At 41.7% G+C, this 61,017-nt stretch overlaps 1 pseudogene; it reads left to right on the top strand.

Moving 5' to 3' along the window:
- The first annotated feature begins 17,040 nt into the window (after window positions 1-17,040).
- On the top strand, window positions 17,041-18,319 carry LOC116862856 (annotated as a pseudogene).
- The last annotated feature ends 42,698 nt before the right edge of the window (window positions 18,320-61,017 follow it).

Here is a 61,017-nt window from a genome sequence, read left to right on the forward strand (position 1 = left end):
AAAGTGCTCCACATCACTCGGCATCAGGGAAATAAATATCAAAACCATCCATAATTTTCATTGTAAATAATGGAACTTTGGGATTTACTGGAATGTAGGCGGTATGTTTCTTTTTGTAATTTGTCTTTTAGTTGGTGCAGCCACTTTGGAGAACAGTGTGGAGATTCCTCAAGAAATTAAAAATAGAGCTCCCCTATGACCCTGCAATTGCACTACTGGGTGTTTACCCCAAAGATACAGATGTAGTGAAAAGAAGGGCCATCTGTACCGCAATGTTTGTAGCAGCAATGGCCACGGTCGCCAAACTGGAAAGAACCAAGATGCCCTTCAACGGACGAATGGATAAGGAAGATGTGGTCCATATACACTATGGAGTATTATGCCTCCATCAGAAAGGATGAATACCTAACTTTTGTAGCAACATGGACGGGACTGGAAGAGATTATGCTGAGTGAAATAAGTCAAGCAGAGAGAGTCAATTATCATATGGTTTCACTTATTTGTGGAGCATAGCAAATAACATGGAGGACAAGGGGAGTTAGAGAGGAGAAGGGAGTTGAAGGAAATTGGAAGGGGAGGTGAACCATGAGAGACTATGGACTCTGAAAAACAATCTGAGGGGTTTGAAGCGGCGGGGGGTGGGAGGTTGGGGGGACCAGGTGGTGGGTATTAGAGAGGGCAGGGATTGTATGGAGCACTGGGTGTTGTGCAAAAACAAGGAATTCTGTTATGCTGAAAATTAAAAAAAAAATCCATTGTCTCTTATTAGGTTATCCTTTGATCCAATAGCTTATTTTCCCTTGCATCAGAGAAACTGCAGGCTAGACTAATTATACTTAGTTGAAGCATCTTCTCATTTGTACTAAGTTCACCTTTAAGTCTGAATATTATCAACTCCAGCTAATATCACAGTGCTGAAAGACTGAAAGCTTACCCCTTAAGATCAAGAACAGGACAAGAGTATCTACTCTCAAGACTTCTACTCAACGATGGAGGTTTTAGCTAAAGCACGTAGAAAAGAAAAAGAAATAAAATCCAGACTGGGAAAGAAGTAAAACTCCTTATGTGCCAATGACATGCTCTTGTATATAATAGAAAACCTTAAGGAATTTATACACACACACACACACACACACACACCCTCTCAGAATACATTAGTTCAGCAAGGTTGGAAGGCACAAGATCAATATGCATATTATATCTGAGGTACGACATAAAGTATATTATCACTTTCTTTTTCTCGTTTTACCATCCACTGGTATAGCCTTCGCAAATTCATTAATTCTATTATTTTTAAATGATGAAGAATCCCATGATTATGGTTCTGCAGTTCAAGAAGTGCCTATGCCCAGAACAGACATTCTGAACACTGCACTACTAAACTCTTTTCTTTTTTTTAAGATTTTATTTATTTATTTGTCAGAGAGAGAGAGAGAGCAAGCACATGCAGACAGAGTGGCAGGCAGAGACAGAGAGAGAAGCAGGCTTCCTGCTGAGCAAGGAGCCCGATGTGGGACTCAATCCCAGGATGCTGGGATCATGACCTGAGCCGAAGGCAGCCGCTTTAACCAACTGAGCCCCCCAGGCGTCCCTGCACTACTAAATTCTAACAAATACTGCTTATTAATGGATTTTCTCTTTATTTATTTTTTCTCAAAGATTTTATTTATTTATTTGACAGACAGAGATCACAAGTAGGCAGAGAGGCAGGCAGACAGAGGAGGAAGCAGGTTCCCTGCTGAGCAGAGAGCCCAATGCAGGGCTTGATCCCAGGACCCTGGGATTATGACCTGAGCTAAAGGCAGAGGCTTTAACCCACTGAGCCACCCAGGCGCCCCTGGATTTTATCTTTAAAAAATGAAAAAGAAGACTATTACCTGGATGTACAATACACTGGAGTCTTTTAGAATCCAGTACCATACCTAACAAACCAAATAGGCTCAAGTGGAGAAACTTGCAGTCTTTTACAGGTTTCTTCTTAAGAGTATTTTATAAGATACATCACATTGCTAAAAAGAGTAAATAGATAGCCAGTATATTTTTGAAATAACATATCATTTTGGAATGCCACAGAAACAGAGGTTCCTTAACCTCCTAATAAAATCTGGATATGAAATATACAAGTTATTTGATGCTTTGGTACCATCCAAAGAAGCTGCTATCCTTAAAAAGAAATCCAGAGTTTAAGAAAAAAAAGACATTATCAAATTTCTTAGATTAGCAGAACCCCGTGCTAAATACCTTGTTGAGCCCAAAGTCTTTTTTGCAAGGAATTTTATAAAACAAAAAGACAAATTCATGGAGAAGTTCAAACATTCTATCACAAGTATACAAACTTTTTGTTTCCAATTTTGAAACAAACAGAGAATAATTGGGTCGCAAGGCCTTAAGGGTAAGATCTGGTAAAGCCAAAAGAGCCACCCTATTGCACCGGATAAAACTTAACATGGGCACTTACCAAATTTCTTTCATAAAACAACTTAGTACAGTGAGTACAAACTAGCCATGATAATAAACAAAAAAGGGGAGAGGAGTACTTGGATAGCAGAGGATATGGCTATCCAAGAAAATTTTTGGAACAATAAGAGTAGAGGACTACTTAACTCCTCTTCAAATTATTTATAAGGCTATTTTTTAAATTAAAACAATTGTGTAGAATGGACACTGGTAAGTAAGCCAGTGGAACAGAATACAGAGTCCAGAAACCAAATTGCACATGTAAGATTTGGTAATATAAGAGAGGAGCCACTATAAAGTTAATGAAGAATGGGCAGTATTGTTTAATAAAAGATGTTATGAGAACTGGCTATCAATATGGGGTAGGATTTCTACCTTAAAACAATCACAAAATTTGATTTGGGGTGAATTAGGCATATTTTGAAATTTATACCTTTTAAAGGAAAATTTTTTTAGAAATTTTAGAAATTTTTCTCTAGAATTTTTTAGACTTCAGGAAAGTAATAAATTTTTAAAACCTAACAGAAAAAGGGCTCAACCATAAAGGAAAATGATAAATTTGGCTAAATTTAACTGCAAAATTCTATATAATTAAATACAGCCACAAACCACATTAAAGTCAACCCACAAACTAAAAGCAGCCATGTAACAGAGAAAAGTAGGCATTTGGATAATAAATTCACAATGGCCAGTAAGTATATGAAATAAAGCTAATGTTCTTTTTAGCCAAGGATATACGAATTAAAACAAAAAGCTATTATCTCACAGCTCTTTCTAGAAAGACTTAAAAATTGGAGAAGACTAAATATTGGTGATGAGGCAAGAAAACCAGAACTCTCTTACCTTACTCTTGGCAGTGCAAACTTGCATACCACTTTGGAGAGCAACTTGACAAGGTCTAAAATCACAGACTATACATATCAACTACCCAAAAATCCATTTGGGGGCAAATGTCCAAAATATGTAGGACATTTGCATGAGAAAATGTTATCAAGGATGTACACTTGCAGCGCTGCTCAAAATAACAAAAAATAATAATTGAAATGAACTGGCAAGTACCAATATACTAAACAGCAGTTATGTTGAGTGAAAAAGTAAGTCACAAAAGATTACATACAATAGGCTATTACAAATATTTTTTTAAACTGCTATATATTATTTATGGATAGAAATACATGAGGAAATATAAAATCTTATATAGGGAAAAGTTTCACTGACTTCAGAACAGTAGGTTGGCTCTAGGGAGGGAAAGATGAGATGGCATCAGGGAGAAGTACAAAAGAGGAACATTTTATTTCTTTAAAAATCAGAAGCAAATATGGCAAAATAGTTTGTGAGGAGCACAAGGGCATTTATATTATTGTTATTATTACTCTGTATATTTGAAATATTTTATAATTAAAAAGAATCTTAATGGGCACATATGGTATAACAATTAAATAATAACAATCATCCACACCACAAAAACTTATCAAATAATAACATTATTTAAGCCACAGAAACTTATGTACATACATTAGAACATGTGATAAATAAGAGTTAAAAATAAATTCTAAAATTTGTAATTTACATTAGGATTTTAAATTAATAATTTTGCTAATGGGCTTTGAATCTCATGCAATTTTTAATGTTCTTATGCTAAAATTTTAAGGGATGCTCCACAGTTGTTAGAGCTATATAAATAAAACTTTAATCAATGATATTCTGAATTTCAATCTTATTCTGGAAACCTTTTTCTTAAGCATATAAACAGTAACAAGCTTTACACTTACATTTACACTCTGGTTTGCCTTTTTTTTTTTTAATGAGAAGACTGCTGTAATTTTTATCTTTTTCTTTTGTATGGAAAGTGTTCCCCAATAACTTGGATTCCATCAGTATTTTCTCTTTATCTTCGTTTTCCTGCAGTTTAACTCTGTGATGTGTCTATGTGTATTTTGAGTATTCTATTCTCTAAACTTCTGTTTCTATGCTTTGGTGTCTATCATTAATTTGGAAAGTTCTCAGCCATTATTATTCCTGCAAATATTTTTCTGTTCCATTCTTTCTTCTCTGATATTCCCAATTATATGTATATCACAACTTTTGATATTGTTCCACAGTTCTGGGACATTCTCCTTTATTCCATTCCATTTCATCCATCCTATCCTTTTTTCCTTCTTTTTGTCTCTTTGCATTGCAGTATGAGAAGTTTCTATTTACCTATATTCAAACTTAGTGATTCTTTCCTCAGTCATGTCCAGTCTACTGATGGCACCCATCAAAGGCGATCTTCATTTCCAATACTGTTTTTCACATCTAGCATGTCCTTTTCCTCCTTTCTTATAGTTCTTATCTTTCTGCTGACATTCCATCTGGTCTTACACGTTATCTCCTTTTCCCCCGAGAGCTTTGACCATATTAGTCATTGTTACTTAAAATTTCCTGAGATAATTTCAACATCTTTTTTTATATTTCAGTCTGGTTCTGATACTTGTTTTGTTTCTTCAGATGGTGTTTATTCTTGCCTTTTGGAATGCCTTGTGAATTTTGTTGAGACCAGACATATTGTTCAAAGGAATAGAAACTGAGGTAAGTAGGTCATTAGTATGAGGATTTATGTTAATCTGTCTAGGAGTTTGGGTACATTGCGTGTTTATTTTCATGGTAAGCACCAGACGTTTTGCATTACTCTGGTGAGGTTGTTTTTCTTCCCTCTCGGCTTTCAGTTTCCTTTTGTACTGTTTTTAGAGAGTGTGTGTGTCTTGCAGCCCTTTTTCTATAATCCACCTTTATTACTTCTGGAGGTTTGTTAGTATTGGGATAGGTTATGGAGAAAGAAAGGGATGTGCTCTAATCTTCTGATTAAGTGTCCATCTTTTAATATGCCTGTCTTAGGGATTTGGCCTATGAGGTATTTCTGCTTCTCCTCCAGGAGCAGAGCTTTGGTCACTCCTATCTGCTAGTCTCCTCTCCAGCTATAATATTTCTAGTATATTTCCTCATGTACTTTTCTTTGTTGACCCCGCCTTGGGTTACATGGGAAGGTATGACTGGTCTAGGGTGGAGTGTATTTCCTTTCACCAAACTGTGATATGTTTCTGATTCACACTCTAGTGATGTACTCCATCCTGGAGATTAGGCCCTTGTTACAGAGGAGGGGTTTGGGAGAGTTTTGCAACACCTACTACCCTCTTTCCCTGTCAGGACCAGGGAAATGGAATGGAATGGAATGGAATACAACAGAGGAGAAGAACTGTAGAAGAACAAGGACAAGCTCCTTAGGAGCTTTCTCTGATCTCCCAGTGAAAATCTGATGGGGTTCCTGGAGGAAAAGCCTGGGAAGGTGTGAGGGTCCCTTCTAACTGCAGCCTCAAGGACCTTCTCACTGCCTATAGTCTCTCTGCAGTCTGAAAATTCCTAATGCATACTGCATAACTGATCCTTGACTGACAGCTCCTGCCTAGGTAAGCCAGTCGCAGGAGCATTATCTTTCTGGATACACCAGACCCTTGAGTTTTTGGGAATGCAGTTTGTTCTGCAACCTCATTTCTTTGGTGTGTCTGAGAAACACCGATTTTCAGCTTGTCTAGTTTTACTTTCTCGTTGTAAGAGTAAGAATAATGATTTCCAATCATTTTATATGTTGGGCTAAAAACCAAAGTCTTCAGATTCAATGGCATATATTTTATTGGGGGGGTTATAATCTAATATTATTACTATTTATTGTGTTGCTTCGTTTATTTCAGCATTGGTCACTGAGAGCTCTTTTTAAATGTGGCTCCTGTGACCTTGGGACATAGCTCCTTTCTTGCTCCAATAGTGAGATCTCTGATTCTCATTACTAAAATGTATTCATTTGTTCAAGCCTAATACTCACATAAAGCAGTTTGAAAATATGTTCCACAGGTACATGTGAAACAAGGTTACCAACTAGAATGCAATATCCCCTTAGTTCTTTTGGCCTTAAGGCTTTGTGTTATCTAGTCAAAACACTATTTTCCAGTTACTTAGGTTGGGTTTTTCTTCCCCACTCACTTCATTGTGTTTATTTCATTCATCTGAAGACTTCTTAGTCAGTCTGCATTCTTCCCTGGGTGACTTCTGTATGCCTGTCTTCCAGTACATGGATTCTCTCTTTGGCTATGCCCAGTTTACTATTAAGCCTATTGAAAACATTCTTTGTGACTATGTTATGCATTTTTGGTGTTTTTATTGGAATCTTTGTGGTAATTTCTAAATTTAACCACTTGTCTTACATGTTGTCTTTTTTTTCCTTTAAAGCTTTTAACATAATAATCCTAGTTAAATAAAACTCCCTCTCAGGTACTTCTAACATCCCTATCACATTTGAGTTTGGTTTTAATGATTGCTCTTGTTTCTTAGGAAGGTGCTGGTTTTTTTCTTCCCTTTTTGTATGCTTTCTAGCTTATTCTTGAAAGATGTACATCTTGTGTAGGACAGAAGAAATTGTAGGGTATTGTTTTCACACTTGGAAGTGGGCATGCTCTTCTTCCTGCTAGCACTTTGGTGGGGGGAGCAATTTGTTGAACCATTAAACCTGATTTTTCAGATTTGTACCACACGGTTCAAATTCTAATACTACCCTGTCTTTAGTGTAGGGGTTTTCAGAGAGCTTTTTATTTCAATGCTTGCTCCATGCTAATCTTCCCTTCATACTGGACCTCTGTAAAGGTCTGTCTTTTGTAAATTATTTGTTCCTTGATGCTTCTTTCTCTGCAGTATGTGCTTGGGGATTGACCGTTGGGGTGGGGAGCGGGGTGGTGGCACAGACTCAGTTTTTCTCTACTCTGATTAAATCTTTGTCTTAGGCACTGTGTCTCTACTTCTCAGTCCTGCAGTTTGCTTTGCAGTTTGAGTCCAGTAGATCTTTATGCCCCTCCTCTAGGGTTTCAAGTTTCTTTTTTTCCTGTTTCCTTTCCCTAGCTGCAATGGGTTTTCACCAGTGCCCCAAGAGCACCAGGGTGCGCTGACCATACCCCCTACAGGTTTATGTTTTTTATTTTTGTAGGGAAGAAAGAGGAGTAATGTCTCAGTTGAAACTTGTGAATCACCCCTACCCCCACCTCCACGGGAGCAACTTACTGTTTCCCTCCTCTACTTCTGCACCACAAGGGAGACTTTTTCAGAAATTGACCACAATGTTCTCTGAGTCCTCAACTGGCAGACCTCCAAGTATTTGCAGTTTCCAGGGCCTTCACCACTTGCCATGCACATTCACTTTCCACCAATTTTCCAATAACCCCAGCTGATTTGCTAATGAGGGGCAGATAACCCCTTCTTGCTGTCCAGCCACATCCTGTCTTCGTAAGCCACTGTCCTGATCTTGTATTTCCCTGAAGCCTCCAGCCTTGTCTTAGACTTTTTTGGACCAATTGACTGCCTTGCAACCTCAGCACTCCAATGGGTTCCAGAACTTGCTGTTGTGTGTATACCTTTGTATATCCCTGTGAATTTTGAATCATGCAAATGTATATTCACAAATTTTAAAAAGGGAGAAGTGCAAAACAAAGTAGTACCTACTCAAAACTCTTGTATGTGAGAAGCAATCTGTTCACAAAAGTGTAGTAGTAGATCTTGATAGATTCTTACTATACGTACCCATGCTTAACTGTGTAGGAACTGTGTAGGAAAAGCTAATACTAAAATTCTCCATGCCTGAGCTTAAACTCTAAAAATTTCCCTTCTGCTAAAAATAAGATGAACAAAAAGTCAGTGGAGCACATATTCAGATGAAAAGGGATGCAACGATACAATTGTTGCCATGTGGTAATGGAATTTTATGATGCCCTTTGCTTTCAAACTGGAATTAAGCTGCACTTCTGTATTGCAACTTCATTTTTTATTTATGACATAGTTATGCACTAATAGCCTTCCCACCTTGGATGGTAATCTTATTTACCTAGCCATATAAATTGTTCTGTTGATTTTTTTATTTATATTACTTTGAAGATTCTTTCATTGACCTTTGTAAGTATTTCATTTATAACAAATTTGATTTCTTTCTAGGAATTTGTTCTTTTCTATACACATCCACATACACTTGCAGATGATTTTATTGAAATGAAGTCATATCTATATGTATACATTTATATATATGTATAATATATTGCATATTTTTCCTACTTCTGATACATTTGAGCCACCTGAAATTATCAAATATGTATTTTTATATATATATATATTCCTTAATAAAGTTTATCATGTGCTCAAACTCACTGTAGATGCTGAAAATTTTATAGATTTCTCTTATTTTACAAATGAAAAATGTCAATAAACAAAGCCACATATAAGGGAAGTGATTTATTCTACATCTACTCATTGGATTGCTTGGGAGCTAAAGTTAGCATACAAACATTTGATGAATAACTTTTCTGCAGTTTTCCTCTTGTCGAGGAACCAAGTGGCATGGATTCTGCAAAGCACCATTCTCTCAGTTCTACCAATTAACTTTTGTCTTAGACCAATGTATTTAATTTATAATAACAGACATTTTGTTAGCATTGTGACGTCCAGGGTACTGTTTAATTCCTGAATGAAAAACAAACATGCAGGGTAGAATAATCAGTCCCTGCCTGCCAAGAGCTTACAATCAAGTGGACTGAGTTTACAATAGCAATATCCTGTGAATCAGACCTGTCTGTGACTCCTTTTGAGAGATATTCTGACTTTTCAAATTGCCTGGGGTGGGACAAAATTCTTTTCAATGGGCTGAAAATTCTGTATTCTTAGGCTAAGAAAGAATAAAATTCGTGTTACTGTCAAAGAAGAAAGTAAGCCTATTTCCAGATTCCATGGAATACTCTATGGTCTCTTTGACTGTGGCTCTTAGATATCAAGCACAGACAAGTCTCAGATCTCACCAGCTGATGAGGGAAGAGTTATCTAGAACCTTTCAGGATGGGGCTCCTTTTTGTCCAAGCCAGAAACTGAGAGTTCATTACTGAGAGACAGTCTAAATAGAAAATTAAAGAAGTATAAGCTTTGCTTTGTTGAATACTTGGATTTTTTTTTTTTGAGGTATAAGGGAAAGCAAAAAACAAAAGTAATATTCACAGAGGAAAAGAAAGAAGACCAAACCAGCTCAGGTATGACAAGAAGGGAAGTTTCAATTAGGAAACCATTGTCAGTATTACAGAGCAGAGTGACTGGGATAGATAAGAAAAAGCAATACGCAAAGGGCCTTCATATTTTAGTAGCTTGGTATAGATTCCAAATTTCAAATCAAAGTACAGAGTTCTCTTTCAATATAATGAAAAGGGGCAAGGTACAGTTATCTTAGGGCTGAATAGGGCTGACAAGAAAATATTGCCCCACCCCACCCCCACCCACCATTAGTGAAAGTAGCAGTAGAAAGTATGAGCTGTTGATCCAGGCTGCTGAGTTAAACCTCAGTTCTACTACCTACAAGCTGTGTATCCTTTAGGTGTTTACTTGACCTCTCATTTTTCTCATCTGTTAAATGGCAATAGTATTAGTATCTATCTTACAGCAACACCGTTTTGAGGATTATAAAAATATACTATTGATAAGTGTTTGCTTTAATAGGTCACTTACATGAAATCCTCACAGTCCTAAGTGCCGTGGAATTCAGATTGTGAAGTAATAAGGAATATAAACTACATGTCACATAAAATCCATATGGCTTCTAGGGAAGCCCACACCAATAATTCTACAGCAAAAATACATGAATTTTAAAACTAAGTAGAATAAAGAATATAAATAGGTTCTTTTTAAAAAGATTTTATTTATTTATTTATTTTACAGGCAGAGTTCACAAGTAGGCAGAGAGGCAGGCAGAGAGAGATGAAGGGAAGCAGGCTCCCCACTGAGCAGAAAGCCCAATGTGTGGCATGATCCCAGAACCTGGGATCATGACCTGAGTCAAAGGCAGAGATTTAACCCACTGAGCCACCCAGGCACCCCTATAAAAAGATTCTTATGAGTCCATTTCAGAGGCTGATGACAAATCAAAACTGATCAGGAGAGGATTTTACCACAAGTTCCCCAACTGTTTAGTTTTTAGAGTTTTCTGGATGTAAGATTTGTCTATAAAAGAAAATCAGCAGTAGCAACATTATCTAAAACTAGGTGTAAAGGGATGATATCAGGTGTCAAGTTTACTCTTGACAAGAAAGTGTCTTAGAAAGCATATGGAGTAGTCACAATGATGTAATGGCCTCCTGTTTTAGTAAGTTTTGCTTTTGTATCTTATAATGGTAGCCAAGCCCTCCAGTGCAAGGTTAATAATTATTGGTAATAGAAGCATCTTTGTCTTGTTCCAGATCTTAGTAGGACTATGTAAATTTCTTTATTAAATACATTACATAGCAATGTAATTTCCCACGTTAAAGTACTAGAAGGTAGGTAAATAAATAAAGAATAAAGTACCAGAAAGCTTGATGGAAATTCAGTGTATTAGGTAATTTGGTTTTTTAAAAAAATCACAAAATACTCATTCAAGTACCTTTTTTTTTGTTATTAGTGGCTCTATATAAGTCACACTTACACATGACTTCTGTATTTTTTGAATCATTCTATACAAGAAATTAAGTGGACTTCTGGTTTTTAGTTGCACATATAAAGAGCTTGTAACTTGCCACTCCTTCCTAACAACTATAAAGCATAATGGACTTAGACTCTAATGAATCTTGAATTTATAAGAGAGGGAAGGCCATACAAATCACTGCTCAAGACTGTAGAGGCAGACAGGTGAATAAAGGGAGTTGGGGGTTACTGGAGCAGAGACTGAGAGAGGAATAGCTATGGATAACTGTGCTGAGATAGGAAAACATGAAGTGTAACTGAGGAATGGCTAGAGGCTCCGTGTAGACAAGTCTGAGAGTTAAAATCTTCCTGGGAAGATAGGGAAGCAGAGAGGTTCCCACAGTTTTGTGAGATTGACCAGAATCCCACAGTCAATATCAGAGAATATTCCCCCTTTCCTTATGGCAAGGAGAGAGGAAAGACTCTGAACACTCCACAACACTTTGAAATACTCCAGAACATTCTAGTCTCTTCATAAGGCCTTTCCTTAGGTAAAGCTGGTTAACTGGAACCTAAGCTGCTGGGGTGTTATCAGCCTAAGAGACCTGTGAATGGGAAATACCAAAATCCAGCTCACCCTGCTAGCCTCTCCCACATTAGGGGTGAGAAAAACCTAAGAAACACTTGTGAATTTCACATTCCAGAGGCAGAGACTCACTAAAATCCTGGGACTTAACCATGGACTACAGAACACTTCCATTCCCTGTACCTCACCACCACATTGCCAATGGCCTATTTACAGCAGTTTCTTCTCCTGTTTTATCATGGAGAGCTATTAAAAACAAAAATTACAATGTATACCTAATGGCAAAAAACACCATTCGAAGTGACAGAGGAAGCATAAGAACCAGACATGGCAGAGATGTTGGGATTATCAGACCAGGAATTTAAAACAACTATGATTAATATGCTATGGGCTCTGTGGATAAAGTAAACAGTATGTAAGAACAGATGGGCAATGTAAGCAGAGATTTGTAAATTCTAAGAAAGAGTCAAAAAACAATGCTAGAGATAAAATCACAACAAAAACAAACAAAAAAACAAAACTGCTCTACAGAAATGAAGAAGGCCTTTCAGCTTATTAGGAAACTGGACACTAATACATCTGACTAAAGAATCTCTGAGTTGGAGGGTATCACAATAAAAACTTCCAAAATGAAAAGCAAAAGGAAAAAGACTGAAAAACCAACCAACCAACCAACACAAGAAAAAACAACTCCAGACTATTCAGAGACTGTGGAATAATTACAAGAGGTAGAATATCCAAGTAATGGAAATACCAGAAGAAGAAAGAGAGGAATAGAAGAACTATCTGAAACAATGATGGAAAACTTTCCCAAATTAATACCAGATACCAAATCATGGTAATAGAAAGCAGGATAAATGCCAAAAACTACATCAAGGCATATTATATTCAAACTACAGAAAATCAAAGATACAGAAAAAATTCAGAAAAAAACCCAGAGGGGAAAAAAAAATCTTAATCTATAGAGGGACAAAGATAAGAATTACATCCAACTTCTCAGAAAATCATGCAAACAAGAGAGTGGAGTGAAATATTTAAAGTGTTGAGGGGTAAAAATACCCATCAATCTATAATTTTGTACCCTACAAAATTACATTTTAAAAGTGAAGAAGAAATACTTTCTCAAACAAAAATTACAGAAATTCATTGCCAACAGACCTGCCTTGCAAGAAATATTAAAAATATTTCTAAATATTTCTAAAATAAATATCTTAGAGAACTTGGTATTTCCCCCAAACAAGCTTAAAGCAATGCCTACAGAACAACTTACCGGAATTGATAGCAACCAAGATACCCTTCATAAGGTGAATGGACAAATAAACTGTGATCCATCCAGACACCAGAAAGTTTACTGCAAAAAAATCAGTGGTTTCTATAAGTGAGAGCAGAGGGAAAGATAAATAAGCAGAACACAGATGATTTTAGGCTCTGAAACTATTTTGTATGATACTATAATGGTGGATATATGCATATACCTACATATGTATAATGGTGGATACTATATATTTTATCAAAATCATAGAATATGCAATCCCAAGAGAGAATAGTAATGTAAATGGTGGGTTTGGGTGATAATTATGTGTCAGTGTAGGTACAGAGATTGTAACAAATATACCTCTCGTGGAAAAATGCTTATAATGAGGGAGGGATGGAATGTGGGAAATCTCTGTACCATTGCTCAATTTTGCTATGAACCTAAAACTGCTCTATAAAAGTTTAATTTAAAAAGTTACAGAGTATTTTCAAAAACTGTCAAGTTCAAGACTTTCAAGATCAGAAACTGTTGTTCTGAAAAATACACTGGTAAGAAAATAAAAAGCTAAATAGAGTTTGGGAGAAATATTTGCAAACCATAGATACAAAAAGGATTTGTATCTAGAGTATGTAAAGAATCATTTCAACACAATATTAAAATAACAAAATTTAAATTAGGCAGGAGATTGGAAAGACATAAAAATATACAAATGATAAATAAACATATAAAGATATGTTCAACAGCATTAGTCACTAGAGAAATGCACATTTAAATCAAGATAATACTATATAATTGCTAGAATGATTAAAGTGTTTTTTTTTATGATTTTATTTATTTACTTGACAGAGAGAGAGCAGAAGTAGGTGGAGGGAGAAACAGGTTCCCTGGGGGCTTAATCCCAGAACCCTGGGATCATGACGTGAGCCAAAGGCAGCTGCTTAACCAACTGAGCCACCCGGGCTCCCCTAGAATAATTAAAGTTTAAAAGACTGATAATACCAATTGAAAATGTGGATCTACAGGAAATCTCAAACATTATTGATGGGAATATAAAATCATGTCATTGCTTTTGAAAAAAAGGGTTTTTTTGATAGTTTAAGTTATATGTAACACTTACACATGACCAAGTAACTTCAAAAAATATAAAACTATATTTCCACACAACATCTTCTGTCTGATTTTTTAAAGAACTTTATTCATAATAGCCCAAACTAAAAATAACCCAAGTATTCATTAAATACTTAGTGGATTAACACATTGTGGCATATTCACACAACAAAATACTACTCAATAGTAAAAGAATATAAACATAAGGGAATAATCTATTATATATGCAATATTACAAATTAATTTTAAAGCATTATGCTAAGTAAAAGAAGCCAGGTACAAACACATGTTATATGATTCCATAAACTACAGTGTAATATGTAAAGAAAAACAATTATCTAAGGACACTGAAGACTGAGCAAAGCAGGCAGATGTTACAGGTAAGTAAACACTTACTAGAAGAGAATAATCCTAGGTAAGCTTCCTAGTTTTACCACTCAGAGCCTGAGGGCAGACACCATTAGTGCATTGTTGTGCAATTACAATATGGAAGTCATAAGACTTTTTTATTAGACTGATGAACCACAAAGGGCAGAGTCTGGGACAACTACACAGCTGAAAAAATTAAGAGGGTGGCAGAGTGGAGTGGAGGGAGGATCTCTAAAAAAAGAGATAAGATAAGAAACACCACATTATACCTAATTTGGCTGAACTTGCCATGCACCACATGGAAAAAATCATAGTTTGAGTTCTGTCAAACTCAACACTCAAAAAAAAAAAAAAAGGCAATATTCTTTGAAAGTATATAACCTAATCCAGAATCTCTACAATGTATAATTCATACACAGAACACAAATCCAAATTACACAAATTTCAATGAAACACAAAAATGCCACACTCAAAGAAAAAAACAATCAATGAAGACAAAACTAGAGATGGATCAAGATGTTGGAATCAGCACAGATTTTAAAGAAGCTACTGTAATTATCTTCATGGATATGGAAATACATTGATGATGAATAAAAAGACAGATCTCAGCAAAGGAATAGAAGCTATAAAAGAAGAAAAAAAAAGAAATTAAAAAGTGAAAAATACAATCTGAAATAAAAACTTCACATAATGGGATTAACAACATATTGAAGATAAAGTAAATGAACTTTAAGACAGATAAATAATAAATTAGACAATTAAATGCAAAATATGAACAGACTCAGAAAACCTGCAACAATTGAAGATGGTCTAACATATATGCAGTGGTAGTACCAGGAGAGAAAATAAATAAATAAATAAATAAAGGGACAGAATAAATGGATGAAAATTGTGGCTTATTTCTCTAATTTGGTGAAAAACATAAATGTACAAATTCAAGCTCATTAGAACACAAGCGTAGTAAATGCAAAGAAAATAGCACCCATGCACATACAAATTTATGCTTAATTTGAAAGTTTTGAAAGCAGCCAGAGAAAAACAACATATTAAACAACATACAGAAGAACAAATTTACTTGAGATCAGTCAAGGTAACTCTTCAATCTCCACTATGTAACACAGAGATATCAGAAATACTAGAAATCTTGTAGATATTTACTGAACAAATAAGAGATTTATTGAGATGTCCAAATAAAGCTATTAATTATTTGAGTTGGTGTAGGTAGTGGAAAAAGCACTATATTTTGGGTAGAAGAGCTCAGTTAAGGTTCACATCAACCATCAAGTAGCTGAGATTCTGAACAAGTTCCTTAGACTAAGTCTAATCTGCTTATCTTTAAAATTGAAATAATTGCTCCACAAGATTATTGTGAAGATGACCTAAGACAATCCACATGAAGAGGTGCCTGGGTAGCTCAGTCTGTTAAAGTGGCTGCCTTCAGCACAGGTGGGATCTCAGGGTCCTGGGACCAAGCCCTGCATTTGGCTCCCTGCTCAGTGGGGAGTCGGCTTGTCCTTCTCCCTCTGCCCCTACCCTGCTCCACCCCACTTGTGTGCCCACACTCTCTCCCTCTCTCTCCCTCTCAAATAATCCAATGAAATCTTGAAAAAAAGATGATCCATGTGAAAATGCCTGTTTTTAACATATAGAAATTATAATATTTATAATATTTAGTTGAATCTAAGTGATGTTTTATGTTTGAGTATTTCTTACAAAGATACACTGTTTAATTTCTGCAAGGAAAGGTCATAATTTTTGTGCCATTTTTCTGTATCAATGGTTTATGGACTAAAAAATATTGTCCAATATAAAGGCAAATTACCTGTTGACATCTGCAAATTTACTTAAATCTTTGAAATCTTGTCCATATGTCCTCTCATTCCCCAGCATGGTGACAGAAATTTTAGTTGAACGCTTCTAGTTATTGATTTTGTACAACTGACCACCCACCAGAATTTCCTTACCTGGGCTTTTAAAAATATTTGTTACATTAAGATTTCTAATAAATTGACATTTATTTTCCTTAAAATTATTTGAGAATTTTATTGTGCATTTCTCATTCATTCCATCTCATTAAACATTGCTATGTAATAGCGAACTCCAAATAGCTACTAGTATTTTTAACATTTGCACTACAATAAACTTCAATGGTTTAATAGTTGTAGAGTATACTGCAATGTTTAGCTGTACTGCTATTGCATATATAATCAGGACTTCGTAAAATATATCAAAATACACAAATGTACATTTTTTTATATAGCAAGATTCAATTTATCTGAGGTAGGCTGTTTTATATAGAAATATCTCGAACATATAGGAATATGTTTTCTTCTTTTATGGATTAATATTTCCAAAAGTGACTCCTTATTTGACAAAGCTTCTAAAACAAACTATGACCTCCTACAAAACTGAAGTGTCAAAAAGACAAAATATTACTAAATCACCAACAATACTATGTTTTTATTCCCTGGAATTCAGAGATTAAGAAAAAAATACACTGTACTCTAAGCCATGTTAGGTTGGGATTATTATCCTAATACTGTTAAGAAAATTTTCATTAAGTCACAGATTTTTATGTGTGAAGTACAAGCAGAAAATTATCTTTAGGAAATGGGAGAAAATTGCAACTACTTTTCAAATGTAATCTTGACATTTTGAAAAGTGCAGTCATGGATCTGTCCTCATGGAGACAAATATTTTACCCTTCATTTCTGCACCAAAATTCAGCACATTACACCCAGACCTGATCTAGTCTCCATGGTCTGTCTTGGGGGGTTATATGCTGATAAAGGTATGTCCCAATGAACAACAAAAATTCACTGAATGTTTCTGTTCTCCACCCTTTCAACTGATACTGACAGTAATCTTTTTTTTTTTTTAAACCTCAGGTTTCTCAAGATAAAAATCTGTTTTTATGCAGTAAAATAGATGATTCAGTCAAAAGAAAAAGTTTGTGAGAACTTCAAAGCAACCACAGTCCCTGGGACTGAGAATTAGACCCTATGGCCCCATTCTCCCACACTTACAGAAATAAACACTATTTAAAAATATCTAGAGTTTGCCTTCACTTTATCCCTTATTAATGATAAGTGGAAGAAATGTTTAGAGTCACAAAAATCCACCGCTACGTATGTCATTATTTTTTTTTTCTCCTCTTTGCATTGAGATAATATATACAAAAGTGCTTTACCACCCCGGGGGCGCTGCCCGCCCATTCGCCAGCGCATCCCTCCATCCACTTGCAACAGGCAGTCCCTCTGGCTGTCCCACTGAATGGCGCCAGCGAAGCCCACGGACTAGGCTCTTGCTTCCTGGCGGAGGGATCTGTGGTGGCTGAGGCAGGGGCGCTGAAAATAGGTGGAAGAGGTAGCTTTGGCCCCGGCGGTAGCGGCGGCGGCGTGGGTAGCGGCGACTGGCCTGTTGGAGGGCAGCACATAAAGGGGCTGCGGCCAGGTGATGCGGGGACCACTGCGGCGGGCTCAGGAGTCAAGTGGGCCCCTGCCCTCAGTCCGTCTTGCCGGACCCGCGCTTCCGAACTCCCCATCTTCTCTGGCCCACCCGCCATCACGGAGGCGGCCTCGCTCCCCCTCGCCGGTTCCCAGTCCCTCCCCTTTCCCCGTCCCCGCCTGGGGCCCACCGACACCTGCCTCCCAGGATGGCTCTGTAGAGAATCCACAAGAATGACAGTCCCTATCAGGATGGAGTATTTTTCTTGACAATTCATTTCCCTACAGATTACCCCTTCAAGCCACCTGAGGTTGCATTTACAAAAAGAATTTGTCATCCAAATATTAACAGTAACGGCAGCATTGGTCTTGATATTCTCTGGTCACAGTGGTCTCCAGCACTATTTCAAAAGTACTCTTGTCCATCTGTTGTGTGATCCCAATCCAGATGACCCTTTTAGTGCCTGAGAATGCTCGGATCTACAAAACAGAGAAAAGTACAACAGAATAGCTCTGGAATGGACTCAGAAGTATGCGATGTAATTAAAGAAATTACTGGATAACCTCTACAAATAAAGATAGGGGAACTCTGAAAGAGAAAGTCCTTTTGATTTCCATGTGACTGCTTTCTACGAGCCCACGCCTCATCTTCCCCTGTGCACATGTTTACCTGATATGGCAGTACTGCATGTTGTACATACTTGGAACAACAAACTAGAAATACTGTACTTCTGTACCAACATTGCCTCCTAGCAGAGAAGTATGTGTGTGACAAGCCACTTCTCCGGGCGTAATGTAGGTGTGAGACTAAAATTTTCCTTACTGACTTGAATTCAGATAAGGGCAAGGTGAGGGGTGATGGGTATGCTGTGTGCTTGGATGGGGAAGAAAAGCTCCACTGACCTGTAGGAGATTGTTTTAGGTGGAATCCCTTTAAACTCAGAACAGTTATGAAAAGCAAGGTGAAGAACACGAAGCTGTTTCTGTATTCATGTTTTTCGGAAGGACCTACGTATTAGGCGAAAGTTATGACCAACCAGATGAAACTCTACCCACATCCTGTATTTTCAGGTCTAAATTTAACTGGTCAACATTTAAATGGATTGGAGCTATTAGTACATAAAGTGTGATGGGCTTTGGTCCCACATCTTTTACATCTCCCCACCCTTCAACTTTTGTCCTTTCAGCCCCTTTCTCTCTTCCACATTCTTTGGTTTGTATGTGGTTCCTCAGTTAATACTCTTATAGCTCTTATTTTTCTTGTGTTTTGAACGGCTTAGGTCTATCTGGATGTAAGCATGAAAACTCATTTGATGGAAATACTTGTGGATATTTATTTAAAGACCCAATTGCTCCTCTGGAGCTTGTACATTCAAGAATGATTAATCTGTGTAATAGACTGATAACTACAGTCATTACATATAATTTTGTGTGAATAGGCTTTTTGATTTTAAGAACTTTGTCTAGCAGAAATTAGTGGTGGGTTCCCCCCATCAAAATGTTTTCATTTATACTGGTTGCATTGCAAAATCATGAAACAATTCTAGTTTACATAGTCAAAAGGATACCTTGAAAGTAATTTTACTGAACAAGATAAGGGCATAAGCTTAAAAGCATTTCCCTGAAAACTTACATGTGCAGTATTCCAGGAACATGAGTGTTAAACTAATAAGAAACCTGCTTTATTAATGAAACTAAGATGCATTTCGTGAAAACCTTGTAACATTTCCTTGGCACATAGGACATAAAACAAAGGCATTGCTATTTGGTAAGCTAAGCTTCTGTGATCATGATTGTTAAAAGAGCAACACTGACCAAACCTGGGAAACATGAGCACAATCTTGTATTGGAGAGTCTACTTAATTACTTTGCACTGACATTGCAGGCTGCTCATCCAATTATAAATTGTACTGTATGGGGCTTTTTGAAGTCTTCCCTTGATTCTAGTAAAGTGTAGTTTGAAACTTGTAAACAACTGTGTTTGCCAGAAACATCATTCATGTGAAGTAGGCAAGTTACCTTTTTTCCCCTCCTTCTCCTAATCTAATTATACACCAGGCCAACCTGAAGGCGGTGGCTGATGCTCTCTAGCATCAGGTTCTTTCAAATGCATCTTTACACTCTTGCACCAAAATTGAGGAATAAATGTCCACGGCTTTTGGTTTTTAAAAAAAGTGCTTTACCTGGTACCTAAAATAAATTAGTTGCCCAATATTGTGTCATTTTGGTCTTTTAATTGTTTTGTTTCATTCATTTTTCCCTTTACACCTTGAAAAGATACTAATTAAGAAATTCTAAACAATACAGTAAACAGCAGACCTCATGTTTATTACCTGCAGAACTTCCTAAATCTCTAGAACGAAAACAAAACTTTTTAATGAATCTCATCACTGGCAAGTTCTTACTGGTAATTTCACACATGCGACTCATCAAAATTTTGCCTCTGTGTATGCTGAGGAATAGGAGAACTTAGATTTTTGTCACTATGCCAATGTACTTAAGCATTATCTCTTCTTATATTTCAATGTTGTTGTCTATCATGGGGTCTGAGGACCTGGCCTTTTAAAGCCCTATAAAACTTGCTTTCAATGCAAACAGAGTAATTTCACTTCAACACCATGTCACAATATATCTAAACAGCAAAATCACATAGTTAACCCAATATAACTCAATAACTTACTCAGTTCAGGGTTTTATTTTTTTTCTTAATCACTTTATATTTTTACTGTCCACATGGAATTTTGCCTTTATGTACCTCCATTTCCTTAGTAGGCATATCAAACATTATGAACACAGTTCACTTACAAAGGCAAAAACTTTCTGGTAGTTCATTTCATGCATTACTGTTTTTAACCTAATTGATTTTTCCTCATGGAGAATTTTAACACCTAAAATTACATAGTGCATTTGTTTGTTTACTAACTTGCTGCACCTCTTCTACACTACAATATCAAATTTATGAGGGCAGGAACTGTATTCCTTTGCTGCTATATCCTCATTTACTAACACATCAGATGTACAATAAAGATTTGTTGGATGAATGAGCAAATAAACAAAAGCACAGTGAATGTCTCTCTGTACTTGTTCAATCTTATGGAGGGCCGGAAATTTACGCTGTTAGGTGGGACAGGATGGCTCCAATGGAATGGAATTGAGTGTTTTGCTTCTCTTAGGTCAGTTAGGTTCTGTTAAAGGAGCAGAAGTTTAGAGTATGGTTAAATTCTTCCCGGGGCTAACATCGTGAAAAACAGAATGCACATGGTTCCCATGAGAACCTGGTAAAACTTCAAGAGATCAATGTGTGGGGAGTAGGGGGTGCTATGACTAGGTCCCCGTGGACTTTTTGTCTCTTAGACTTGTCCATACTGAGCTTCTAGAGGTTGTCAAAGTTCAGCTTTCTCTACCCCAGTACTGCTCCTGTTTTCTGCCGGTGGATTTTTGCCATAGTAATCTATGATTCTCTGTATTCACCTGTCTTTCCAATTCTAGGGACAGCAGTCTTGCTTGTAAATTCACTTCTCTCAAAGATCTCAGAAGAGCTGTTGACTTTTTAGTTTCTTCACCTTTTTACTTCTTGGAATACATTGGTAACTTCCCAGCTTCTAATATGTGGACAAGAAACGGGAAGTCCAACTCTGTGTTCTTCATTTTATTTAAGGAATCTTTGCCAGACTGAAAATCAATTTCTCCTATTCTTTTTCCTAGAAGTTTCATAATTTGGGGTTTACACTTAGGTTTATGACTCATTTTGAGTTTGTTTTTGTGTATGATGTGAGGTAAAATTTGAGATTCATTTTATTATTTGTATGTGGTTAGCCCCTATTTTCAGCATAATTTGTTGAAAAGATGATCTCTATCCCCACTGAACTGCCTTGGTAACTATGTCAAATGCCAATTGGCTTTATGTATGTGGTTCTATTTTTGGTCTTGTTATTCTGGTCCATTCACTTTTATCTTTTTTTTTTTTCCTTTTAAGATTTAATTTTTAAGTAGCCTCCATACCCACCACAGGGCTTGAACTCACAACCCCAAGATAAAGAGTCACTTACTCCACCAATTGAGCCAGACTGGCACCCCTCATTCAGTTCTGTCTTAACTTTATGCTAATGTTACACTGTCATGATTTTTGACCTTTATAATGAATCTTGAATTTAAGTGGTGTAAATCTCCAAAGTTGTTCTTATTTTTCAAAATTATTTTGGTTATTCTAAGTTCTCTTCATTTCTGCATGTATTTTGAATGTACTTTTCAGTTTCTATAAGGTGTCTGCTTGGAATTTGACTAAGACTGTTTTCATTCATAGATACATTTGGGGACAATGTACATTTTAACTGATTACTTTGGTCTGTTGGACACTTCTTTTTAAGCTTTGTATGGAAGGTCTAAAATAGCCTTTACTCTAGGTTAGTTCATTTCTGCTAAACAAACAAACAAACAAACAAACAACAACAAAAAAAAACATTTTATGTATATCTCCTGAACATCCCAGTTATCCAAATGACTCCCAGGTCCGTGTGATCTCTGAATTATCCAGCATAGAGCTCCTGAGAATTTTCACCTCTCTAGCCTGATGAAGGTTACTCCTCTGTGTGCACAGATTAATATGCACCCACAATTTAAAAGGATCCCTCTGCCTACCTCCATCCTTTATCATATTCTGCCTTGCATGACTAGCTGACTCAGGCTTCCCCAAAAGTAATTTCTGTTTTCTCAATGCAACAAGACAACACAGTTACTATGGGATTTCTCCTCCCAGTGCCATGATACAGAAAGTGTTTTTAGATAGCAAATGAAGTAACCATGACTTTAACCTCTTTTTTTTTCTTGCCTTATGTGTCTCACTCCCATGCTGTGTTTTCCAATTTCTGAAAACAACTCTTTTATTTGGGTTATCTGGTTTTTAATAGCAGAAAGGAATATTTGGTTCCAATTACTCTAATATGGACAAAACTTGAACTTGTGAATATTTTAGATAAGAATTACCTTCTCTGCTTTTGCTTATATAATAATATGTATGAACACTGATTTGTATGGAGGCTTTGTAAAATATTGTTATGTGGAACCTTTCCTCTTCTGTTTTTCTTTTCCCCTTTTCTTCTACATTTCTCCCACAGAAACGACTTTTATTGAATCATATGCTTCATGGTACCCCATCATCATCCTGTTAAGGGTGATTATTGCTAGGTTCTCTAATGACACCACATCTCACTAGCTTAGCAGCCTAAATGATTATTTCTCACCTAGTCATAGTCCAGTGTGATGAGTCAGGCAGACTCTCCATGGTAAGTCAGGTATCCAAGATCTTTTCATCTGCAATGCTGAATTCACAAGCAGAAGAAAAAGAGAACAAAGGGGTGATTATGCACAAGGTGTAATGATGAGGCTGAAAGTGTTGTGTTTCATTTCATCATTCAGAACTCACTTACATAGTTGCAATCAACTGATATGAAGTCTAAAAGACACAAAGGCAGTGGTGTGGGTGAATAATGACTCAGTCTTTACCACAAATACTAACTCATGCACAATTTCTCTATTGTTCTATTTTATGTTATTTCTCCCTCTCTATCTCTGATTACAAGGTCCATTATCAACCCATCATCATGGGCAACTATTTTGGTGGATTTCCTTTGCTATGACTTTTACTCAAAACTTTGAGTTATATATATGTATATAGATTATAGTTTATATAGATTATATATATACTATATATATATATTATCTATAGATATATATATATCTATATCTATAGATATTTAAACTGTGTTGTGCCTAAGAACACAATACTAAGAATTGTTTTCACTTAATAATATGATTTAAAATGTATTTCTGTTGTCATATGTATCTCTATAGAATACTAGAGACTTAAAATTCTCAGTTGCTTAGTATCATAACTTGAGATTCTGATTTAAAAATTTTGAGGTAAGGAAAACATTCAATAAAAAGGAAAAATAAATCAAAACACTAAACAAACAGACATAAAATAAAATAAAAACAACATTTAAAAAAACACAAAGAGTAAAAATAAGCTTTCAACAGAACTGAGATTCATAGCCGTGATAGAGACACAGTGATCTAGTTTTCACAACTTATAAGAAATATATTAAGAACTGACATTATTATTTGTAATCTTAAGGACTCCAAATTCTGCTTATTTCTTCCATTTGTACCTTCCTTTCCCCAAATTATTTTATAGGGATCTGTCTGATCTATTGATCAGAGACCCACACTCTCTGTCAGAAATATCCTAATAGAATCTGTATTTCTAGTATTTCTAATAGTGTTCTAAAAATAAAACAAAAAACAATGTACTCATAAACATCGTTTGAGAATCATAAATTTATGACATTTCTCTGTTCACATAAAATGTGCACATACATGTATACTATATACTCATATTATTATAAAAACAAGAATATAAAATGCATATACAAATTGAGAAACAAACCATGAAGATAGTTTACAAATAAGGAATTGTTCAAATCAATTAAAATTGTACAATTTTTCATAAATTTCTAGTTGGCCTATTAGCAAATTGGAGGTTTTTTGAATGGCTAATTATCTCCTTAGAAAGTATATATCTCTTCTAGCCTCCAAAGGTGGCAGACAGGACCAAAACAGGGAATATTATTAGTTGAATGGTATCAACGAGTTCTGAGTTCCAAGGTTGGAAAGTAAACTAGAGAGCTCCAAATGTGGAATTCCTGAAAAGTCAAAGAAACAAGTTAAACAAAAGAGTAACTGACAAGGGATGGGATGTCTTAAAATGTGTTCATTACATATATGATGTCTTTAAATATGCAGGTTTTCTTGTGCTAAAAAAGTTCCCTTTTATGCCTAGTGTTTTAAAAGTTTGTAATCATTGCAAATATTGAAGTTTATAAAATGTTGTTACGGAGCCTGTGGGTGGCTCGGTAGGTTAAGCATCTATCTGCCTTTGACTCAGGTCATGATTTGGGAGTCTTGCGATGGAGCCCCATGTAGGGCTTTCTGCTCAAAGAGTCTGCTTCTCCTTTTCCTCTGCCCCTCTCCCTGATTGTGCTTTTTCTCTCTCTCTCAAATAAAATCTTTTTTAAAAATGTTATGACATCTATCAAGATACGTATTTTTTTTAGTGCAGTGACAGATTGCCTGATATTCTAATGATAAATCATCCTTGAATATTTGGATTAGATCTTTCTTTAATGTAATGTGTTACTGTCATGTATTTTACATAGTAAACATACTATTGAATTTATTTTACTGATCTTTTCCTTTATTACAAGTTTTTAGATTATCTTTATACTGTTGGACTGATTTCATTGTATAGGCTATCTCAAATCAATTTTCAGATCTGGTCGGGTAAAAATAATCACACATTTATGGCACTGGAAGCATAAACAGAAGAGCAACATTGATTCTCATGCTTCCATCAATGAAAAAATAGTTATATTTTTATATATACATAAATATGTATATTTATGTAATTATGTATATATTTGTACCCATATCAGATGTTACTCTCAGAAAACTGAACAGTGATTCTTTTTTTTAAAATATTTTATTTATTTATTTGACAGAGATCACAAGTAGGCAGAGAGACAGGCAGAGAGAGATTGGGAAGCAGGCTCCCCGCTGAGCAGAGAGCCCGATATGGGGCTTGATCCCAGGACCCTGAGATTATGACCCAAGCCAAAGGCAGAGGCTTTAATGCACTAAGCCACCCAGGCCCCTCAACTTTAGTATAATTTCTAGTTCAAATTTAATTTCTAAATGCTATCTTTATTAAAATATCAAACAATCAGGGTAACACAAAAAGTAAAAATAGTACAGGTGCTTGGTTATGTTTTAACCTGTCTATACATATATATTTCTGCTGTTAAAGGCTCTAGACTATACTCCTTCGGTATACAGACAGAGAGATGTAACTCTAGAAATAGTAGCTGTAACATCAGAATCATACAGTAGCAAAGCTTTTAAATAGAAGGGTAGAGAAATAATCCTAATTGAGAATATATTCTACCCTTTTATCGACAGAAGGTCTCAACTATTAGCCTAGCAACTTATGCAGTAAAACACCAGGTACACAAGGTCAAATTACATATCTGATTATATATATATATTTTCTATTTTCATGACTGCCAATCAGGAAAATACCTCTCAGCCTATCTGCACATTTTAACACATATTCAATCCCTAATTTGGGGATGAGATAAATGACTGACCCATCTGACTCAACAGTAGTATCAATTTCTATCACAGGAATCAGAAATTATGTGAGTATATAGGAGACTATCCACTTAAATTATTTCATATTCTTTGTTCTAGGCTAAATTATGTCCCCTACACTCTACAAAAAATATGTTAAAGTCATAATCTCTAGCACCTCAGAAGGTGATTCTGTTTTGGAAATAGGATCTTTACAGAGTTAAGTTAAAATGAGGCCATTAGGGTGGCCTCTAATCCAAAAAAACTATTATCCTCATAAAAAGGGGAAATTTAGACTGAAAGACAGAGACACATAGAGGGAAGATGATATGAAGAGACATAGGGAGAAGACAGCTACTGACAAGCCAAGAAGAGACGCCTAGAACAGACTCTTATTTCATAACCCTCATAAGGAATCCATTCTGCCAACACCTTAATTTTAGACTATCAGCTTAAACTCTGAAACAGTATGTTTCTTTTGTCTAAGACATGCAATTTGTAGTACTTTGTTATGGCATCCCTAGCAAGTAATTCACCCTTGTATTGATACCAAATGAGATTATTAGACAGTACAGGAAGTCCAAAGTGAATTCATCCAGTCTTTCCTATACCCTTTTGATACCAGGAAAACTTACACTCATGACCCTTGCTATGGCAATGTGATGGCTTTGGGTGTGGCGGTAGGATCTATGAAATTTTGTCATGTGTGTGTTCCTTGTCACAGATGTCACTTGCTTATAGAATTCTTAATCACCTAAATACTTCTCAATAAAGCAGTCTGTACCAGGGTGTAGGAGTCCTAGACTGAAGTGTCAGTGTATTCCATTCTGAGTCAATAGAAAGGCCAAGTCTGAATAGTAAACCCAGAAATCAAGTCACTGAGTATACACAGCCCCCAAAGTTATACAGATCTCTGTGATGGGTGGTGATGGGAATTGGGCAGCAACAGGAAGTGGTTGCAGAGAGACTGATCCATCTTGTCTCCCTGGGTGAATTTTGATTATGAAATACATCTTCCATGTCAACATATGAAAAGCATATGCAAGATTAGATATCCTCCCCTCAATAAAACACTAGAGAAGCACAAAGATAAAATTGAATCTGTTACAAAGAACATCAAAATGAGAATTGAGAGGCTTGATATTAGAGCTTATGTGACTTGGGGCTGCCAATGTAAGGGTCATCCAGAGCCAGGCCTACAAGTAAAGAAAAACATTCCATCTGTAGTCCATCGTCAAGAAGAGTAGCACTGCTACCCCTGAAACCCATAATACAGTATATGTTAACTAACCTGAATTTAAATAAAAGAAAAAGAAAATACTTCTATTCATGGAAGAAGATGTTAGTTGAAAGATTATTTCAAAGAAGGAAGGGAGGGAGGGAGGAGGGGGGAAAGGAAAAGAAAGAAAAGGAAAAAAAGAAAAGAAAAAAGAAAGAGAAGCACTGAAAGATGCTATTAAATAATATTCAGGCTTAGGGCTCTAAGTCTATCTTTTTTGCATGTAATACCATCCAGAAGACCCTGGTATGTAAAAGTCTTGGGAAAAGCATCTATGACTCCTGATCATATTAATTCATCATATTCTTTAAATGTTATGACCTTTCAAGTCTGAAGATTCCATAAATGCCTAAGAGACAGCACCAACCATTCTAGATCATCAGAACCCACCAAATAAGACACAGAGAAGTTAGAGTCTTGAGGCTGTTAAAGTACTCCCTAACACCCTCTGAAAGTTTTTTGTCCGAGATAGCACACTTGATATCCAGAATCTCATGGCTCACATTTTTGTTAACTTTTTTTTTTAAGATTTTTTATTTATTTATTTGACAGACAGAGATCACAAGTAGACAGAGAGGCAGGCAGAGAGAGAGAGGGAAGCAGGCTCCCTGCTGAGCAGAGCGCCCGATGTGGGCCTCGATCCCATGACCCTGAGATCATGACCTGAGCCGAAGGCAGTGGCTTAACCCACTGAGCCACCCAGGCGCCCCTGTTAACTTTTTATCCAATAGTTCAAGTTATTTGTGAACTACTTCGAAATGTCAGGATATAGATGTGGAGAAGACGGTGTAATGGAGGTCAATGGCCTAAATTTTCTTCCATTTCTACAGTTTCCTACATAATATCAGAAGACATTATGAGACATAAAAGGACCATAGCAATAGTAAATATATAGAAGCAGATGTTTACTTGAGGTTGAACAGCAGATAAAAGATTTGAAACAGGGTCAAGGTTGTTTGGGAGTGAGAACAAACAGCAGGTACAAAGAAACTGAGGCAAGTCCAGGGATTTGCTGTAATCAACCAGGAACATCCACCCATTATGTTTCTAATTCACTGATTGCTAAAATATTTGGGGTCCACTTAAATAAATTAAAGAATAGACATTTAGATGGGATAAGATTCTATTATATGCAGCTTTTCTTGCATTCCCAGCTACTGTGTTTTATGAGAAGATAGTTAGATTTGATGCTTCTCTAAAGAGTAGTAGGTTCTGGGCGCTTGGGTTGCTCAGTCGATTAAGCCTCCATATTGTGATTTTGGCTCAGGTCATGATCTTAGGGTCCTGAGATTGAGTGTGTGGGACTCTGCCCTGGACATGGAACCTGCTTGAGATTCTCTCTCCCCCTTTCTCTCTGCTTCTCCCCCTGCTTCCATGTGCCTGAGCTCATGCATGCGTGCTCTCTCTCACCAAAATATAAAGCGGGGGGGGATGGAGTGGGATTGTTGGGTCACAAGTAAGTTTATGTATATCATTCTTAGAAACTACCAAACCTTTTCCAAAAAGGCTGTACCATTGTGTATTCCTGCCAGCAAGGTTGTGGAAGTTCCAGTTGCTGTGCATACTGTCACTTTGTGAACCTTTAAACACATACATAGAAACACACACACACACACACATACAAATTTAAGCCATCTAATAATTGTGTAGTAGCACCTCAGCATGGTTTCATTTTGCATTTCCGTAGTGGCTATCAATGTTGACTATCCTTTTCATTAATCCTTAATCTTTGGTGAAGTGGCTATTCATGTCTTTTGCTAACTTTTAAACTGGATTCTGTTTTCTTATTTTGAGTTTCCTTTATATATATTCTGTACACCAGTTATTTGTGGGCATGTGAAATAAAAATATTTTCTTCCATTCTGTGGCTAACCATTCCAATCTCTTAGCAATGTCTTTTATGGAGTTTTGGTGTTTAATTTTTATTTTTTGTATTATGTCTAAACCTAATATGACAGGGTTTTTTTCCTTTATCTTTTCTAAAAGTTTTAGATATTTTTACATTTATATATATATGATTCATTTTGAGCAATTTCAGTATAAAATATTAAATTTAGAACAAGGCTCATTCTCTAGAACACTAGTAATCCATGTACAGAAACACTTAATTATCTGGAGATCAGTCACCTGGCAGCCTAAAGTATTGTGACCAGCTCAGAACAAGGGAGAAAAAGGAGCATCTCTGGCTGCCAGTGAGCCAATCATTTTCATCATAAATTTTTTATTATTTAATACTTTGTTAATGTATTACTTTATTATAGTTTAATTTAGTTTATCACTTATGTTATCATAATTATTACAAATATGTATAATTACATACATCCTATAAGCATCATATATAGATTATAACATTTCATACACATTAATATTTATACATTGAATAATATGTATATTATAGTAATTATTATTGATCATTACTGTAATTATTATGTACAGTACTAATCATAGTTGTTATAGAATACAGTTTCTCTATCCATAGAAGGTGTTCAGTTGTCTGAAGACAGCTAAGGAGAGGGATTCCAAGGTCTATGGAACTTTCTAAATCTGGCAAGAACCCAAAGAAGGCCAGACCCACAAGCTCTGCAGCGGCCCTCCTGGAAAGCCAAGTCACATCTCTGCAGTGATCGGCCCCAGATAGATTTTCTTGTTCTTGCTTCCAACTTAGCAGACACACCCCCAAAATTGAGATCAAGAGGGGGAACAGATATGCTTCTCAGATATGATCTATGACATAGAACAGCCGTCTTCTGTCAGCTCCCGTCTTGCTCCCCCACCCCAACAACCTGTCATCTGACCTTCCCCTTTCACCACCAACAAGCTTCCCCTGCTCCTCTGCCTGCCTTTGACTTGAGTCTCTGCCAAATGCCGGGGGTGGAGGTGCCCCCCTGACTCACTCTCTTGCTGTCAGTAAGTAGTTCCTGTTCTGTCATGGGTGATCTTTCTTTATCTCGGGATTCTCTCTCCCTTTCCCTTCCCCTCTGCACTTCCCTCTGCTCACACAAGAGCTCACGCATGCAGTCTCTCTCAAATAAATAAAATCAGAACCCCTGGGTGGCTCAGTTAGTTAAGCCTGTGCCTTCAGCTCCAGTCATGATCCTGGGGTCCTGGGATCAGATAGAACCCCACATCGGGCTCCCTGCTCAGGAGAAGAGTCTGATTCTCCCTCTCCCTCTGCCTGCTTCTCCACCTCATGTGCCCTCTCTCTCTCTTAAGTAAATACATAAAGAAAATTTTCAAGAAAAATAAAAAGTCACATGAAAATTCCAAACTGTATCTTGGTTCTAAATCAGGACCCTAGGTCAGAAAGTAGCCAACCAAAAATAGTTATTGGCACTTACTGTGACTTAGGAGAGAACAGTTCTCCCTATGGAGGCCAACCCAGACAGAGCCACGCATGCCTCCTGGAGCCCCTGCCTCAAACAGCCATGAAAACAGAATAGTGGGCCCCGCAAGCAGCCCGTCAGAGAATTAACCGAGTGCCCTTGGGAAGATGCAGCGCAGGTATAGACATGACACAACAGGTGGACAACTATTTGCAAAACACCAAGATGTCAAAGTTGTTTTAGAATTTTATTATCTCAAAGACCTATTTAGAAATCAACGTTATCCAGCCTGTAAGTGTGCAAATGCGGAGACAGTGAATGTGGCTAAGAATCCAGTCTGTTAGTTGTTCCGATGAAAGAAAGACTTTTGTGGATTCAGAAACGTCTGCCCTCCAGCAAAAACGAGGGAAAATATCGATTTGTCATGGGATTATGAGGAGGCTGGTTCTGAAATATAACAACAACAACAACAACAACAACAACAACAAAAATGCTGCCCCCTTCTGCAAGGGTTTGGTAAATGTGGGATTGGGGGACTGTCTTTCCATGAAGGAAAGAAGAAGCAAAGGTGAGAAAAGGTACATGGGTCTCGTCCAGGCATCGTGGCAAAGCTGTCTCTTGAGATGCCATCCACTTCAGTGCTGGGAAATCTGTACTTTTAGGTCACTGCATGGTGTGCAGGTCCCACAGAATCTGGAGATTTTCTCAAATGTGCCACATGAATCCAAGAGCCTCTTCCCTGGAGTTTGGCAGCACAGGGTTGGTTAGCAAGACCTGATATGGGCCTTTCCAAAGGGCTTGAAGAGGTTTTTTTTTCTGGAGTTCTTTTGCAGTAGATGAGATCTCCAGGTTGCAAGATGGGATACTTAGGTCATCCCCTTAAATGCACTGGGAAACCACTCCTCGCCCAAAACATGGTTATTTTTAACATGAACAATTAGGCCTTTATAATATTAATTTCCATTCATTTTATATACGAATTCCCTTTATTAAATTTTAGAGCCTGACATTCACATTGCCTGTGTGGACTGAGAAAACTAAGCCAAAATGTGAGTTTACATCTACTTGAATTGGAGGTACCTAGAGGAATACCTATAAAATTTATTCTACAGGAATGTGCTTTAAAGCCAGGCATTAATGTATTCCTATTGAAAAATGTTTCAGGAAATAATCAAAACCCATACAACACGTGAAGAATGTGAACCAAAGAAGAAGGTGTGGGAGGAGGAGGGGACTGAGGGCAGGGAGGGGAGTGGGAGGGGAGGGGAGGGAGAAGGAGAAGAAAAGCTTGCAAAGACCACATACTGCAAATGACAAAATCTGTATATTTTCAAAAGAACGTATTTACATCAAGATGAAAGATTACCAAAAATGTGCGGCGAAACTTCTAGAATTGACAAATGAAATAAATAAAATTATAAACTCAGCTAGAGGGCTAAGCAGATACAGAGGATTTAAATAACTAGAAGCCGGATTTTTTTTTAAGATTTTATTTATTTACTTGACAGACAGAGATCACAAGTGGGCCCAGAGGCAGGCAGAGAGGGGGGGGAAGCAGGCTCCCCGCTGAGCAGAGAGCCCAATGTGGGGCTTGATCCCAGGATCCTGGGATCATGACCCGAGCTGAAGGCGGAGGCTTTAACCCACTGAGCCACCCAGGCGCCCCTAGAAGCCGGATTTGAAGGTATTATCAACAATGCCACAAGGATTAAAACATGGAAAATGTGGATAAAACTCCATGAAATTTCAAAACACTTTAAAGGTCCTCAAATGCACTTGCACAGCCTCCCAGATGGGAATATCTCTTTTCTTCTTCCGTGACCTCATTTGGTATCAATTCCCCATGACCCAGAAGCTTCATTCATTCACTCTTGTGAAATATGCTGTGATGGTTCATTTTTTGTGTTGGCTTCACTGGACCACTGGGCACCAAAGGTGCACAATTGGGTTAAACGTTGCTCTGGGCCTATGAGAGTGTTTCTGGATGAGACTAACATTTGAATCAGTTACTCAGTAAAACATATTGCCACCCCAATGCTGCTGGGCCTGATCCAACTGGTTGAGCCAGAACAAAAAGGCTGAGTAAGGGAGACGTCCCTCTTTCTAACCACTGTCTCTGAGCTGGGACATTGGTCTTCTCCCACCTGGGTCATAACTGTGTGAGCCAGTTTCTAATAAATCTCCCTCTGGAGAGAGATTTCATGGAGATGTAGGTATAGATGGTCAGTTGTTTCTCTGGAGAATGCTGACTAATACACATTCAATTCCTCCTCCTGACTTAGTTCCATTGATTTAACTCCTTCTTTTCTTTGGGAAATGAGGTTTTAGATTAGATGCCCTTTTTGATTAGGTTGGATGCCCTTTCTGACCTAAGCAGCTTTAGACCACACAGATCCGCAGTTCCCGCCCCAGTGAATAGAAATACCACTCTGTGGTCCAGATCGTGGATCTACATTGTCACAGCTCTGTCCTAGGGAGGCTTTGGGTACTTTGCCATGTTCCCCCAGGGCCACGGGAAGCCCTTATTATTTCCCAAGTGGAAAGGTAAGAGTCCACATCCTATGTCAGCTACAGGAGAAATAGAGCAGAACAACAAATGGATGAACCAAAAAAGCAGACCTCATGCAAATGAAAAATGAAATGAAATGAAAAAATTGAATGAAAAATGAAATGAAAAATGAAATGAAATAATGAAAAAAATGCTTGTTCAACCAATTCTCATTTCAATGAGAAATTCAAATCTGGGTTGCATTTCAGATAAAATCAGCAATTAATATGGCAGATGGGTATTTTAAAATTTTTCTTACAAAGACAGGAAACCTGCACTGGGGAGAGTTAAAATCCCTTTTAACTGACGATTAAACAAAAAATTCAAATTATTTATTTGACCAAGAAACAAAGGAACTCAATCTAAAGAATTCACACACACACACACACAAAGATTGATGGAATGAGAGTACAGATTTAGACATTAACTAAAATTGAGTAGAGAATATATGAAAATGATGGAAAGATATAAAAATATCATTGTAAGCCAGGGATTTGCCACATTCCTCATATCTAAATGTCCCAGTCAAATACTTCTACTTATGCTCAAGTCCCAGGCAATGCTGTGCGATGTGATACGTCCCAGACCGAGAGGAAGAAAGAAACCTGCCAATTTCTTTGACTGAAGCCATGTAGCCTGGATCACGAAGCCGGTGGGACACAGCCCGGTAGAGGAAGCCTCCCTCCCTCTACCTCACTTGTAAATGCAGACTCCAATGTCCTCACTACAATAATAGCAGCTATCATCTCTCAGTAAATTAAAATCCTAAAAGAGCTTATGAAAAAGCCTCAGTAGAGGAATGCAGAGATATTTCAATAACATGTCAAATGGTGTAGGGTAGATTAATAGGTGCACAGGCAGAAATAAAATGACAATAAAGGGTGGGAATATATTAGACATAACCTGAGCCTCCTCCCACCTCGCTGCCCCAGAGACCCAGAGGCCCCTGAGGATGACGCCTGACCAACGCCAACTGTTACCCCAAATGGGATCATTTGCATAGTGACTAGGAGAATGGACTGTGGATCCAGGCCAACAGGATTCAAATCTTGGCTGCATCATTTCCCATGTCACCTTAGTGAGCTACCCAATTTAAGTGCTCCAGTTTCTATAACTGAAAAATGCTGGTAATAATAGTACCTACCTCCCAGGTAGACATAAGGGAGGGGTGAATTAATATACCTGAAGTGCTTAAAATGGCAAGATTCAGTTCAGTGTCCTCTTGTTGGTATTTGCATTATTATTGTCATTGTTGGTATCTTACTGAAGCCAGCTCTCTGAGATTCCTTCTTTCTCTTTCCTCCAAAAGAGTGACCCAGAAGGGCACCTGGGTGGCTCAGCTGGTTAAGCATTCCACTTGACTTGGGCTCAGGTCATGATCTCAGGGTCCTGGGATGGAGTCCCAAGTTGGGCTCCACTCAGCAGGTGATCTGCTTGAGAGTCTCTCTCCCTCTGGCCCTCCCCACCCTCTCTAAAATAAATAAATAAATAAATAAATAAATAAATAAATAAATCTGAAGAGAAGAAGAATAAGAAGAGGAAGAGTAAGAAGGAGAAGGAGGATAAGGAGCAAGTGGAAGAGGAAGAGATGAAGGAGAAACAGAAGAAGAAGTAGAGGAAGGAGGAGGAGGAGGAGGAAAGACCTAGATGGGGAGGAGGGAGGATGGGGAAAGTTTCTCTTGTGGTTAGAAGGCAGCATTCCTGACCAGGTATGCAAGAGATTAACATCTATTTTGTTCAGCCAAGGGGATTTTTGTGTTTATTTACTATCACAGTTACAGTTAAGGTAACAAAAATGAGGCTTAATTATTTGTCTAAAAAAGTAGTAGAGGTCACTGTAGCTATTTCAAGTTTGGTTTTCAATTCCTTATTTTCAAAGGCCTTTTATCTATAAAAAGAAACAATTTGCCCTGCAGAAAATTCACCATTGTATACTTTTTTTTTTTTTTACATGCTTTGGGGATGCATACATAAAGGTTTTGTTTAACAAAATAAAAAAATAGCAGGCCCAAAATGGAGTCATCTGTGCTAGGCCCACCAAGACTTAATATCTTAAGCTAATTCCTGTTTCAACCTCCCTCAGAAATGTAGTCTTACCTGGTCAGTGTGGAATTTTCTGGTCAGCACCAATGATGTAATCTGCCACATGGTTCCTTTCCATCCTCCAAAAGAAGATGAAGTAATCCCCCCTAATATACCCTTTTATCCTCAAAAGGAAGGTGAGTTCACCCAGAGCAATTAAAAAAAAAAATTATGACTTAGTTGACTTGTCTTTAAAAACCTTTCCCTATCTGTAGACTTTGGAATGCCTTTCTAGTGTTAGATAGGATGTTGGCTGATTCATGAATCATTTGATAAAACCAATTAGATCTTTAAAACTGGCTCATTTGAATTTTTGTTGCTGAGTAGTCTTGACATTTCTGGTTCATTCTGAATATTTGAGGAAAGTTCTGCCATCTTCCTATGTTTTCCCATTTGAAATAGACTCAGTGTATTTATGTTTTTATTAAGAGAATAAGAAGATTCAAAGATGGTTTTCAGAAATATAAGGATCTTGCTTTCTTCTTTCATTTGTTCCCAGGAAAGTTGAAATCTAAACATCTTCAAATAGGAGATCTCAGATAATTGTTTTCTGGGGTCTCTATCATTTTAAAAGTACATGTGAAAAAACCCTCCCTGTAACTTTTAATTAATTTTTTAAAGATTTTTATTTATTTATTTGACAGACAAGAGATCACAAGTAGTCAGAGAGGCAAGCAGAGAGAGAGAGAGGAGGAAACAGGCTCCCTGGCGAGCAGAGAGCCCAATGTGGGGCTCAATCCCAGGACCCCGGGATCACGACCTGAGCCGAAGGCAGAGGCTTTAACCCACTGAGCCACCCAGAACCCCCATTAATTAATTTTTCATAAAAAGAAGCTACAAATAAGGGTATCAAAGATATCTTTTAAATTTTTAAGAATTTCTAGGTTGGTAGATTTTATGAGATAAGATTTTAGTGTACAATAGTATACAATTTTTCTAGCCTTTTTTCTAACAAAATATTCACTTTTTTGAAAGAACTCATAGTTTTTTTTTCTTAGTTCATTTGTTAAATTTCCAAAGAAATGTATATAATTAAAAATGGATGTTCATTGGGACACCTGGGTGGCTCAGGGGTTAAAAGCTATGCCTTCAGCTCAGGTCATGATCCCAGGGTCCTGGGATTGAGCCTGATTCTTCCTCTCTCTCTGTCTGCTTCTCCGCCTACTTGTGATCTCCGTCTGTCAAATAAAAAAATAAAATCTTAAAAAAAAATGGATGTTCATGGACTAAAATATCTGGTAACTTAAGACAATATTTAAACTAATGTTGTCTGCATATCCCTGTGTTTTAAATATCACTGATAACCAAGTAAGGTTGTGTTTACATATACAATATGTTTTAGGCATGCTACAAAAACAAAGTTATTGAAAACTTAGAAAAAGACATCATCAAATTTATTCGCTTATCTAGGGTTTTTTTTTTTACATTCTTTAGGTTATTCCTTTACTTTCTATTTCTGTGAAATAGAAATATAACAGAACTATTTGTTCTGTGTCTCCATTTCAGGCACAGAACTAAAAATCTCTGTAATTTCCAATGAGGATAGCAATAAAGGTTTCTTTCATTATGTTAATGAGGTGGCTTTTGGACCTCATTGAGGAACTGTGGCTGGTTGGCAGTGGGTTCAACTTGTGATTAGAGGCATGGACCTTTGAGCCCCACCAGCCAGACCTCTGGGGAGAAAAGACAACTGGACATGAAAATCAATGGCCAATAGTCAATACTGTAATCAATCATGCCTATGAATTGAAACCTTAATAAAACAGCATTTCTTATAACATCATGCATTAGTAAACCATGCTTTGATTTTAGACATTTTGTTTTAGCCAAACTAGTAAAAACTGTGAGGTTTTTGTTTTGTTTTTGTACATTCTCATATTTGGAATCATAAAGGTTCTGTGCCCAATTCCACCACAGGTGTGGGAGGGTGTTTTCCCCACACCAACAATTCTCTGACACCAGCTAGGTGCCTGACAACATAATTCAAATCTGACCCTATCTATGTGGACATAGATACCTGGAGATAGCAGGGGCTCAGTCCCACAAGACTGTCCCCTCAACCTCTGTCCCCTGCACACACGTTACATACTTTAGACAAGAATCACAAATCCGGGTTGTCACCTGTGCCTCCCACCAACCAGCTAAAGATTAGAGATTCCCACCACCTGCTCTTTGGGTTTTATTAATTTGCTAGAGTGGCTCACAAAACCCAGGGACATTTTCCAGACTAGATTACAGATTCATTATAAAAGGCTCTAACTCAGGAATAGCCGGATGGAAGAAATGCACAAGGAAGGTGTGTGGAAGAGGTGCAGTGCTTCCATGCCCTCTCCAGGCGCCCACTCTCCCCAGACCTCCATGTGCTCACCAAACCAGAAGCTGTCCAAACCCCACCTTTTTGGCTTTTTCTGGCCAAGACACCACAGTGACACAGATTCTTTGGTAAAGGGAAGGCACAGATAAATGGGCTTTGACGTAGGGATCTGTATTTCACTGAGTTCAAATATTCCCTGGTATATATTTTTGTTACTATCAATTTTTAAATATCCCACCAGCCCCTCTCTCCCAAGCTGAATAGGCTTCTCTCTCCCCACCATCCCTGGGTCCTCTCAGCATTTGGTACCAATGACTCTTAAGGATGGGTCAGCATTCCCTGGAGGGACCTTGAAGTTCCTGCAATGGGGACAGGAAATCTTCTTGACTGTGTAGCTTCGGTGCTCCGCAAGAACAATATGACAGTACTTAGAATGTTTCTGCTGCAGGAGTGCTTGGTATTTGCTTGTGGAGAACTCAAGAAGGAGAAGGTTCAGGACGCAGGTGGGTACTATTGCTGTGTGTGATCGGGTGGCCTACTGTTCTCTGGAGAGATGAGTATGCAAACAGATTTTCAGCGTGAAGTTGAATGAGCAGGTCTTGAGGTTTTCTTAGAAATCATGGGAAAGATGTTGATGTAAACTGTCACTTACTTCTTGAATTAGTCCCCTGGACAGTGGTGAGGTAGGTGGGTGTCCCAGCTGGGCAGAGAGCCATTTTACTGAAGGACTGGAGTTCTGGTCTCATTTCACTCAGGAGCTTTTGGTGTTCTGTTGGTCCCTCTGATGGACTGTAAACTGCACTGGACAGAGCACAGGCATGCTCTGGGGCATCATTTCCTCCCTAGATCTCCCTTACACTCTGCTTCAGGTGGCACTGAGGATGGAAGGTAACTTTCCCCAACTTACATGAGAATTCCAGAAACCCCCACAGTAGCCCACAGTATGCAAGTTGTTTCTGAACACCCTTCTCACTTAGAGCAGTGCTTGTACATGAATAAACAGATACAAAGTCAAACTTACACACTGAAAAAGATTGGGCCTAAGACCACAGCTCACTGAGTTTTGAGACTACACAAAGGCCCCCAGATGGAATCTTCAACAATATATGGGGTTTGGTTTGAAAACATCTGATTCTAGTTGATTGTATTTCTCTTCTCTAATTTTTGATGTCATTAATTATGTCACTAAAAGTGTTATTTTTATTTTTATTTTATTTTATTTTATTCTTTTTTTTTTACTTTGCATGGGGTTAATTCACAGATTGAACCGGATACCCAATTAGGATCTAGTGCTGTTTTTGATTTCTCACTATTCAGAGAACTGTGAAGAATGTCTATGTAGAAATCTGCAAACTTGTACAATAATTCCTTAGTATAAATTAAAAACTCTCCAATGCTATGCATTTGTCTGGGTTTTTCATCTTTTAGATATATTCACCCCCATTTTAAGAATCTAATATTTCTTTGCATAATTTCATTACACTTCATATACATGTTTAATGTAAAAAAAATACAACAAAAGGAGTGTAAACTCAAATTAAAATTATCTGTAGGGACGCCTGCGTGGCTGAGTTAGTGAAGTGACTGCCATTGGCTTGGGTCATGATCCCAGAGGTTCTGGATTGAGCCCCACATCAGACTCCCTGCTCAGCAGGGACTCTGCTTCTTCCGCTGACCCTCCCCCACCTTGTGCGCTCTTTCTCTCTCTCAAATAAATAAATAAATAAATAATATTTTTAAAAAATAAGAAAATTATCTTCAAGTCCTCTCATCTCTCATTCCAGGTTCCAAATGATGATAATTGGCAAGCAGGAACTTTTGTAAAGTTCCTGATTTTTTTCGATTTATGTATGTATTTTAAATGATTTATATTTAAGGGGCACCTTGCTGGCTCAGTCCATTAAGTGTCTGCCTTTGGCTCAGGATGGGATCCCAGTATCCTGGGATCAGGCTGGGTGTTTGGCTCCCTGCTGCGGGGGAACCTGTTTCTCCCTCTGCCCCTCATCCTGCTCATGCTTTCCCTCTCTCACTCTCTCTCACTCTCAAATGAATAAATAAAATCTATAAAAGGGATTTTTATTTAATACAAACGTGTTCATGGAACCGATGTAAAAGCCACACAAATATTCAGCCTTTCTAATGAAGTGCTTGCCTCTCTTTAGTTTTGTATTATGTGTACGTAACACGGGCTATATTCAATAATCCATCATAGCAAGAATATTTGTAGAAATACAAAGACCTGACTACATGATTCTTCAGCTCCATGTTTTAAAAGACTGTCCAGAGCACCCATCCGCTCCACTGGTGCATTCCCCAGGGCCACACCTGCCTATAGTCTGTCACCCACTGCCCCCCGCTCTAATCTCTCATGTTTCTCCCAGCTTTCATGGAGGGGCTATATGGGGTTGAGATGGGGCGCACATGCTGGCACTGTGTCTCTCTCTTTCAGTTAAGTAAATATAATCTAAAACGGAAAAAAGAAAAGAAAAGAAAAGGTGTGGCATACCCCAGATCACCTGGAAGTTGCGTGATAAAGCTTCATTCCTTCTGTAGTTAATGACAGAAAAATGATGTTGCTCTAATAACTGCCTGTTTCTCTTATACTTTTTTTTTGTTGTTGTTATAAAGATTTTCGGAGCTATGTGAATTAAGCACCTGTTATTTCATCAAGGTGAGCATTTTCTAGTCTGCTCTGTCCACCTGTTAATTATAAGACATTACCTCCCGATAGTACTGGATAATTATACTGTCATCTAGAAAATGTTCCATGATCAGTTAGGTCTGGCAAACACTGCCCCAGGCAAAAGGGATGTTCCCCAGACCAAAGTCCAAATCAAACTGATTCTGGTGGCAGATGCTCCCTTTTGGGACATGGAACTGTCTTTTGGTTTTTGTGGTTGGTCTTCAGTCACGTGGGGGTTATATCTCAGTTACACTGATTTGTGAGTGTTTTTTAGATGAGAGAAGGCAGCAAGTGGCTTCCCCTCCCGGGGTAGGAGTAATTGTACATTTGGTGGCTCAACACTTATTCGATTCAAGATTACTGAAGAGCAACGTAGCTATTACTTTTACAAAAGCAGGTTTATTTCAAGTGACAAGCTTACCAAATGTTTGAGTGCTTTGTAGGTATAACTCTCAGCATACAGTGTTTCAAAAATACTACTCATCTAGGGCAGGGGTTGACAAACTTTTAAAAATGGCAAATAGGAAATTAGGCTTTGCCATAGGACCTGGGCTACATTGTCTCAATTCTGCCACTATAGCCAGAAAGCAGCCCCAGAGAAAAGGGAATGAACGGCAGGAGCACTGCTGTGTTCCAGTGAAGCTTTATTTGTGGACACTGAGCTTTGAATGTCATACACTGTTCATGGGTCACAAAACCATTTTTTGTCATGAATGTTCTCAGCCCCTTAAAAATATCAGAACCCTTCCTCATGCGCAGATGCTAGCATCACAGGCTGGGGCAGAATTTGGACCATGGGTCACAAGGTGCCGAGCCCCATTCTCTAGAGTAGCACTGAGCCATCCTTCCTTAGAGACTGCCATTCATCAACAGACTGACTGCACTCGCCCTGTGCCAGGAAATAGGACAACTGGCAAAAAGACCAAGGGCCAAGGGAGGCCCAAGGTGTGAGGGAATCAAGTTGTCCCCCAGAACACCCTAAGCTCTGGGCATGCATGCCCATGCACTCCCAGGTTGGGCAATATGGGCCCCTCTGCGCCAGAGAGGAAGGATCCCTGACGAGAATCAGGAAAGCCCATTGTGACAGCGTGCCATCGCTGGCTGTTGATGATGGCCTAACTGCCAAGGCCTCCCAAACTCCATCTCCAGAGCTGCTCTGTACATCTACTAACAAAATATAAACATACAGCTAGATGTGAGAGATCTGGGAGAGAGGTGCACATGTGACCTGTACCTTTGTGGAAAGAACATTTGTACACAAACCCACAACGACGTGACATGCAGACACCACTGAGAGAAAAGGACAGCTGAGCCCAGCCTCTTCAATGCTCCCTGTTCCCAGAGGCATGGGACAGACCGTGGGTGGTGGGGTTTGGGGAGGTGCAGTGGGTGGCCTTCCCTTTTTAACAGTTTGAAAGGACTGAGTCCATAAAACAAAAAAATTTCCTGGGGCTGCTTAGAGCAGCAATTGTAGGAATTATAGCCATTACTATTACGGCTACCACTGCTGGAATGTCCTTGCTTCAGACCGTAAAAACCACACAATTTGTGCAAAAATGGCATGAGAATGCTAGCAAGGCTTGGAATCAACAAACAGTCCTAGATCAAAGATTTCATGAAAGAGTCTCTGATTTAGAAGAAGCCGTAATATATATAGGAGAGAGGATCTTCCAAATATAAGGCTTCACCTTCTGTGTGATTAGAATGTTTCTTCCTTTTCTGTTACTCCCTACACCTATAATTAATCAGAAATACCGTGGAACAAGATTTTACCATATTACTAGTCATTATGGCGGTAATTTAACTGTGGATATTAAACAGCTTCAAGATACTATTCAGGGCATTTCTTGCTATCCTTACAATCAGTTCCAAGAGTGAGTTTCACACAAAGGATTAATGATATTGTGTCTGATGTAAACCCCTTTGCTTGGATCCAAGAAACTGGTCTTGGCATTATAGGTGGAATGATGACACTTTTTATTGCTATAATCTTTTTACACTCAGTCCTCAGATGCTCACGAAAATCTTTCCGATGACTAATGGTTCAAGAACTTGCAAAAAGGATTTTGCAGCTTCTGCATTAACAAAAGGGGGGAAATGTAACCGTCCCTCAGAATGATAGGCTGCTTAAAATATCACTGATGAGAAATTGTACTGGTCATGCAAGCATGCTTGAAGATGACCTTGAGAAAACCTGTACTAGCAGCAGGCCTCGGGTGGAGAGGAGGATACACGTCCTTGAAGCCCAGCAGCTGGGGCTGCCCTGGTTACTCAGGGTGGAACATCGCCTGCTTCCCTTTTCCATTGTCTCTCCTGCCTCATGAAAGCCTGCTGTTAGAGTAATCCCTTTATGTGCCCTTGCTCAACCAAAAATTCCATGCTTCTGGGCCAGGCACACCCTACTCTGTTTACCTGCAAGACTATGGTCGACGTAGGACTCCCATTCCTTCTGGTTGACCTACAAGACCCATGACTAACTTATAACCCCTCCTTTGTTGGTTGTTATCTTGTATCTAATAAATACAGGACTGAGGCGTTTTTCGGGGTGACAGTCCTTTCAGCTGTTGTCCTTGCTCACTCCCTCTCACAGGTGAGTTGTTTGAACTTCATTCTTCTCCCCAGTGCCATCAGGAAGAAGCACCCAAATGCCTGGCAGAGGGAAGAGATGCACTGAGGGAGGCCTGGTGCTTGTATGAAATGGGATGTCACTCAGCGCTCAGGGAGCTGTCACACCCTCAAGGTAAAGCTGTCCTCCTTTGCCCTGAGCCACAATATTTGATGCCAGACCCATACTCTAGGCCAGGAGTGTCTGTAGATTGCCCTAGGGCTGTGAAGCAAAAAGATTCTGTGGGGTCCCCAGTGGGAGAGAAGCAGCGCTTCCAATAGGCAAGGGTGAGTCTCCAGGCTTTGCCCTCCCCAGGCCAGTGTTCTCTCAGGCCCATCCCCGAAACTGAAAATCTACTCTCACTCTTCAAGGGTCCATCCTTCTAGCCCTCCCCACTCTGCTCAGCCATGGGAAGCTGGAAACAATGGCATCTGGCTTCCCATGCCAGTGCCCATTCGAGTCCCAACTTTTGCACACTTGACCCACAGAAGAGACTCAGGAGAGCTTTGCAAAGAAACTAGAACAAGGCTTTAATTAATGAAATGGACAGAACCCAAAGTTTCTTGGGAGGACATGGGGAGAGGGGAAGGGAAACCTGTGGGCAGTGGCAGGAGTCCTGGGTGCTGTGGGACTAGAGAACAAAGCGACACGGTTCTCGTGTACTGTCCCAAGGTCCATGGCCCCTGCGATCACAGACAGTGGCCTCAAGCCACCACCTGGGTGCAAAATCGTGGATCAAGGATAGGGAAGGTTCCAGAATGTTGGCTGGCTGGCTGGCTGGGAGCCCAGTTTTGCTCCAGGATCGCAAAGGTCGGGGCTAGATTTGTGTCTCCCATTCCACACTAGTCTTGCACCGGTGTCACCTGGAAGGAAGGGCAACACCAATAACTTCTCCAGAAAGCTATTGGATCAGGCAAGCATCTGCCTCTTGGGCCCCAAGGCAGTGATGTGGAGGAAGTTGGCTTGTTGCACAGCATGGCTCTTTTGCATCCAATCAAGCCCTGGGCAGGGGATGAGGGGGTCTTTTTGGAAAGGCTGCTTTGGGCCATGCTGACCAGCGAGGTGGGGCCACTAGGAGGAAAGGCCGGGATGCCCCTGCCCCCACAGGCGGCCTTGCTGGCAGTGCTGTGGCCATTTGAGCTGGACCTCTGCTTGGGCAGGTGCCTGGGGATGTGCCTGAAGAGAGGGGCACTCAGGGCTCTCAACACGGTGTGCTTTGTCATGCTGGTTCCGGTGGTCCCTGACAGGGTGCTCTGGCATGGGCGGCCCTTTGTGTTCTGGCCCAGACTTGCCCCAGAGCCCTGCGAGCCATTCGGGGCCCTGCTGGTTCCTGTTGTGATGCTGACAGCCCCAAAGCTGGAGCGCAGATCTGCAACATCATCTCCTCTCCCCAAACCTGGGGGTGCTGCCAAAAGCCCCATGCTGATGGGGGCCGGCATTGTGCTGCCACCTGGAGGGCCGGGCTGCTGGCTCTTGGGCCCAGCATGGGGCACGGCGCTGGGCATCTGTGGGGCAGCTGTCAAGCAAGGGGCAGTGGCTGTGCCAGGGGTGAGTACAGCAGGGGAGGCAGCCGAGCCTGGCTCTGCAATGGCACAGGTGCCCTGGGAGGCAGATGCTGGTAAGGGAACCACATAAGTTGCCTGGATGCCACTGCCCAAGGATAGATGGACTAGAACTGTGCTCAGGGCCTGGACTGGATCTGGAGCCTGAGCTGCCGGCTGTCCATGCTGGGGAGAGCTATAAAGGTGCTGGCTCTGGGTCACTGCCCACCAAGAGCCCTGAATGGGGCCTGGGCAGTGGATCCCGGGTTGCCACTACCCCCAGGCAGCTCAGGCAGGCCTTGGGGGACTGTGACTGAGGCCATGCTGTCCCTGGAGGGCATTGAGAGGGCCTGGGTAGATGGAAAGGAGCTCCCACTGCAGCCAGGGTGAGACCACAAGAGGAGAGGCTGGGAAGGTGGGGAGCAGTCCATGGGAGTGACCTGGGTGTCAGAGGCTGGCTGGAGAGCCAAGCCTGCAGAGATGTTGCTAGAGGGGCTGGAACTGACAGCAGAGGGGATGGAGAGGTTTGTGGAAGGAGGAGCGCCAGGACCCATGCTGGGAGGGCAGCTCTGGGAGGAGGGGGCAAGAGAATCTATACACATGGGGCTGGGGGACTCCATTCTCGGGGTGCTAGGAGCCCCAGAGAAGGCACAACTGGCAACTTCTACAGCTGTGCCCACTGGGCCCGCTGTCCCGAGACCCTGGCTTGCAAGGAGCCTCCACCCTCCCCCACTTTCAGAGGTGAACCCCCATGAGCTTCACTATGCAGGGGGACAGAACCTCTGCAGCAACTTCAGGAGCAGGCCAGCCAGGAGTTGGGCTTCTCACTGCACAGCCCAGTCCTGGGCCAAGCTGGGAGCAGAACCAGAGAGATTTGGGGACTGGGCAGCCAGGGTGCCCAGTGAGTCCTGCTTCCCCCTGCAATTCTCCCTCTGTGCATTCAGGCTGGGGGCTGGAGGGCCAGGAGGAGCAGCCGCTGCAGCAGGCAGGGTCAAGGCACTGGATGGCCAACTGGGGCCATAGCTACAAGTGGCCTCTGTGTCCCCTCCAAGAGCATCTTGGATGTGCTGGAGAGCAGCTCGCTTTTCCTGATCCAGGTCCTCAGCAGTGATTCAAAACCCCAGCTCAGGGTGTGCAGTAGCCTCAGAGGCTCCCCTAGCCTGTGTGGCAGCAGAGGAACCTTGTGTTTGCAGGGCCTGGAACAGTCAGCTGGGGCGAGCTGTTCCTCCGCATTGCCTTCTGCCCGGTGGTGGTATTGGCATCTTTTTCCAGCTGGTTCTTCTTCTGGCAAAGTGCAGATGCTCCAGCAGGACAAAAGGGGCTCTCTTGGCTGACATTTTTTGGGGGCTTTGGTGACTGCGAGGCCTGAATTGTGGCCAGACCCCTCCTCCTCTGCACGGGGCAGAAGCCCCTGGTAGAGCTGTAGGAACTCGTTATGGCATTTTGAGTGGGGCAGGAGCTCCTATGGGAGCTGGGGAACTTCTTATTGCATGGGTCTTCTGAGTTCTCTTCCTGGGGGATGGCTCTCAGCAGAGGCCCAGGCCTGGGCACAAAGGAAGAGATGCCTCCCTGGAACCCCAAGGGGCCTAAATGCCCCCTATGGGGCCCCAGAGCCTTTAGGGTCCTTTCTCTGAGTCTTGCAACTCTGGGAGTGCAGGGTCTTCCTCAAGTTGGGCCATCCCTTTGTAGCTCACTCTGGGGTCCCTGCACACCCTCTCCTCTGTGGAGACATCATGGACATTCCTGGGTGCTGAGGGTGGCAGCCTGGTGACAACCCACTTCTGCAGCACACAGGGGGTGACCATGTCCATGATGGACTCGCAGTGGTGGCAGCAAGACCCCTGTGATCCGGGAACTGACAGTATTGCCTTCTGCCCACAGTCCCGCCTGCAGATGGAGGCAAGGAGACCTGGAAGAAAGCGCAGGGTCTGCAGGATCACTGAGTACCTTCTGCAAGATGCTAGGACTGAACATGGTTGCCAACTCGCAGGGTACTTGGAGGACTGCCTGCGAGTGTACCCTGGTGCATGGACACCCGGGTGAGCCCTGCGCACCAAGGGTAGTCCGCGGCCACAGTGAGCGGGGTGGGGGCGGACCAGCCCTCCTGGCAGGTGCGGACCCCACAGAGCCCATGGCAGAGGGAGGGGCACAGCCTGCCCAGGGAGGTGCCCATAGAGCAGTCAGGTAAGGCCAGCTCTGAGGATAGCAAATTAGGCTCACAGCGCTCTCCTCCAGCGGCCAACTGGGTGGCAGAAGGTCGAGAGCACAGTGCGGGTCCTGTTGCCAGGACACAGCTTTGGAACCTGGGAGCTGAGGAATGGGCGCGCGTGCACGAACCCATGTGCATGTGAACAGCTTCTATGGGGCCGCAACCCATTGCGTGAATTGGCCTGCAGACGTTCCAGGGAGTGGTCAACTCCCTCATTCCCCACCCTTGGGGGTTCACAGATCTCCAGGGCTTGAAGGCTGAGCTGAAGAAGAGGAATGGGTGGGCAGTGGGGGGCCGGCCATCTCCTCTGGCCGGGCCCCAAGCCCTCAGGGACAGGAGCTGGTCCCATAGTCGCGCCCCTGCGGACCCGTCAGGCGGGCATTGCAAGGCTGCATGCATCCTCTCTTCCCTTGGCAAGTGCCCGCATTGCCTTCTTCTCTGGGTGTCAGGCCCTTTGGTTCTGGGTGACATCCTGGACAGTGGACTCACGGTGTTGTGCAACTCTGGCCTCTAGGAGACACTCTGAAGACCTTTAGGGTTCTTTCCCCGTTTGATTCATCAAGCAACACAGTGGAGGTCCAAGTGGGTATTCCGTCTTGCCTTTTGTCCACCATTTTTGATCCAGCGCCCTTGGCCCGCCCCTGCTGTGCTCCTCGTGTGCACCTGGCACACCCATGCCTGGGGTTGCCTCTACAGCTGAGTCTCTTGTCTACCCTCGCTGAAGATCCCATGGACTGGATTCCATTCACAGAACTTTCCATACTTGCTGATAGCACTCGGTGTGGAGCCTCCTTGGACCACCCCACCAAGCACCCACGGGAATCCAAAGGGCAATCCTTTCTGGTAACACCCTCTCACAGAGACCCTAGCGGTCCCCTGGTGCGTGTGAGTCCACACAACAATGATGGTAAGCCCCCCAGTCAGCTTCAGCTGTGATCCTGGTGGTCTCTGGACTTTTCTCTCTTGCTGCTGCTGCCGCTCAGAACCGGATTCTCATCACTGACTGGGGCAACTGCCGTGCCAAGTTCTTCATGTCTGCTTATCCCTATCCAGTCCTCGAAGGCATGTTATGAAGGAGGGAGTCTCCTCTTCCCTGTCCCGTAGTTGGGGACGCTGAGGCACGCAGATGGTTCACCGCCTGTCCCAGGTCACCCAGCTGGTAGGCCGGTGCCAGCCTGAGCCCACGCTAAGAGCTGGGTCCTACAGGGTTCCAGGCCTGGGTAGAACTCAGGCCCTGACCTGCCCTCATCTGTGTAGGTCTTAGAGCTTGCTGGACAAGGGTGGGAAGGGGGAAAAGGTGCTGAGCGGTCCCCACACTGGGCCTGGGGCCTGAGCGGAGCCCATTCCCTGTACCCTGGCGCTGACCCCGACAGCTACATTTGCCTTGTGGCCCATAGACCAGGTGGACCCCTGACCCCCACAGGGCTCTTTGGCTACTCTCCCAGGAAATATGACTTGGTCTTTAAGGATGCTGGCCTGAGCACGCAAGAAAGGTCGCCCAGTGTGTGTACACTTGGGGGCTGACAGATGACTCTGACTGCCCTGGACACAGTGGCAGGTAGTTGGAAAGATGGGACAGCAAGCAGAGAGAGAAGCAGAGAAGGGAAAGCACTGCAGGGGGAGGTGAGAAGGGAGAGGAACAGAGGGGACTGACAACACACACACACACACACACACACACACACACACATGCACTCACGCACATGCACACACAGAGACACAGGGCAGGTAGGAAAGAGGGGAGGAGCAGAGACCCAGGGATACAGTGAGGCCATCTAGATCCTGCCCTCTCCTGCTGGCTGCACATCAGGTCCCCAGTGGGCAGTTCACCCCTACTGTGACCACCATGGTCGTTTCCTCATCTGCATAGCAGTTGGGTGAGTCCCTGTTCCTGCTTGAATGAGTGGATGGCATGTACTGTCCCCTGTGTCCAGGCCTGGCCTGGTACTAGTGCTTTCATCTGCTCAGGGCCAAACCCACACCAAGGGCACACAGAGAAACTTCAAGCAATGATTCCTCCCAAGGGAACAGAGATGCTCCTGGGGACTCAGGAGGCTGAAAACTTGGCCTGGGAGGAGAATTTCTTTCCCTGGTGGTTTGCTGCTGAAAACGATCCCCCAGGCCAGGAACCAGCTGTTTTTTTGAGACCTCACCTTCCTGACTCCCTGCCAACCTTTGTCCCAGGGTTTCCAAGTTGCTCTTCCATACCTCATGGTGACACATTGGCAACCTTCTTCTCCCTTGCGACCTGCTGCTTGCTCTGCCACCTCTTAAGACACCCATCATTTCTAAGATCCTAGTGTGGATGAGGCAGAGACATGATAAGGAGAGTCCTCATTTTCCAGAAGGTGAATGAAGACTGAAGGGTTGACCAGGGCTCTCTGACATGCTGGTGACAATATGAACCCCAAACAGCTAAAACTCATCAGGCACTGACCATGTACCAGTCTCTTACCACTGATCAGCTCCTGAAACACCCACAGAACCCTGTGAAGGACATTCCCATCCTCCATGTGAAGAAACTGAGTCTCAGAAAGGTGGTTGGATCCATTCGGAATCACACAGCCCGGGACAGGACAGGCTGTTCTTGGAATGCAGCTTCCAAGATTCAACTGCCAGAGCTTTGACCCGTATACTATCCCACTCCCCAAGGCAGTGGCTATTTCTTGAGCTCCTATTGTGTGCTGAGCCCTGGACAAGGACTAGAGAGTACAGAAAGGAAGAAGACAGACCCATTCTCAGGGTACCTGGTTATGCGTGCTCACTATTGGGAGCCTTGAGGATCTGGCTGATGTGTCCCCAACACTGAGCACAGAGCCCCGCACAAAGTAGGGCTCTCTATTCATGGAAACTGAATAAACGTGGAAGTGCTGCACATTATACAAGAAGGAGCAGGTCAGCCTTCTGTTTTGTTTTCTTTTTTTTTTTTTTCTTTTTAGTCCATAAAAGGGAAGGAAGGCATCATACTCTGGTGACATCACCATTGTCCCATCAAGGCATTTCTCAAAGGTCCGCATCCTTGGATGGATGGCTCAGCCACACTCGCTGTCCCCAAGTTCCCTTCCAGTCCCGAGGTGCTGTGCTTCTGTGAAGTGATGGCCCATGGACTGTCTTTTCCAGGGTATCTGCTTAGAGATTTCCTGCCTGGTTCACACATCTTTCTTAATATCTTTGGAGAGTGTTTCCCTTGATACCATGTGCACCACACCCAGCAAGCACCCTGCCAGGAGCGGCTTCACACCCAGGCATTGCAAACACACCAACCCAACTCCCAAGGTTGTCAGCTGGAGGCCTTGCAGCAGCTGGGGAGCCTCCCAGCTGCCCACTGCTCTGGGAATCCTGAGTGCACATACCTCAGAGATGCTGTTGCCCTTCCGCCATGAACACCCAGGCACCAGAGCCTGGCCTGGGGAAAGGTGTTCAGGAATGAGGAGGTATGGGCAGTGTTGGCACAAGTAATAAGGTTTCAGAAAAATCACCAAGTGGAGAACCGCGTGAAGGAGGGGAAAATGCAGGAGACAGATAGCACGGGGGCGTCTGACCGGGGCCTCTTCCTTTCATCCAGGGGTAAGCTGTGCCAGGAGAGCCACGACGAGATGTAAGGAGACTCTAAGCGCGCATGGGCTCAGGGAGAGGACCCGGGATGCACACAGTTATTGGGGCACCCTCCCCAGGCATGGGCTTCAGCCCTCATAGGGGAGGTTTGTTGTCTCCTGCCTGAGGATCCAGTGTTGGGGCCAGAGAGGTTTTCATGCCCGACTGGGACTCCATGCAACAGAGGGAAGAGACCCCAGGAACCGGATGACCCAGTGCAATTCAACCTCAGACAACTCTGGAGTGTGAGCTGGGCTGTCCCACGCTCAGACTCGGATGGAGAGTCCCACCGACTCTCCTTCCAAGCTTTGCCATCTAGAGCCAGATGCTCACATGTCCCACGTATTGCTTGCTCCTTTCTCATCTCTCCTTTTTCTCTCACAAGAAAATAAAGGACAAGAGTTTCTTCAAAACCACTTCCTGCTCTTGTTCTCGGTTCTCATGGGGTCTTGAGGCACAATTCTACTACAGAGGAATGCAGAGAAACCTTCACCTGGGGGCTTGGAAATGTGCACACAGCTCTAAATATATTGAATTTAAAAAGCAGAAGTAGTTATTTCAGGTTTCAAATCCTAAATCATGCTATAGCTAGTGGAGGGAAAAACACAGATCGAACATTTCTGAGAGCGGAAAAGAAAATGAAGGGCTTTAGCAAAACTGACCTGCACTGCGTCCATCAAGATGATCAAGATAAAAAATCCCTAAGTTAGGTTAAGGGGAGAGGGGGCAAAGAGTAGGTCTAGTTTGTTTTAATTATATATGAGTTTATCAGAAATAACTTTACAACAATGAATTTGGAAACAGACGAGATCTCTGATCTTTACCAATAGACAAATGACACAAAAACGGTTGCAAGCAGAGGAAAGGGCTCCCGCCACCACATGGGGCCACTGAAGGCATTGGAGGATGTGGCCATGGTCTGGAGATGATGCAGGGAGAGACCCTGCAGGCCGGGGTGAGCAGGGATAGAGGCCTGTCCTCTCCGGGGATTTCGCAGAATGGCCCCCACTGCTCTGGCTGGTAATGCCGTGCAGGAATGGGCTTCAGAGCCGTCAGCATCTCTCAAGGACCACCGGCCCAGGTGTCCTCTCTGAGCCGGCATACTCCCGTGGGCCCAGTGATTCCAGGGCTTGCAGTGTCTCCTACATGTACCAGCCAGGAGATCCATGATCTAGCTGTGTTTCACTGTTGTGCTAAACATGAGAAACAAGGAACCCATCAGCAGGAATTCAGTTGGGAAGTCAGTGACGAGAAGAATGTAGGGACTTTGGAAGCAGTGCCGAAAGCCTTGCGTAGTGAACAGAGCAATGTGAAGAAATCTGTATGGTAAAACACAGTGTTGGGGGAAAAAAATGTGTAAAAAAAAATCTGTAGATATATGCGTGATCATGTATTGGGAATTTATGGAGTTCTACCCAAGTACACACTTTTAGAGGCTACCTCTGGATTGGAACAAGGGAGACTTAACTTTTCATTGTACATCTTCTAGACCATATTTTGTTTTTAAACTTTTAATTTTTAGTAATCTCTGCCCCCAATGTGGGGCTCAGATTTACAGCTCGGAGACAAAGTCACGGGTTCCTCCACCAAGCCAGCAAGGCACCCCTAGACTATAAACTTTCATGAGGGAAACTTTAAAAAAAAAAACAAACACTCTTTCTGTGGCACCTGGGTGGCTCAGTGGGTTAAAGCCTCTGCCTTAGGCTCAGTCACAATCCCAGGGTCCTGGGATCGAGCCCCACATAGGGCTTTCTGCTCAGTGGGGAGCCTGCTTCCTCCTCTCTCTCTGCCTGCCTCTCTGCCTACTTGTGATCTCTGTCTGTCAAATAAATAAATAGAAATCTTTAAAAAGAATTTAAAAAGCTAAAAAAAAAAAAAAACACTCTTTCTTCCTATCTTGTCTCCCAGCTACCCTGATCGCAGGAGGCCCCATGGAGCCCAGCAGCACCATAAGAAAAGCTGTATCAGGTGTGGACCTCAAAGCTAACAATGCAGTCATTCCTTCCATCATTTTCCATAAGTTCCATTCATTTCTGTTTCAAACTTGGAATTCTCCTGAAGACAGGCAAGCATTCTCCTAGAGCAGTAGGATGTATGTCTCTTGCATTTCAGAAATCCCCCAGTGTCCCTGCCTTCCATCCAAGGCTTCAGGGTTACCATGAGCCCACCCTCCCATGGCAGGGGGTGTCCTTGCACAGACTCCCCAGCTGAGGCCGGTCACAGCAGGATGGAGCCCACCTAGCCACTGATGTCCTCTTGTGTCAGCTGTGCACTTAGCCTGAGGCCCCTCTGCGGGCCACATGCTGTCCACACCTAGAGCAGTCCTGCGGGAGGACTGGAAACTCGTCCACCATCTGCGGATACTTTGTAGGGTCCCTGCAAAGTGATAGCTCAGATCCCTTGTGCGAGCAGGGGAATCTACAGTTCTGATACTGAAATCTAGGGTTTTCCTTACCAATATTTCAGTACTTCTGAAACCTCACAGAAGTGGAAAAGGCAGGATCTTGAAGTCTAAACATACACAGCACGCCTCCTATGATACAGACCAACAGAGATTACTGCTCCTGTCTACCAGGCTATGTCTTAGGTCCATCTGTCACTTTATCTTATTTCATTGTCTGTTTTTCTGTCTCTCTGTCTATATTTTTTTCCTCCATATATCTCTGTGTATACATAAGCCTAAAGTCTGTTTGTCTTTTGTCTCTAACTGAATATCTCTCTGTCTATCTTACGTATATGTGTGTATCTGTCTCTCTGCTGAGAGACATGCACGTGGCAATGTGTTTGGCGGTGCAGGGGGAAGACCTTGACAGAGCGAGTTTCTGAGATACCGTGTGTGAGCACCTCGCCCGGATGCATGGCCTGTGGGGGACGGCACCATGAGAAAGCCTTCCTGTAGAAACCTCAAGCCTGTGGAGGTCTCTGAGCTCTTTGATCCAGTGCCCCACTCTCTAGATGGACCACCGAGGCTGGATGGACCCCTGAGCTGGGGTGATAGAAATCTCTTCTCCCTTCATGCTTACATCCAGGTCACTTGAGGGTGAGGGTGGGGGTGGCCGTGTGCCCCACGGGATGGTGTGGCAGGAGGAGGTGTGAGACTGATGATGCCCCAGCCTGCCTTGACAACCTCTGTGTGCAACCCCTCTGCTCTGCCCAAAACCACCCATTTTACTCCTATGTGCTCCATGTAGTTATTAGTAATCATGCCTCCTTCCCTTTGTCAAAGGGTTTGGACTTGGACAATAAGTTATAGGTCACCCTTGACTTTCAGTCTCTTTCTAAATGTCCTGGGGGACCTTAGGCTGGAGGGGAGCCCCTGATCCTTGGCCTCTCTTCCCAGAAGCCCAGGCATCCTGGAGGGTCCTGGTGCTGGCAGAGGTGACTGGGACCGACTTTGCTCTTGAAGACTCACCTCGGAGGCCCCGCTGTGCACTGGAGGCCCCGGTCATGCTCAGCGCCTCCCTCGCTCCCAGCACATCCTGTGCATCGTCCGTGTCTCTGCCATCTCATGGTCACTCGGTCCCATCCACACGCCAGCAAGTCCCCAGGCTCAACCTCCTGAACTGATCTTTTCCCCGAAATCTGACACGTTGATGTCTCTGTGTGCAAGTGGGGTTGGCAACTGCTTTTTCTTCCCCTTTATTATTTTTTTTTAATAAGGTAAAACTGACCTATATTTACTCCTCATTGTGTGGAGTCCTGCGAGTCTTGAGAAATTGCACACATCTGTGGTCATCGTGAAAATCGCAACATACAGCCTTTTGTCACCCCTCAAAATCGTCTCCCATCCCACTGGAGCCCTGCCTCCTGGACTCGGTCCCCCACCCCCACGGCCTGGCAACCACTGATGTTTCTTTCATGCCTGTAGTTGGGGCTTTTCCAGAATGCCAGACACACAGGATCTTTCTGAGTCTGGCTTCTGTCTCTCAGCAGCACGCGCTTGGGAAGCCTCAGGTCATACCAGGGAGCAATAGCTGTTCCTTCTCACTGCTTGGGATGGTTCCACCACGGGGACAGGCCACGGTGTGGTCACTCACGTGTAAGTGAGAGAAGCATCCGGGTGTCTTCCTGGGCTGGGCAATCACGAATAAAGCTCTTATAATCGTCCACATACAGGTTTTTGTGTGAAAATGAGTCTTCATGTCTCTTGGGCTACATGTACAAGAGGAATGGCTCGATCTTATACTAAATATAGGTTTAGCTTTATAAGAAAGTGCCAATCTGCCTCCCAAAGTCCCCGTGCCCTTTTTTGGCATCTCAAAATGTCCAGAGATGCCATCCCTCCAGCCCAAGCCTGCCCCTCCCCACCCAGCTGGAGGGTCACACCAAAATCCACAGGGTCAGCCAATGCCTCAGTGTCCCCACAGGCCCCCTCAGCCCAACTGCCACGCAGCATCCTAAGCCTGGCCCAAGTCCCCTCCTTGCTCCTCCCAGAGGCCACCACCCTGGCCTCTCTGTGCTACTTCCTCCTCAGCAGGTGGAGTGACCTTCTGGAGAAAAAGCCATTTCACAGGCCTTCTTGCTCCCACCATACCTGGACCCCATCAGTGGACCCCACCCCAGCCCATCCCTCCTCCTGGTCAAACTCTGTCCCTGGGGCTAACTATTCCAGCCACCTTTGCCTTCCTTCTGCTCCTCCAGCCCAAAAGCACAAGCCCCAGGCTTTTGTTCATTCAGCGGATGGGGCTCCTTCCGCGCCAGGCCCAGGCGGTGATAAACACCAAAAGGAGGCTGCAAACCAAGTGTGTGGCAGAGGTGAAGTGCAGCTGACAGCACCCTTGGCCCTTGGAGAGGTGACCTTCACACCAGCCCTGAAAGTGCCCAGATAGTGTGAACAGGCTCTGAAGTCCAACTCCCGGGGTATGAACCTGGCTTTACCCCTCCCTCACTCGGTGTCCCCAGACCAGGGAGCTCATTTCTCTGTGCTTCAGTTTTCTCCTCTGTAAAATGGGGCTGATAATCACAAAGCCATATGAGGATGAAATAAGTAAGAACAAGCAGCACGCAGAGGGGCCAGGTAAGTCTGGGCGCGCTCTCTCTCATCGCCATTATCTGGCGACGAGCACTCACGGTGGACCATCTGGGAGTTCCAACTCAACCTCAGTGTCAAGCCTCAGCCGGGAGTGAGAATGGCCCAAGGCCTTAGCAGTGATCTCAGCGTTGATCCCGGAAGGCAAAGAAAGAGCTCTCCAGCCCCTGGGCCCGCCCAACTCTCCATGCCATAAGAAAGCATCACTTCTTGAAGTCAGACTGCAGATGGGGCCCAAGGAGGGGCTGCAGCTGGCAGCATCAGGGAGGATAGAACCAGGTGCCAGGTCACCAATCTGCTCCTTTTTGTCCAGTCAAACTCTCCACCTGCTGGAACCCCCTCCCCACGTGCCTCAGGGGACCCATTGGGGTCAGGGAGCCCGATGGCCCCAACCCAGTGCCAGGCGACTAGAACAACTTGCCCAGGCAAAGAAGAGCAGGAGGGGCCTGGGGGCCAGAGAGGAGACCAGCAGTCATCCAAGAAGCAACGATGGAGGCCTGGAGCAGGCAGCAGCAGCGGGACGGAGAAACAGATTTGGACTAAACAAGTTGCAGAGATTAAAAAGGTCAGCATGTGATGCTAGAGCAGAGAGTGAGGAGAGAGAAAGGGGCATCAAAAATCTGGCTTGAGCCACAAGACAGGCCGCTGGCCCACTCATCTGCTCCTTGAGCTTCAGTTCCTTATCTGTACCACATTTCTGGGGTGCTGTCTCAGTGTCCTTTTGAGCTCCTCATCCTTGACTTCCCCAGGTGTATCTGACATGCGGGTTAATAAACTCCTGTCTGCTTTGCTCTCTGTACTCGTCTCTTGTCCATCTCATCTGCAGAGCAGCAGGTAGAGAACCTATAAACAAAGCGCACATAAAGGGATTATTCTAACAGCAGGCTTTAATGAGGCAGGGGAGACAACGGAAAAGGGAAACAGGCGATGTTCCACCCTGAGTGACCAGGGCATCCCTAGCTGCCCAGCTTCAAGGACGAGTATCCTCCTCTCCACCGGAGGCCTGCTGCTAGTACAGGCTTTCTCAAGGTCATATTCAAGCATGCTTGCATGACCAGTACAATTTCTCATTAGTTATATTTTAAGCAGCCTATCATTCTGAGGGATGGTTCCATTTCCACCATTTTGTTTATGCAGAAGCAGCAAAATCCATTTTGCAACTTCACGATCCATTAGTCATCAGAAAGATTTTCGCATCTGAAGACTAAGCATAAAAAAATTATAGCAATAAAAAGTGTAATCATCCCATCCATAATGCCAAGACCAGTTTCTTGGATCCAAGCAAGGGGGTTTACATCAGACACAATATCATTAATCCTTTGTGCGAAACTCACCCTTGGAACTGATTGTGATGATAGCAAGGAATGCCCTGAATAGTATCTTGAAGCTGTTTAATATCCACAGTTAAATTACTGCCATAATGATTAGTAAGATGGCGAAATCTTGTTCTGCGGTATTTCTGATTCATTATAGGTGTAGGGAGTAACACAGAAGAAAGAAACATTCTAATTACACAGAAGGTGAAGTCTAAGCTTTTTATCTGGAAGATCCTCTCTCCTGTATATATTACGGCTTCTTCTAAATCAGAGATTCTTTCATGAAATCTTTGATCTAGGACTGTTTGTCGATTCCAAGCCTTGCTAGCATTCTCGTGCCATTTTTGCACAAATTGTGTCCTTTGTAAGGTCTGGTGCAAGACCATTCCAGCAATGGTAGCTATAGCAGTAATGGCTATAATTCCTAAAATAGCTGCTATAAGCAGCCCAAGGAAATTTTTTTTTTAATGCACTCAGTCCTTTGAACTCTTAAAAACTCCACACATAGCTGGAGAGTTTTCCCAAACGCAGTGATGTTTCATCGGTAACCAAATGCCTATTCTTCTTCAGACTATGAGAATAATACAACTGTCTGTGTCAATGTTCTCATTCATGCAGGTGAACATTTTACATTTGGGACAGTTTATTGCTCAAGTGTTATGATCAAAAGTCATTTCTCCAGTAACAAAAACATAGGGATCTTTAACACATGCTCGTACCCGATTTTATCAGGTAAAAGGTGAATGCACAATGATCAGACTGATAATAAGATCCGTTCCAAACTCTAAAGTGATTTAAAGCAGTGGTGACCTTCCATAAATTCTTGTCCCTTTATGATATTCAACAAAAGGGGATGGTGCCAAAAGTCCTTGCCCATGCTGGATCAGAGGCATATTTCCCCAAGTAGGGGTTTATGGTAGGGTAACATGATTAGAAACTCGCCATTTTAAGTTCTGATGAGAGGAGCAGGGTCTCCCAGTGCAATTGGTGACTGCCATCCCCTTAGGGGACAGTCCCATATAATTCCATAAGAATCATTAATAACTGGGGTGAGAAGCTTGACAATACTCCCACAAGGGGCAGATTCCCTTCTCAGACCACATCTGGTCTGCATTTGGGAATAGAGGATGCTGCTATGCTACAGCTAGGACCCTGATACTCACTGGCTTGGAATTCTTTAGCAGAGAGTAGATGTAATTGATGTTTAGTCAGACTATTATTAATAGGAGAGGCCACCAGCCATCTTTGATCATCAGGGATAAGACAACTGGAATAATTGGTGATATATACCGGTCTATTTTGCTATCCCAAGGTAAGATTAATGTTTGTGCCCTCCTCTTGGGGCAATAATGGCAATCTAGGATCAAATATTCCAAGTACCCATTTCAAGGCATTCAAATAAATTGGTGTATCTTCTCCCCCCTCTACTGGACGGAGCAGGGGAGGATTAGGTACATATGGCCAATAAGTTATCTATTTGTACATAAAATCCATGAAAACCTAACAGCTACTGTGATGAGGGCCATCATAGTTACCTCCATGTTGTTAGGGCTGAATGGGTGCCAGAACTTCCTTTGCTTTTGTTGCCAACTCCTTTATCTGACCCCATGTTGGAATCTTCACTCTGTTCCTCCCTGGGGTCTTGATTTTGGTGTTCTGTAGTCTGAGTAATTCGAAGCAGATGATCGGTGGGGCTGATTCGAATTTGAAGTTTTTCCTCTTGCTCATAACAAACCTTGATGAAACGAGAGGGCACCCATACGGGGTCGACGGCCTTGTCGGACAATACACATGCATATCCTTTTCCCCAGGTGACTATGTTACCAGACTGGAGGACATATCAGCATTTTTGTTTACCAAAATGTGTTTCTCCTGCTGCAGGGTTTGTATCATCACGATTCAAAAAGTAAGAGAGAAAAAAAGTTGTGCTAGTATTTCTTGAGGAGAACCTCGCATTCCCCCTTTTTGTGTGTAAAGCTATAATTTTAGTATTTCATTAGCCCACGCTACAAGTCCTTGTCCTGGAAGATTATGTGGGATGCCTGGGGAATACTTAATATTCCAAAAATTAAAGGATTGTAGCTTACTTGAAATGTCAGCGAGTGCATATTAGTTTTTGTAACTTTGGGCATTCCCGTGACTGCGAAGGAGGAATGAGATGTCTAAGAACATGTGCAGCCACTTCTCCCATTTGAGTGTAGCCCATACAAAGTGAGAATGTGTATCTACAGTGACATGAGCAGATGACTGTTTCCCACATGAAGGGATGTGAGTGACATCCATCTGCTATATTTCATTGGCAGTTATGACTAATGGTTTGATGCCTGCTGGCTATGTGGTCAGATTGGTGGCTGCACAAGAAGGGCAGGAGTGGACAATAGAATTTGCTTGTTCTTTAGTAATAAAGAATTTGTGTCGAAGTCCTTTTTGGTTTGCATGTGTAAGAGAGTGAAAATTGGATGCTTCCTGAAAAGCTGAGAAGATAAGAGAGGCAGCTATTCCATGACCTTTTGTTAATGGCCCAGGAAGACCAGGGTGGCTTCGGACCTGTAGCATAGAAAGGGGCAGAATGTTGATGAATGAGGGATCATAAATGGAAAAATAACTAGTGGAGGGAGACATCCAATGCAGAAATAGCAGTTTTGATATGCTGTAAAACATACACGATTTATAAAGAATCAGATAACAAATTAAATGCTGAAGAAACATCTTGAAACAATGCAATAACTCATTAACTGTGATTTTTGTGCTGAGAGACCGGTAGTAGATAGGACTATTGAGGTCGACCATGTAACACGCTTTGCCTTATGCAGAGCCATCAGAAAAGTGAGTAGGGGTGACTGCGATTGGATTTTTAGAGGTAATTTTAGGAAGCACCAAAGCATTGTGCTTTAGAAATGAAGTAATAGATAAAGAGGGGTCATGAGATAATGTGTTTCCAGGAAGGCCACTGAGGGCAATTCACCAATTTAAATTATTCTGGAATGCTGTTTTAATTTATATTTTATTTAAAGGCAGAACAATAATCTTCAGATCATATCCCTGTATTTGATAAGTTCTTTTTCTTCCCAGTTGAAAAATGATACTAATATGTTCTATACAGGTATGAGTATTTTAACAGTATTACTTGGAAGAAAAATCCATTCTATGATCAGTTCTTCCTGGATAATTAGTCCAGTGGGTGTATGTGGGGACGTGAAAAACACGAAGATCAAAGGGTATTTTAGGTTGGACTCTATCCATCTGCATTGACTGAATCTGGTTTTCAAAAAATTGTAATTCTTCTAAGTCCTCCTTGGAAAGGGTCCTAGGGCTCTTTAAGTTAGGATCTTCCTTCAGAGAGGCAAATAGATGCTGTACAGCTAAGTGAGAATTCCAATTCTAGGTCTTACCCAATTAATGTCTCAATTAAGTACACAATTAATGTCTCCCAATAATTTTTGCAAATCATTGTAATCTTGTATTTATAGATTTGAACTTTTTGGGGTTTGAGGTCATGCCCACAATGAACTTGAAAATGAGAAAGGTGTGGTAGTTTGTATCTTTTCCAGAGCTATAATTACTTTCTATTTTTCAAATTGCAATTGAAGCTTCTTAAAAATGTCCTGCAATTGTACATTATCAGAGGCTGCACATAATATATCATCCATACAATGGGTAAGATAAATTTGTGGAAATTGATCTCCGACCAGCTGTGTAACTTTTGCCACATATTCCCAACAGATAGTAGGGCTACTGAACATTTCCTGTGTTAAAACTTTCCACTGATATTGTTTGGCCTTGTTCTTTTAAATTTACACTGGGGATAGTAAAAGGAAAACAGGGACAATCTTCCTAAGGAAGTGGTATAAAGTATAAAATGTATACTCCTGTAAATCTGTGATAGTTACTGGCCATTCAAGTGGAACTGAATTAAGTGAAGGCAATCCAGGTTAGAGAGACCCCACGGATTGGATAACAGAATTAACTGTGGGCAGGTCTGTTAAAATCTCCACTTTCCTGGTTTTTCCTTACAAAGACAGGTGAATTCCAAGGACTGGGAAAGTCCTCAATATGCCCTTTTCTTACCTGTTCTCAACAAGAGCTCGGAAAGCAAGTGCTTTCTCTTGGGTTAAGGGCCACTGCTCCCCCCAAATACATTTGTCACTGTTCCAATTTAACATGATGGGTTCAGGAGCAGTGGCCCTCAGTGGAATATCTGGGAATCCTGTTTAAGGGAAGGTATAACCAGAGACACTCCCCACTGACTTAGTAAATCTTGCCTCCAAAGGTAATAGGCAAATCTACAATATGTGGCTGCAGATAGCCCTTCGACCTTCAGGACCTTCACAGAAAAGATTAGAGCTCTGACGTGCATTGCTGGCTGTCCCAATCCTGTGATAATACTGGAAGAAGGAGCATATGGCCATTTTTTAGGCCAACGTAATGAGCTTATGACTAAGACATCATCTCCAGTATCAGTTAGACCTGGAAATTCTTTTCTCTTGTATTTTAACAGCAAATCAGTTTATCTAGGTAAATTTTCTCAGTCAAATATATGCCCTGGTTTTCCCAGTTCTTCCAAACCCATTAAAGTTTCTTTTGATGTTTCTAAATTGACCCC

Source organism: Lontra canadensis, unplaced genomic scaffold (genome assembly GCF_010015895.1).
Source record: "Lontra canadensis isolate GAN:19392208 unplaced genomic scaffold, GSC_riverotter_1.0 scaffold359, whole genome shotgun sequence".
NCBI lineage: Eukaryota > Metazoa > Chordata > Mammalia > Carnivora > Mustelidae > Lontra > Lontra canadensis.